The following is a 72,089-nucleotide window of genomic DNA, read 5'->3' as shown; positions in this document are numbered from 1 at the left end:
TGCTTTGGGGGGGGGGGGGGGGAGGGTAGCCCAGCTGCATGGCAACATGGCTGCTTTGGGGAGAGGGGGGGGGGGTAGCCCAGCTGCATGGCAACATGGCTGCTTTGGGGAGGGGGGGGGAAGGGTAGCCCAGCTGCATGGCAACATGGCTGCTTCGGAGGGGGGAAGGGTAGCCCAGCTGCATGGCAACATGGCTGCTTTGGGGGGGGAGGGTAGCCCAGCTGCATGGCAACATGGCTGCTTTGGGGGGGGGGGGGGGGAGGGTAGCCCAGCTGCATGGCAACATGGCTGCTTTGGGGAGGGGGGGGGAGAGCCCAGCTGCATGGCAACATGGCTGCTTTGGAGAGGGAGAAGGGTCTCCCAGCTGCACGGCAACATGGCTGCTTTGGGGAGGGGGGGGGGGGAGGGTAGCCCAGCTACATGGCAACATGGCTGCTTGGGGAGGGGGGGGGGAGGGTAGCCCAGCTGCATGGCAACATGGCTGCTTTGGGGAGGGGGGGGGTAGCCCAGCTGCATGGCAACATGGCTGCTTTTGGGGAGGGGGGGGGGTAGCCCAGCTGCATGGCAACATGGCTGCTTTGGAGGGGGAGGGTAGCCCAGCTACATGGCAACATGGCTGCTTTGGGGAGGGGGGGGTAGCCCAGCTGCATGGCAACATGGCTGCTTCGGAGGGGGAAGGGTAGCCCAGCTGCATGGCAACATGGCTGCTTTGGAGGGGGAAGGGTAGCCCAGCTACATGGCAACATGGCTGCTTTGTTGGGGGAGGGGGGGGGGGTATCCCAGCTGCATGGCAACATGGCTGTTTCGGAGGGTGAAGGGTAGCCCAGCTGCATGGCAACATGGCTGCTTTGGAGGGGGAAGGGTAGCCCAGCTGCATGGCAACATGGCTGCTTCGGAGGGGGAAGGGTAGCCCAGCTGCATGGCAACATGGCTGCTTTGGAGGGGGAAGGGTAGCCCAGCTACATGGCAACATGGCTGCTTTGTTGGGGGGGGGGAGCCCAGCTATTTGGGGAGGGGGACGGGTAGCCCAGCTGCATGGCAACATGGCTGCTTCGGAGGGGGGAGGGTGGCCCAGCTACATGGCAACATGGCTGCTTTGGAGGGGGAAGGTTCCAAACAGAAATGCAAACTAAATATTTTCTTACTTTCAAATGTCCATTCACTCTGTGATCCTTGTGAAATTTGAAACCAGGTATTTGGAACAAGGCTCAAAGAGCATCAGCCCACTGGAAGCAAAGTCATCAGAATCCAACCCCTCTGATCAATTGTGAACTTGTTGGTGTCTCAGCAGATACAATGAATTACAAAATACCTTTTGACTGAATGAGGGAAGGATAGAAGGGTTCTACAATTCATGGGCATTACACATTATGCATTTTCAAGAACTGGATAACATTGAATATTAGTTGGGGGGGGGGGGCGTGAGTGGCAGGGTTGGGGGGAGGGTAGCGATGGGTGTTAATGGTGGCTATGGGTGATCCCTAATTCCTTTTTGTCGTTTGTTTATGTGAACATGCAAGCTAATGTTTGGTGTTGGTGGGAGGATGGGATCGTTGTTATTGATATGGGGATTGACATATTTGTTACTGATTATTGTTTGCTGTTCATGGGTGTAAATTTGGGAGAAAATGTGAAAAAGGAGAATAAAGAAAAAAAATTTTTTTAAATACCTTTCGACTTTGAGCTCATGTGAATGGCCTCTCCCCAGTATGAACCCGCTGGTGTCCCTGCAGCTGGGATGGATCACTGAACACCTTCCCCGATTCAGAGCAAGAGAATGGCTTCTTCCCGGTGCGGGTTCGCTGGTGCACCTGTAGGATGGACAAGCGAGTGAATCCCTTCCCACACTGAGAGCAAATGAATGGCCTCTCCCCAGTGTGAACTCGCCGGTGTGTCTGCAGGTGGGATAACTGAGTGAATCCCTTCCCACACAGAGAGCAGGTGAATGGCCTCTCCCCAGTGTGAACTCGCTGGTGTGTCTGCAGGTTGGATAAGTTAATGAATCTTTTCCCACACTGAGAGCAGTTGAATGGTCTCTCCCCAGTGTGAACTCTCTGATGTGTCTGCAGACTTGATAACTGAGTGAATCCCTTCCCACACTGAGAGCAGGTGAATGGCCTCTCCCCAGTGTGAACTCTCTGATGTACTTGCAGGCTTGATAATTGAGTGAATCCCTTCCCACACTGAGAGCAGGTGAATGGTCTATCCCCACTGTGAATGCGTCGATGAGCTTCCAGCACAGATGGGGCTCTGTATCCTTTTCCACAGTCCACACATTTCCACGGTTTCTTCATGTGACAACGTCCTTGTGTCTCTCCAGGTTGGACAATCAGTTGAAGCCTTGACCAAACACAGAATAGGTGTACGGTCTCTCCCCGCTGTGAATGGTGTGATAATTTTCAGGCTGTGTAACTGGTTCAAGCTCTTTTCACAGACAGTACTTAGGAATACTCACTCAGGAGCGGGTCTCGGTACTTTTCCAGTCGCATTGATGTTTACAATTTTTCGAAGGTGACAGATTAGGCAAAAATTTCTCCTCCTTGATTCAAAGGCCGCTAATTTTCAGGTTCTCATGAATCGATTGACTCCATCAGATCTAGATATGAGTAAGATTTCTGGCTATCAATCTCCTCTTCTAATATCCTGGAAATACAATTCACAAAGTCATCACTGTCAATACAGGATAGAAATTCAGAACAGACAATTCTAATTTCTATGGGATCATTGCTCGGCACAACATCGAGGGCTGAAGGGCCTGTTCTGTGCTGTTCTATATTCTATATGGAACATTCTTTCCTCTGTCATATAATTTATAGTGCAGAAGGAGGCCATTCAGCTCATCGAGACTGCACTGGCCCTTGGAAAGAGCACCCTACTTATACCCACATCTCCACCCTGTCCCCGTAACCCAGTAACCCCACCTAACCTTTTTGGACATTAAGGGCAATTGAGCATTGCCAATCAACCTAATCTGCAAATCTTTGAACGGTGGGAGGAAACCGGAGAACCCGGAGGAAACCCACTAAGACATGGGAAGAATGTGCAGACTTGCACAATCAGTGACCCAAGCCGGGAATCGAACCTGACCCTGGAGCTGTGAAGCAACAGTGCTAACCACTGTGCTGTGTCGCCCATTCCCCAAGAGATGTAAATCTCTGTCTCACATACTCTCTCAACAGATCCTTGCTCACCGTCTCGTCCAGGACACAGATTATAACAAATAGGAACTGCTGTTGTTCATTTGGCCGATCAAGCCTGCTCAACTATTCAATGAACTAATTTACCGATCTACCTCAGCACCATTTTACCACACTATCCCCCATATCCCTCGATATCTTCGATATCTAAAAACAGATCAATCTTGATCTTGAAAATACTTTATAACTGAGGCTCCACAGTCTGAGGTAGAGAATTCAATCCTCAAGTGAAGAAATCCCTCATCTCAGCTTTCTCTCCAATTTCCCACCGGTTCCCCATAACCCTCGACTCCCTCATCAATCAGAAATCTGTCCAACTCAGCGGTGAATATATTCAGTGACCCCCAGACTCCACAGGTCCCTGTGGAAGAGAAATCCAGAGACTAACAACCTTCTGAGGGAAGAGATGATTGGAAATATATAACATGGCGACAGCAGAATATTGCACAACTAGAAATAATAATAAATTTACTTTGTTACAGAACCATCAATAATATATCTAATCTGCACCATATAACACTGGACATATCTCTGTCTGATATTAATTTTCTGTACCCTTAAATATGAGCCACCTCCTGGAGAAACCAGCCCTTTAATTGTGAACATTAGGAAAGAGACCATAATTATAGCCAGACAAATAAACGTGTCAAGCTGAGGGAGCAAAGGATGTCAATGTCTTGAAGAGAGAGAGAGAGACCTGGGCCAAACTTTCCAAAGTCTGCACCCTCCCTGGATTCACTTCCTTTCCCTTCAGTTGCTGCGCATGTCAGCCCGAAGAGGCGTAGTACGCATGTGTCGTATGAGGAGTGCGCATGTGCAGGGGTGAGGCGGGGCCCGGAACAAGGCGGCGCACTGACCATCCGGGTCTTCCAGCCTTTCCCATTGGACACCAGCTCAGCGCGGCTGGAGGGAAAAGTCTCTCCCACCCCCACATGGGGTTCCGCCCCTCATTGTCTGTCAGCGGGAGGATTGGCCAATGAGAACCCGGGGCAACCGGAAGGACTCAGCTCGAGCCAATGTGTGAGTGAAGATTGAGCTTCACAAAGACTGAAACTTTCCCGTCTCCAACATCTGTGAGTAAAACACTTTCTTTTCTCCCCCTTTCCATTTCTTTTCTCATTCTCACCTTCAATTGGTCACTTGCAGCAACTGAAGGGAAAGGAAGTGAATCCAGGGAGGGTGCAGACTCTGGAAAGCTTGGCCCAGGATTTTTCTCCTGAATTTCTATCCTGTACTGACAGTGATGAATTTAGCAAATTCCTTTCACGGGATATCAGGTGAGGAGGATTCAGAGTCAGAAATCTGAAACTTGGTGTCACGAGAAGATCTGACAGATGACTGCCTGAAAATCATTGAATAGCGGGACTGTGCCTATGCCCTGTATATGGAGGAGGCTTCAATAGATTATCCAACCTGGAGAAACATTAGGATATCCGCACCATAGAAAATATGTGGAAATGTGGGGACTGTGGGAAGGGATTCAAAGGTTCATCTCAGCTGGAAATTCATCAATGTAGTCACACTGGGGAGAGACCATTCACCTGCTCCGTGTGCGGAAGGGATTCACTGAGTCAGTGTTTTTCAAACTTTTTTTGCCCGTTACCCATTTTTACCAACCGGCCATCCTTCGCAAAACCAGCTTTTTGCTTTCCTCTAATGCGACAGGTGTGCCTGCTTAGTCGTCTGCTTTTCACACGCATTCTTTCCCATACATGTGTTGGACACCTTTTACCTATGTGGGGCGACTGCTCGGGGGGTGAACTGGCTTGAATGCTCCTGGTTTTGTTTTTTTATTGATTATTCATTAGTTTCTGCTTTGGATTGATTATTCATTTGTTGGTTTCTGTTTTGGATTGATTATTCATTGGTTTCTGTTTTGGATTGATTATTCATTGGTTTCTGTTTTGGATTGATTATTCATTGGTTTCTGTTTTGGATTGATTATTCATTGGTTTCTGTTTTGGATTGATTGTGGGTGTATTTTTAGTGTATTGCTGATTATTCTGTATTCAGCTTTCTCCTTTTGCATTGTGGAATTATTCATAAAAAAAGATGTAAAACTTTCTCCTCTGTGCAATATCTGGGAGGAAATCAATGATTCCCCCTTTCCATTTATTTTCTCATTTTGGATTTCAGTTGGTCACTTGCAGCAACTGAAGAGAAAGGAAGTGAATCCAGGGAGGGTGCAGACTTTGGAAAGGTTGGCCCAGGTCTCTCTCTCTCTCTTAGGGGCAGCACGGTAGCACAGTTGCTTCACAGCTCCAGGGTTCAAGGTTCCATTCCAGCTTGGGTCACTGTCTGTGCGGAGTTTGCACGTTCTCCCCGTGTGTGCGTGGGTTTCCTCCGGGTGCTCCGGTTTCCTCCCACAGTTCAAAGATGTGCAGGTTAGTTGGATTGCCCATGCTAAATTACCCTTAGTGTCCAAAAAAAAGGTGAGGTGGGGTTACTGAGATAGGGTGGAGGTGTGGGCTTAGATATTGTTCTCTTTCCAAGGGCCGGTGCAGACTTGATGGTCCGAATGGCCTCCTTCTGTACTGTAAATTCTATGATTCTTAAAGAAATTGACATCCTTTGCTCCCTCAGCTTGACACATTTATTTGTCTGGCTAAAAGGATGGTCTCTTTCCTGATGTTCACAATTAAGGGGCTGGTTTTCCCAGGAGATGGCTGACATTTAAGGGGACAGTCAATTAATATCAGACAGAGAAATGTCCAGTGTTGTTATATGGTACAGATTAGATATTATTTATGGTTCTGTAATAAAGTATATTTGTTATTATTTCTAGTTGTGTAATATTGCACTGTGGCTATGTTATATATTTCCAGTCATCTCTTCCCTCAGAGGGTTGTTAGTCTCTGGATTTCTCTTCCACAGGTACCAGAGAAGTCTGGGGGTAACTGAATATATTCACCGCTGAGTTGGACAGATTTCTGATTGACGAGGGAATCAAGGGTTATGGGAATAGATCATAAAATTAGTGAAAGGCAAGATGAAGAGGGATTTCTTCACTCGAGGATCTGGTGAAGCTTTGGAATTCTCTACCCCAGAGACCGTGGAGCCTCAGTCATCAAGTATTTTCAAGACAGAGATTGATACACCTCCACCTATCTCAGTAACCCTACCTAACCTTTTGTTTTGGACACTAAGGGTAATTTAGCATGGTAATTTAGGATTCTCGATATTAAAGATATTGAAGGATATGGGGACTAGTGTGAACATAGAACATAGAACAGTACAGCACAGAACAGGCCCTTCGGCCCTCGATGTTGTGCCGAGCAATGATCACCCCACTTAAACCCATGTAACCCGTATACCCGTAACCCAACAATCCCCCCATTAACCTTACACTACGGGCAATTTAGCATGGCCAATCCACCTAACCCGCACATCTTTGGACTGTGGGAGGAAACCGGAGCACCCGGAGGAAACCCACGCACACACTGGGAGGACGTGCAGACTCCACACAGACAGTGACCCAGCCGGGAATCGAACCTGGGACCCTGGAGCTGTGAAGCATTGATGCTAACCATCATGCTACCGTGAGGCCCCAAATGGTGAGAAAATGGTGAAGAGGTAGATCGGCCAAAGATCTCAATGAATAGTTGAGCAGGCTCGATGGGACGAATGGCCAACTGCAGGTCTGATTTGTTATGATCTCTGAGTCCAGGACAGGAAGCAGTGAGCAGGGATCTGTCAATCAGCCTGAATCAGCACCTTCAGGAGAATTGGGAGGGTGAATATTAGATACAGCAGAGTGAGAATGGAGGGAGAGTGTGTGGGATGGAGATTTACAGATTTTGAGGAATGCAAGAGGAAAGAATGTTCCTGAGAAACTAGAATTGCCTGTTCTGAATTCCTATCCCGTACTGACAGTGATGTTGTTTCTAAATTGTTTTTACAGGGTATTAGAAGAGGAGGACTGACAGACAGCAATCTCAAACTTCACATCTCGATCAGACTGAGCAAATAGGTTCATCAGGCCCTGACTATCATCAGCTTTTAAATGTAAGGGGCAAAATGCTTGCCACTCTGTCTATTTAAGAAGATTTGAAACATCAGTGTGACTGGAAAAGCACTGAGACACACACCCGAGTGAGAGTGTTCCAGAGCACTGACTGTGGAAAGAGCTTTAACCAGTTACACAGCCTGAAAAAAACATCACACCATTCACAGTGGGGAGAGACCGTACACGTGTTCTGTGTTTGGACGAGTCTTCAACTGATTATCCAACCTGGAAACACATGAGGAGACCCAGAACATGGAAAAACCGTGGAAATGTAGTGACTGTGGGAAGGGATTCAGAGCCCCATCTACGCTGGAAGCTCATCGACGAATTCACACTGGAGAGAGGCCGTTCACCTGCTCTGTGTGTAAGAATGGATTCACTTGTCTGTCCAACCTGCAAACACACCAGCGAGTTCATACAGGGGAGAGGCCATTCACCTGCTTTCAGTATGAGAAGGGATTCAGTCGTTCAACCACCCTGCAGCAACATCAGCGACTTCACACTGGGAAAAGGCCGTTCACCTGCTCTCAGTGTGAGAAGCGATTTACTGAGTTATCCAGCCTGAAGTCACACCAACGAGATCACTCTCGGGAGAAGCCATTCATCTGCTCTCAGTGTGGGAAGGGATTCAGACATACATCCACGCTACAGAGACACCAGCGGGTTCACACTGGGGAGAAACCATTCATCTGCTCTCAGTGTGAGAAGCGATTTACTGAGTTATCCAGCCTGAAGTCACACCAGCGAGTCCACTCTCGGGAGAAGCCATTCACCTGCTCTCAGTGTGGGAAAGGATTCACTTGGCTGTCCGACTTGCAGAGACACCAGCGAGTTCACACTGGGGAGAGGCCATTCACCTGCTCTCAGTGTGGAAAGGGATTCACTCGCTTATCCAACCTGCAGAGTCACCAGCGAGTTCACACTGGGGAGAGGCCGTTCACCTGCTCTCAGTGTGGGAAGGAATTCACTGACCTATCCAGTCTGCGCAGACATCAGCGAGTTCACACTGGGGAGAAGCCGTTCACCTGCTCTCAGTGTGGGAAGGGACTCAGTCGGTTATCCAGCCTGAAGTCACACCAGCGAGTTCACACTGCGGAGAAGCCGTTCATCTGCTCTCGGTGTGGGAAGGGATTCAGACATTCATCCAGCCTGCGGAAACATCAACAAGTTCACACTGGGGAGAGGCCGTTCACCTGCTCTCAGTGTGGGAAGGGATTTTGTAATTCATCGCACCTGCTGAGACACCAACAAGTTCACAATTGATCACAGGGGTTGTATTCTGTTATTGGTTCTGTTCTCAATTTCATTCAAGACTGCATTTCATTCATTCTGACACTTGCTGAAGTGGGAGGGTGGGAGGGTTTCTTTCTACTGGAGTGGCTGGTCTCATAACTTTGCCTCCCGTGGGCTGATAATCTTTGAGCTTCCTTGTGAATACCTGCTTTCAAATTTCACAAGGATCAGAGTGAAAGGGTGTTTTGAAGATGGATGATATTTTGTTCCTATTTCTGTTTAGAACCCCTCAAAGCTTGCCATGTTGTCATGGAGATGGGCTATGGTGGTTACCTGGTACTTCTGTTTAATTTATCTGGGTGTTTTTCGCAGAAGGAAGCTGTCACGGTGTGAGGGGCAAGATGTCTGGTAGATTGGGAAATTACAATAAAAAGTATGAAAATAGACAGGCAATCGCTAGCAGTTCAGGAATTATTACCTGTTACAACAAATATAGATTCCTTTGAGAAACAAAAATCCAACAGGAAAAGTAATGTCACCTTGGCCAACAAGATTTAGCTCAGTGGCTCACTGGGCTAAATCACTGGCTTTTAAAGCAGACCAAGCAGGCCAGCAGCACGGTTCAATTCTTGTATCAGCCTCCCCGGACAGGCGCCGGAATGTGGCGACTAGGGGCTTTTCACAGTAACTTAATTGAAGCCTACTCGTGACAATAAGCGATTTTCATTTTTTTTCAAGATTCCATTCGGCTGATAATGTGCCCGAAATAGTAGTAACGCTGAGGATTGGGAACTTGTTTTCGAATTCAGCAAAGGAGGACCAAGAAACTGATCAAGAGAAAATAGAATGAGAACAAACTGGCGAGAAATATAAAAACTGACTGGAAAAGGAATGTGAAAAGGAAAAGATTAGCAAAGACCAATGTGGGTCCATTCCAGGCAGAGACAGGAGAATTTATAATGGGGAATAAGGAAATGGAAGAGAAACTAAACAATGTGTGTTTGTCTTCATGGAGGAAGATACAGAAATTGTCCCAAAAACACTAGCGAACCAAGAGACCAGTGAGCACGTGGAACTGAGATTAGTATTAGTGAAAAAGTAGCACTGGAGAAAATAACGTGATTGAAAGTTAATAAATCCCCAAAAGCTGATGCTCTGCATCCCAGAGTGTTGAAAGAGGCGGCTGTAGAGATAGTGGATACATTGGCGATCATCTTTCAAAATTCTATAGATTCTGGAATGGTTCCTGCAGATTGGAAGGTGGTAAATGTAACCCCACTATTTAAGGATGGAGAGAGAAAACAGGGAACCACAGACCCATTAGCCTGACATCAATAGGAGGGAAAATGCTGCAATGGAGTTCAGAAGGATGAGGGGGGATCTTATTGAAACTCACAGGATACACTAAGGCCTGGATAGAGTGGACGTGGAGAGGACGTTTCCACTTGTAGGAAAAACTAGAACCAGAGGACACAATCTCAGACTAAAGGAACAATCCTTTAAAACAGAGATGAGGAGGAATTTCTTCAGCCAGAGGGTGGTGAATCTGTGGAACTCTTTGCCGCAGAAGGCTGTGGTGGCCAAATCATTGAGTGGCTTTAATACAGAGACAGATAGGTTCTTGATTAATAAGATGATCAGGGTTTATGGGAAGAAGGCAGAAGAATGGGGATGAGAAAAATATCAGCCATGATTGAATGGCGGAGCAGACTCGATGGGCTGAGTGGCCTAATTCTGCTCCTATGCCTTATGGCCATATGGTCTTAAGGCTGGAATTGAACCCACGTTCCTGGCACTGTGAGGCAGCTGTACTAACTACCATGTCGCCCCTTATAAGTCCAGCCTCCAGTTCCACGTATGAGTACAGTGAACCTTCTCTGAACTGCTTCCAACACATTGACATCATTCCTTAAATGAGAGCAATACTGTACACAGTGCTCCAGATGTGGTCTCACCAATGTCCTGTATAACTGAAGCATAATCTCCCTACTTTTGTATTCAATTCCCCTCACAATAAACAATAACATTCTGTTAGCTTTCCTAATTACTTGCTGTATCTGTATATTCGCCTTTTGTGATTCAGGCTCTTAGACACCCAGATCCCTCTGAGTCTCAGAGCTCTGCAATCTCTCACCATTTAGATAATAATCTTTTTATTCTTCCAGCCACAATGGATAATGTCACATTTTCCCACACTATTCTCCTTTTGACAGATATTTTCCCACTCACTTCACCTATCGATATCCCTTTGTTGCCTCTTTATGCCCTCTTCGCAATTTACTTTCCTACATGGAACATAAGACCAGGAGTTGCCCATTTAGCCCATCGAGCCTGCTCTGCCATTGTCATAGACCTGCCTGGAGACAGCAGTGGACAATATTCAAAGTCCTCAATTGATATGCGTCTCTCCCCGGTAACGTGTTCAGAGCAGCTGTTTAAATAAGAATCAAATGTGAACGGCTTATGGAAGACAAACAGATTGCAGATGATTGGGTCCATGAGATATAGATGTGTGTGTATAGACAAGGACGCTGATGGGGGCAGACAGCCGAATACACAGAAAGCATAATCAAAGAACACGAATGGAACAATTGACCAGACCCTGAGGGGCAAAGAAAGGCAGTTAACATCTAGGAGTATCAGAAAGAAAGACAGGCAGGTTCCAACCACCCAGCCTGAAAACCACATTTACAGCAAAACAGGTTTCTGAGTCTTAGAGCCAAGGCAGTGCAGAAAACCTTTGTAACGGCATATTGTAATATCTTCCCTCAACCAGAGAAAGACATTTTCCCAGACTTGAGCATCATCCCAGTATTGTGTGGTAACTATAGCTCGTTATTTAATTTGGGAACAGGGGAAGTCTTATACAGTTCAGGTATTGTAGATATATTTTTTAACCAGGAGTACATTCCAAATAAAATGGAGAATTAGTAATTCATACACCTGAATTGCGTGAGAGTAAAGTTGTCCCATTAGTGGGTATTTGTCTTTTGTTACTTTAATAAATAGTCTTTAATAATTGTTATGATGACTGGGCTATTTATTCTCTCTGGGGTTTCACATCTCTCCTCACACCAGAATAAAATTATACATCTCCACAATCCGGTGTTCCAAGTTGGGACAACCTCACAGATAACATCAACGTGCTTCATGACACTATTCAGTAAGATCATGGCTGATCATCCACTTCAATGCCTTTTCCCCCACACTATCCCCATATTCCTTTGTGTCATTGGTATTTAGAAATCTGTCAGTCTTTGCTTTAAACACACTCAGTGACTGAGCTTCCACAGCCCTCTGAGATAGAGAATTCCAAAGATTCACAACCCTCTGAGTAAAGAAATGTCTCGTCCAAGACCGGCCCTAAGTGGCTTCTCCCTTATTTTGAAATTGTGTCCCCTGTTTCCAGACTCCCCAACCCGGGGCAACATCTCACCTGCACCAACCCTGTCTATTATTTTAGGATTTTGTAAGTTTCATGAGATTACCTCCCCATCATTGAAAGCTAGAGAATACAGGCTCAATTTCCCCAACCTCTCTTCATAGGACAGTCCTGACAAGTCTGGTGAATCTTCATACACTCCCTCTCTGGAAATAATATCTTTCCTAAGGTAAGGGCAGTAAAACTGCACCCAGTCCTCCAGCTGTGGTCTAACCAAGGTTCTATACAATGGGTATATTCTGGCCAGTCTCACGCCTTTGCTTCCAGTGGGCTGATGCTCTTTGAGCCTGGGACAGCACATTTCCACGGAAATGATCCACAAAAGCTGATGAACGACATTTATTTTATTCTGGATAGTAAATAAGTGTTTTACCCCACGACAGGTAGATCTAAAATAAATACATTTGTCTCTGTTCCATTGAGTCTACAGCACAGGGACAGGCCAGTCGGCTCAATTGGTCTCTGTTAGTATTTATGCTCCACATGAGCCAAAACCCAGGTGGCCTTACTAATCCCACCTTCCTGCACCCGCTCCACATCTTTGGACCTAAAGCACAAGTTTTTATCATGACCAATCCACCTAACCTCCACATCTTTGAACTATGGGAGGAAGCCGGAACACCCGGAGGAAACACACGCAGGCAAGGGGATAAAGTGCAATTCCACACAGTCAACCAAGACTGGAATTGAACCCCGGTGCTGTGACGCAGCAGTGCTAACTATCTAAGTATCTACAATTCTATCCCGCTAGAATGCAACCCTATCTATGGGCCCCACACTTTAGGAAAGGTGTGAATTTCTCAGAGATGGCGCGGAGGAGATTTACGAGAATGGCACCAGGGGTAAGGGACGTCAGTGAGTTGTAGAGATTGAGCAGCTAAAATTGTTCTTTTTCAATCATAGAGTCATTAGCGCTGAGATGGAGGCCGTTCAGCCCATCAAGTGTGATGTAGGAAATAAAGTGTTAATATGATTGAGATGAGTTATAAAGTGGGTTATATTTCTGAAAGCTGTGTGTCTCGCCCTGTGTTTTCCACCAAAACCATTGACCTGCACGTCTGCTATTTGTTTTTTCATTCATGGGATGTGGGCATTGCTGGCTGGGCCGCATTTGTTGCCCGTCCCTAATTGCCCTTGAACTGAGTGGCTGCAGTTAAGAGTCAACCACATTGCTGTGGGTCTGAAGTCCCAAGTAGGCCAGACCAGGTCAGCATGGCAGATTTCCTTCTCTAAAGGACATCAGTGAACCAGATTGGTTTTTACAACAATCGACAATGCTTTCATGGTCATCGATGACTTTTAATTCCAGATTTTTAATAAATTCAAATTTCACCAGCTGTCAAACCTGGATCCCCATTGCATTATCCTGGGTCTCCAGACAAAGGTAAAGTGGCCATAGTCCCTGATGATCATAAGCTGCTTTCCCCCTTTGATGGGTAGAGCTGACTGGTGGTGGTTTAACCTGAGGATCACCACACCTCAGGCGAGGGGCAAGGGTGAGAAGACGGACCTTCAGGAATAACCTCAGCTGGGGGAAAATTGAACCCGCACTACTGGCCTTGTTCTGCATCACAAACCAGGTGTCTGGCCCACAGAGTCTCTGAATTACTAGTCTAACTGTTGGTTTCCTCGATGTGTTTTGTGAGAGATGACGTCACTACAGCCGATAATTCTGAGCTGTTCTTGAGTTGTTTCCTTTACGTCCTGTACTTTCCCACTAACTTGTAGACAAAACAGCCTGGCTATCTGCAACTGTACTGTGTATAAATGTGTGTTATTGTAACTACTCCTTGAGATGCTTCGGTTCGCTGAAGCATTCCCTGCATGTTTGTAATAAAGATTCCCAAACTTTAACCAACTCTGGACACCGAGTGGCATTTGTCCCACAACAACCTGGTGTCAGGAACAGGATCCACTGACGGCTCTGATTAAAGGAAAGTCCCCGTGGACAGCAGACACCGGGGTGAGTATTGTTTGTTTTATACCACCCGTGTTTAGTTCAGTCTGACTGACCACTGGGGCCTCCTCAGGGATCTGTTTCTTTGACGTCATTCAATGTAATTTCAGTAACTGGAACATTTCAGACAGGGAATTGTCGGTTTTACACCAAGGATATGTTAGGGGGCGATGCTGAAGTCCCCGTGACCGAGAGGGTTTTATAGCTGTCGACAAATGAGGGATAAAGCCGTACGGGAGGCTAAACAGAAAGCGTTAGGCTGTTGGAGAGAGTTTGGCGTGTCTTCAGAGGTCAAAGATAGGGGTCAGCCAGCATCATCACATCAATGGATCTGCACAGAAAACGTCCAACCGGATGCAATTTATAAGGCCAACATGAGGTTAGTGTCTCGGGGATTTGAAGAAGTCTTTGGAGATAAAGAGGTCAGAGTGGACTCACCCACAGCGGGAAAGGTAATTTTGAAATTTCTTTGTCCCTTTTTCGTTACATTTTCTCAGAACGTTCACTCAAGAAACATAAAAGCTGCATTTGCGCTGGGGGATCACCTCCACAGGGCAGTGTTTCTGCAACATCCAAAGGTGCCAGATGTAGATGGAAGACTTTGGAAGTTCAATAAGTTTGTCGATGTTTTGAACAATGTTTCAGAGCGTATGGTACTTCTCAGATCAGTTTTGTTCAAGTCAGGTTGTCTCCACCTGAAGGCAGAAGCTGCCGTGCTTTATTGGTACCATGGCAGGAAACTCTCGGACATCTTTATGATGCATGTTGATGACTGCCTATGTGGTGGTACGATTGAGTTCCAACACAATGTTACTGACAGGATCAGAACAACATTTAAGGTTGAAGTCAGGCTTCTGGGACCTTTAAATCAATTGGATTGGAAATCGGGCAGTGTGGGTCTGACGTGACTTTACATCAACAATCTCACGGAGACAGTATGAACCTTGTCACAGTTAATGGGGCCGGGGTCTCACAGAAAAATGAAGATGTTTCCAAAGCTGGGACTGAGCTGCTGCAAAGTCAAATTGGCCAATTGGATTGGCTGGGCACAGAGACAAGGCCGGATACAAGTTTTGATGTCTTTGAGCTGAGTTCTGTAATGAAACGTCCAAAGGTCGAGGACATTTAATGAGCAAACAAAATATTTTAAAAATACAAGGTGGAGAAATGTGTGCTGAAATTTCCATCTTCGGGTGAGCTGAAGAATATAAAATGGATTGTTTGCAGTGATGCCTCTCACTGGCAGGAGCCTGTCTCAGTGTATGTACACTGAGTGATGTTTAAACATCTCTCAGCAGAAGAACAGACAAACATTTCTCCTTCTAGATTCAAAGGTTGATGATATACAGCTCCCATGAATCGGGTGACTATCAGATCTTGACGTGATGTTTGGTGTAAAATTTCTGTCTGTCAATTCTCCCCTTCTAATATCCTGTAAAATGAGTTTACAAACTTCATCAGTCAGTACTGGATAGAAATTCAGAAAGAAGAATTCTAGTTTATTTGGAACATTCTTTCCTCGTTACTTCTGAAAAGTAAACTCCCCCTCCATTCTCACTCTCTTGTACCTGATATTCACCCTCCCAATTCTCCTGAAGGTGTGATTCATGCTGATCCACAGATGCAGGGTCACTGCCTCATGTCCCAAAGACAAACACCCAAAAATCTTAATGCAGGCGGCGAGTACATGTGCATGTATCCATCTATATGCACCATTCACTGTACAACAAAACAATTGATATATAGTTCTGTATATCACAGTGAGGATCTGTGAGGAAGAATTTAATTTAGATAATGAGTGGACATCATCTGAAGATCACGTCGGTGGTGGAATTGGAGAATAATAATAACTCCCTCCCTAACAGCAGTGGGCATACCTACACCTCCGGGACTGCAGCAGTTCAAGAAGGCAACTCGCAACCACCTTCTGAAGGGCAACTGGGGATGGGCAATAAATGCTGGGGGAACCAGCAATGTCCACATCCCGTAAAATGAATAAAAAATAATATTTGAAAAACCAATTAAATTTAGAGTATCCAATTATTTTTTTTCCAATTAAGAGGCAATTTCGCACGGCCAGTCCACTTAACCTGCACATCTCTGGGTTATGGGGGTGAAACCCACGCAGACACGGGGGAGAATGGGCAAACTCCACACGGACAGTGACCCAGGGCCGGAATTCGAATCCGAATAAAAATTAATAATTTAAAAATGAAATTTGGTGCAGACATGAAGGAAACCACTTTGCAGCGAATCAGGGATATAGAGGGAAAATGGGACTGACTGGATTGCTCTTTCCTGAATCAGCATGGACTCGGGTAACTGAATGGACTCCTTCTGTGTCGCAATGATATATGGCTGGAAATATATAATGTAGCTACAATACTTTATTACATAACTAAAAAATAATAGTGCACTTAATTACAGAACCACAAATATCTAATCTGTACCATAGAGCAACACAAGATATATTTCTGTCCGATATTAATTAAGGTCCCTTTAAATGTCGGCTATCTTCTGGGGAAAGCAGCCCTTTAATTGTGAACATTGGGTAAGAGACCATCCTTTCAGCCAGACAAATAAATGTGTCAAGCTGAGGGAGCAAAGGATGGCAATGTCTTTAAGAGAGAGAGAGAGACCTGGGCCAACCTTTGCAGAGTCTGCACCTTCCCTGGATTCACTTCCTTTCCCTTCAGTTGCTGCAAGTCACTAATTGAAGGTGAGAATGAGAAAAGAAATGGAAAGGAGGAGAAAAGAAAGTGTTTTACTCTCATATCTTGGAGACAGGAGCACGTTTCAGTCTGTGTGAAGCTCAATCTACATTCGCACAAAACCTGCGCGCTGATTGGCTGGAGAAGCAGAGCGCTCCCACCTTCCCATTGGTCAACACCTCAGCAGGATGGTCACGGGGTGGACACTCCCCCGCACATGCGCAACGTCCCCTCTCCATCGAACATGTGCATTCCCGGGCCGGTGGGAGATCACCGAGCGGCTTCTCGACCTGTCTCCAACATCTGTGAGTAAAACACTTTCTTTTCTCTCCCTTTCCATTTCTTTTCTCATTCTCACCTTCAATTGGTCACTTGCAGCAACTGAAGGGAAAGGAAGTGAATCCAGGGAAGGTGCAGACTCTGGCAAGCTTGGCCCAGGTCTCTCTCTTAAAGACATTGACATCCTTTGCTCCCTCAGCTTGACACATTTATTTGTTTGGCTAAAAGGATGGTCTCTTTCCTAATGTTCACAATTAAAGGGCTGCTTTCCCCAGTAGATGGCTGACATATGAAGGGACAGCATATTAATATCAGAGACAAGCCCAGTGTTGTTATATGGTAGGTATTAGATATATTATTGATGGTTCAGTAAAAAAGTACATTTATTATTATTTCCAGTTGTGTAATATTGTACTGTGGCTACGTTATATATTTTCAGTCATCTCTTTGTTCTTTAGAAAATAGGCAACAGTTTTAGATAGAAGATCTGGATTGGCGCAGGCTTGGAGTGCCGAGAGGCCTGTTCCTGTGCTGTAATTTTTCTTTGTTCTTGCCTCAGAGGCTTGTTAGTCTCTGGGTTTCTCTTCCACAGGGACCAGTGGAGTCTGGGAGTCACTGAATATATTCACGGATGAGTTGGACAGATTTCTGATTGAGAGGGAGTCAAGGGTTATGCGGAATCAACAGGAAAATGGAGAGAAAGCTGAGAGGAGGAGGGATTTCTTCACTCGAGGATGTGGGAATCTCTACTCCAGAGAACTGAGAAACCTCAGTGATCAAGTATTTTGGAGACAGAGGTTTCTGGATATTGATAATGTCAAGGAATATGGGGTAAATTGTGGGAAAATGGTACTGAGGTAGATTGATCAATGATCTTATTGAATGGATAAGCATGCTCGATGGGCTGAATGGCTGACTCCAGCATCTATTTGTTATGATCTCCGAGTCCGGGACAGGAAGCAGTGAGCACGGTAGCACAGTGGTTAGCACTGTTGTTTCACAGCTCCAGGGTCACTTAAGGTTCGTTTATCGGCTTGTGTCACTGTGTGGAGTCTGCACATTCTCCCTGAGTCTACGTGGGTTTCATCTGAGCGCTCCGGTTTCCTCCCACCGTCCAAATATGTGCAGGTTAGCTGGATTGGCCATGCTAAATTGTTCTTAGTGTTCAAAAACATTAGGTGGGGTTATGGGGATCGGGTGGTGAGGGCTTCAGCAGGGTGCTCTTTCCAAGGACCGGTGCAGACTCGATGGGCCAAATGGCCTCCTGCGCTGTAATTTCAATGATTCTATGATCTGTCAATCAGCCTGAATCAGCACCTTCAGCAGAATTGGGAGGGTAAATATTAGATACAGCAGAGTGAGAATAGAGGGAGAGTGTGTGTGGGATGGAGATTTCCTGCTTTTCACAAATGAGAGAGAAAAGAATGTTCCAGAGAAACTAGAATTATCTGAATTTCTACCCTGTACTGACAGTGATGTATTTTGTAAATTATTTTTTCAGGATATTAGATGATGACGAAGTAGAGACAGAAATCTCAAATGTCACGTCTCAATCCGATAGTCACTGAAATATTTGGCAACTGAATATGGTCAGACTTTGAATTAAGAAAGAGCAATGTTTGCCCGATCTGTCAGCTTCAAAAGATTTTAAACATCAGTGTGACTGGAAAAGCACAAAGACATATGGACATCCGAGTGAGAGTGTTCCAGTGCACTGACTGTGGAAAGAGCTTTAACCAGTTGCACAGCTTGAAAAAACATCGGATTATTCACAGCCGGGAGAGACTGTACATGTGTCCTGTGTGTGGACGAGGCTTTAACTGATCGTAAAGACACAAGGACACTGGCACCATGGAGAAACCCTGGAAATGTGGAGACTGTGGAAAGGGATTCAGATGCCCATCTGTGCTGGAGATTCATCGGCGCAGTCACACTGGGGAGAGGCCTTTCAGCTGCTCGCAGTGTGAGACGACATTCACTCAATTATCCCACCTGCAGAGACACCAGCGAGTTCACACTGGGCAGACGCCATTCACCTGCTCTCAGTGTGGGAAGGGATTCATTCAGTTATCCCACCTACTGACACACCAGCGAGTTCACACTGGAGAGAGGCCGTTCATCTGTTCTCAGTGTGGGAAGGGATTCAGTCATTCGGCCACCCTGCAGACACATCGGCGAGTTCACACTGGGGAGAAGCCATTTACCTGCTCTCAGTGTGGGAAGGGATTTTGTGATTCATCACACCTGCTGAGACACCAACAAGTTCACAAGTGATTACAGGGGTTGGATTCTGCTGTTATTGTTTCTGCTTTCAATTCAATGCAGCATTGCATTTCATTCATTTTGTCAGTTGGTCGATAGAGTGGGTCGGAGGGTTTTTTCCTGCTGGACTGACCGTTCCCACGACTTTGCCTTCAGTGGGCTGATGCTCTTTGAGCCTTGTTAAAAATACTTGGTTTCAAATTTCACGAGGTTCACAGAGTGAGTGTTTGGAAGTGAAAAGATATTTAGTTTGCATTTCTGTTTGGAAGTACCCCGATCCATGCCACGTTGCCATGAAGATGGGCTACGGTGGTGATATGGTTTCTTTCTTTAATTGATATGGATGTTTCTCACAGAATGAAACTATAGGGGCTGGTTTAGTTCAATAGGGGCTGGTTTAGCTCACTCGGCTAAATCGCTGGTTTTTCAAGCAGGCCAGCAACACGGTTCGATTCCCGTACCAGCCTCCCCGGACAGGCGCCAGAATGTGGCGACTAGGGACTTTTCACAGTAACTTCATTGAAGCCTACTCGTGACAATAAGCAATTTCCATTTTCATTTTGAGGTATGAGGGGCAAGTTGTATGTGGCAGATTTGTTACTGCCAATAAAAGTTATGATGTTAGACAGGCAAACACTAGCATTTAATTTTTGTCACATATTTACATAAAATCTATAATTTATTAAGAAACAAAAATCCAGTGGGAAAAGTGATGAAATGGTAGCTTCCAAGAAAAGTTAAAGATTCCATTAGATCAAAGAAAGAGGCTCATCAGGTGGCCAAAATAGTAGTAATCTTTTTTTTATTATAAATTTAGAGTGCCCAATTCATCTTTTTCCAATTGAGGGGCAATTTAGCGTGGTCAATCCACTTACCCTGCACATCTTTGGATTGTGGGGGTGAAACCCACGCAGACACGGGGAGAATGTGCAAACTCCACTCAGACAGTCACCCAGAGCCGGGATGGAACCTGGGACCTTGGCGCCGCGAGGCAGCAGTGCTTAATACTGCGCCACCGTGCTGCCCTGCTGAAATAGTAGTGAGCCTGAGGATTGGAAACCTGTTTTCAAATTCAGCAAAGAAGGAGCAAGAAACTGATAAAGAGAAAGGAAAAGAATAGCAAAGCCCAATGTGGGTCCATTCCAGACAGAGACAGGAGAGTTTATAATGGGGAATGAGGAACTGGCAGAGAAACTAAACAATATGTGTCTGTCTTCACAGAGGAAGAGACAGAAATTGTCCAAAAAACACAAGAGTACCAAGGGACTAGTGAGCACGAGGAACTGAAAGGAATTAGTCTGAGTGAAAAAGCAGTGCTGGAGAAATTAACAGGACTGGAAGTCAATAAATCCCCAAAAGGCTGATGCTATACATCCCAGAGTGTTGAAAGAGGCGGCTGCAGAGATAGTGGACACATTGGTGATCACCTTTCAATATTCTGGACTTCCAGTAATGGTAATGTGCTGAGCGGAGGCACATCAGGTGGCTCTCCCCCAAACCAGAACTAAATAGGCACTTTTAGGCATATTTTGCCCAGAAATCTGAAGGCAAATTAACAACAACGGAGAAAAGAAAATCTGTCCAAATTCTCTAGATTCTGGAATGGAGTAGGCCACTCGGCCCCTCCAGCCTGCTCCACCATTCAATAAGTTCCCGGCTGATCTAATTGTAACCTCAACTTCACACAGGCCCCTTAGAAAATACATTTGGGAGATAGTTATGGGGAATAAGAAAATGGCAAAGGAGTTAAATAGATATTTTACATCAGTGTTGATCATTCAATTAATGCTAAAAAATATGGGGGAGGATTAAATATCACTACCAGAGATGTAGTAAGAACAAAGAACACAAAAAAGTACAGCACAAGAACAGGCCCTTCGGCCCTCCAGCCCTCAGCACAGATCATGATGCCCTAACTTTAAAACAAATCTTCTGCCCTTACTCGGTCCGTATCCCTCTACTTCCTCCCTATCCAGGGACCCATCCAGATGCCTCTTAAATGTTGCTAATGTGCTGCTTCCACCACATCCTCTGGCAGCGTGTTCCAGGCACCCACCAGTCTCTGTGTGAGAAACTTACTGCTCACATCTCCCTTAAACGTTCCCCCTCTTACCTTAAACCTCAGCCCCCTTGGAATTGACACTTCACCATTGGAAAAAGCCTCTGACTATCCAACCTGTCTATGCCTCTCATAATTTTGTCGACTGATGAAGGCAAGCATGCCATATGCCTTCTGAATCACCTTGGCCACCTGTGTTGCCACATTTAGGGAACTGTGGACCTGCACGCCCAGATCCCTCTGTATGTTAATGTTCTATGGGTTCTGCCATTTACAGTATAATTCATACCTAGATTTGAACCTCCAAAATGCATCACCTTGCATTATCCGGATTAAACTCCATCTGCCAATTCTGTGCCCAAGTCTCCAATCTATCTACATCCTGTTGTATCCCTCGGCAATCCTCAGCACTATCAGCAACTCTGCCAATCTTCAATTCCTCAAACTTACTGATCAGACTACCCACATTTTCTCCAAACCATTTATATATGCTACAAACAACAGAGATCCCAGCACTGACCCATGCGGAACACCACTAGCTACAGATCTCCATTCTGAAAAACACCCTTCCATAGCTACTCTCTGTTTCTATAACCAAGCCAGTCCTGTATCCATCTAGCCAGCCCACCCCGAATCCCATGTGATTTTAGTTTTGTACCAGTCTGCCATGTGGGACCTTGTCAAATGCCTACTCAAGTCCATATAAACTGGATTCACAACCATCCCCGCATCAAATTACTTTGTCACCTCTTCAAAAAACTCAATTAAGTTTGATTTTTAAGACATGACCTTCCCCCGTACAAAACATGCTGCCTGTCACTAACTAGTCCATTTTCTTCCAAATGTGCATATGTCCTGTCCCTCAGTATCTTTTCCAAAAGCTTCCTCACCACGGATGTCAGGCTCACCGGTCTATAATTTTCTTAAAGAAGGGAACAGCATTGGCTATTCTCCAGTCATCTGGAACCTCCCCTGCGGTCCAAAGAGGATGTGAAGATATCTGTTAAGGCCCCAAGCATTTCTCCCCATGCCTCCCGCAGTAACCTGGGATAGATCCCATCCGGCTCTGGGGACTTGTCTACCTTAATGCAATTTAGGATACTCAAGAATTTCTCCTTTGATATATTGACATTCTCTAGAGCTGTCACACACCGATCCCTGACCTCAACATCCACCATGTCCTTCTCCCTGGTGAATACCAATAGAAAATACTCCTTAAGGATTTCATCCACTTCCTGCGGGTCCACGCATAACTTTCCTCCATTGTCCTTGAGTGGGCCTACTCTTTCTCTTGCTAACATCTTGCTCCTAATATATGCATAAAAAGTAATGGGATTCTCCTTAACTAGGTTTGCTAAAGACATTCCATGGCCCCTTTCAGCTCTCCTAATTCCACCTTTAAGTTCCTTCCTACTTTCACTGTATTCCTCAAGCGCTTCGTCAGTTTTTAGATGACTAGACCTATCATATGTTTCTTTTTCCCTTTTGACTAAGTCACAATTTCCCTTGCCATCCATGGTTCCCAAATCCTGCCATTTCTATCCTTTATTTTTGTGGTGACATGCCTGTCCTGCACTTCAATCAACTAGCCTGACAAAGGTGCAGGAAGGATGGCCGATGTCAGATGTGGATTACCCTCAAATAGCTGCTCCCAATCCACATTCCCCAGTTCCTGTCTAATTTGGATGTAACTGGTCCTTGCTCAATGAAGCACCACTCGCTCCTTCGTAAAGTTGTTCTTTGCATCACCCCAACCATCTCTAATCAAGCAATACAATTCTGTACCATACACACATTTGTAGTCCAGTAATATCGACAAATACATGGCTCGCAGCTGCATTACGATTTTCAGGTCCCTGTTCTCAGGACGGGATGCAGCGAACATGAATTTGTTGACCCGGATGAATTAGGAAAATTAGGGGGTGTACATTAGGTAGAGCAGAGTGAGAATGGAGGGAGAGTGAGTGGGATGGAGATTTACAGCTTTTGGGGAATGAGAGAGGAAGGAATGTTCAATACAAACAAGAATTGTCTGTTGTGAATTTCTATTCTGTGCTGACAGTGCCTTCAAAATATTCAAAGACTCTGCTTCCACTGTCCTTTGAGGAAGAGAGTTCCAAAGACTCCCAACCCTCTGAGAGAAAAAAGTTCTCCTCTGCCTTAAATGGGCAAGTTATTACGATTGAAGCAACTCCAATTTCTAGATTCCCCCACAAGCGGAAACATCCTTTCCACATCCACCCTGTCGAGGCCCCTCAGGATCTTTTATGATTCAATCAAGTCACCTAAACTCCATCGGACACAAGCCCAGCCTGTCCAATTATTCTTCATAAGACCAGCCTCCAATTCCAGGTATGAGTCCAGTAAACCTTCTCTGAACTGCTTCCAACACATTGACATCATTCCTTAAATGAGAGCAATACTGTACACAGTGCTCCAGATGTGGTCTCACCAATGTCCTGTATAACTGAAGCATAACCTCCCTACTTTTTTATTCAATCCCCCCACAATAAACAATAACATTCTATTAGCTTTCCGAATTACTTGCTGTACCTGTAAACTCGCCTTTTGTGATTCAAGCTCTTGGACACCCAGATCCCTCTGAGTCTCAGAGCTCTGCAATCTCTCACCATTTAGATAATAAGCTTTTTTATTTTTCTGGCCAACATGGACCCACGTTATTCTCCATTTGCCAGATGTTATCCCACTCATTTAACATATAACTTTTTAACCTCCTTATGTCCTGTTCACAATTTACTTTCCTACCTATCTTTGTACCATTGGCACATAGGAGCAGCAGTTGGCCATTCAGCCCGTCGAGCCTGCTCCACCATTCAATACGATCATGGCTGATGATTCACTTTAATGCTTTTTCCCCCACACTATCCCCATATCTCTTTGTGTTATTGGGATTTAGAAATCTGTCAGTCTCTGCTTTAAACAGACTCGATGACTGAGCTCCCACAGCTCTCTGGGGTAGAGAATTCCAAAGATTCTCTGTAGATCAAACCATTGCCCTGTTCTATCCCCGTATCCCTGTCAGTTTATTTCCCTCAAAAGCCCATCTAATTTCCTTTGGGAAACATTCCATCATCTCCGCTTCTACCCCCTCGTAGGAAGTGGGTTCCAGGTATTTCCCACTTTCTCCAAATGCAAATGAGTCTCCGAGAGCACAGAAAGAGGCCATCCCGCCCATCATTCCCATGCTAGCTCTTTGGATGAACTGTCTAATTAGTCCCATCGCCCGGTGAGTTTCTTTTCCTACAGAATCTGTCCAGTTCCCTTGTGAAAGTTAGTTGAATTTCCTTCCTGCACCTTTGTCAGGCAGTGAATCCCAACAACTTGTTCTGTTTTAAATCTAATAATTTCACAATATACTGTGTTTGGATTTTCACAGGGGGTTTGAAATGGAGAGAAAGACATGATTGTTGCACAAAATCAACACTCAGTCTTTATGAGTGATCTTCATGAATGGGCAGAGTGTGAAATACCCAGGTTTGCGGTGCCAAGGTGCCAGTCTGGCAGTGCTAAGGTGCACACATTCCAGGGGCTGTGCCAGGGAGGCCACCCTGCCCAATCCCTGACCACTCAGGGGCCTCCAATGGCGCGGCAACCCCTCGGGTACCGTGACGCCTGGCCCATGTCTGTGTGGGCCAATACTAATCGGCATCCATGTGACCGACTGGGGAAATCACTGAAATCAAGGGAGGCCTTTAGATAGGGGGTCCTTCCCGTTAATGGGATGGAGATTGGCCTTAATTGTATTCAGATCTCACCAATGGGAAGAGGCCGGTTAGATTGGAAACCGATTGGCGTTTGGTGCAGTGCCCGATTTCGGACTTTCCTGCGATGTAACTGCCGCACTTGGATTCGCGCCTTGCGCATCGTGGCCATTAGATTGTGCCCTGATTTTCATTTGCTCTAAAAATGTAAAAGCTTAATTGCTGTGTCTGTAAAGAATGCAATGAGGATAAATGTACTGGCAAGAGAGACCTTCAAGCTCTGATTAGCCTCAACATTTGAAACTGTCTGAATAAGGGATTGTATAGAATCAGATAAAGGGATAGTATGAAACAGTTCTGTTGTATTCCTGTCTGAGATAATGCGAGAAGGTGGTGTCAGTAATTGGGGATCCAATTAATGAATCTAGAGACCAAATTGACCAATTGTCATGTTACAACAGGCCTAACTCTGATGCGAGGTAATGGTCACTTTGGGGATAAAAGGAGAGGTTCTGAAGGACTTCCTTGCTGGCCAAGTACTGAAGATTCCCGAGGCCGAGTTCCAAGCAAATTACTGCCAAAGAAGGAGCCAGACTCCCGAGGCTGAATTCCACAAGAATTACTGGCAAAGGAGCCAGAGAGGGTTACGCTGCTACAGACTGATCACCCACATGAAGTTGGAAAAGCCAATGTCTTAAAGATATTCAGTAAACCTTTTTCATTTAATAAACTTAATTTAAAATTTTCTATCCAGAAAATTCTGCCTTTGTCTTAATTGGTAAGTTGGGGGGGCTGAAAACAATTAAGTTCCAGATGACAAGATCAGATAACATAAATCTTCAGTTTAAAAACTTGCATTTGTATAGCGCTTTTCACAACCACAGGATGTTGCAAAGTGCTTTACAGCCAAAGAAATATTTCTGAAGTGTTGTCACTGTTGTCATGTATGAAATGCAGCAGCCAATTTACACACAGCAAGATCCCACACACAGCAATGTGTTAATGAGCAGATGATCTGTTTTTAGTGATGTTGACTGAGGGATAAATATTGACCAGGACACCGGGACTAACTCCCCTGCTTTTCTTCAAAATAGTGGTTGTGGGAACTTTTACACCCACCTGAGAGGGGCAGACAGGGCCTCAGTTGAACATTTTATTTGAAAGAAGGCTGTTCTGACAGTGCAGCACTCCCTCAGTGTTGGGACCAGGAATGTTTCGCAGTGATTAAAAAAAAAAATTACAGTACCCAATTCATTTTTTCCTATTAAGGGGAAATTTAGCGTGTCCAATCCACCTGGACCCTAACCTGCACATAGGGGCTGGTTTAGCTCACTGAGCTAAATCGCTGGCTTTTAAAAAAAAAGCAGGCCAGCAGCACAGTTCGATTCCCGTACCAGCCTCCCCAGGCAGGCACCGGAATTTGGCGACTAGGGGCTTTTCACAGTAACTTCATTGAAGCCTACTCGTGACAATAAGCGATTTTGATTTTTCATCTATTGCTCGTGTCAATGACAGCCAGGCACCGGAGCTGAGGCTGAATTTAGCTCAGAATAACGGGGCCTGTGCCCCAGTTGGGAAACTGCCATGGGCATCGCACTAATAGAGAGACAGGAAGGTGCTGGAGGACTAACTGGGAAATGGGCCTCCAACCAATTGTCATATCAGTCACTCAGAGGTAAAGAGAAACCCGTCTCTTTCAATACATATACAGGGAAGAGGCTGCAATGAAATCTGACCCTTTAACCTGCACAAAAGCAGGAGGCTCAGATTCACAGGCTGCAGGAGGAATCCATTCAGCCCATCATGCCCCTGCTATCTCTTTGAAAGGACTCACTGATTCATCCAACTGCTCTGCTCTTTCCCCACAGCCCTGCAAATTCTTCCCTTTCAAGTATTGACTCTTTGGAAAGATCCCATTGAATCTGTTTTCAGGCAGATCAGAACAACTCACTGTGTCAAAAAATATAATCTCATCTCCCCCTCTGGCTCCTTAGCCAATTACCTCAGAGGGACTCACTTTCTGTTAAAGAGCCTGTCAACCCCTCTCACCCACTTTCCCTAAAGTACATCAATCTAATCATGAAAAATTGAGAAAAATCTAATATTTTTACTGATAAAAGTTTATTAATGAAACAAAACATGGTTAAAAAAAACACAAAATGAATTCATGATCAAAGACAACCAGAGTAAATGGATGTTCACAATATTCTGGACCCAAATGGTTCCTCTTTAATTCATCTGTTGCCTGTTCCCTGCCCTTTTTGTGGAACACCTCCGTTCAGTCCACAAGCCTGACCCTGAACTTCCGCTTGCTGCCATTAGAATTCACCACCTTGCTCTCAGGCTCACATTTCTGTCCTTGGCCTGCTGCAATGTTCCGGAGAAGCCCAACACAAGCTGGACAAACAGCCCCTCATCTTCCCATGAGGCACTTTACAGCCTTCTGGGCTCAACATTGAGTCCAACAACTTCACACCCTGAACTCTCTCCTCCACTTTGATTTGTGTTTTCGCCGAGTGCCAGTCTGCATCCTATTTTCATGTCTTTTACTTCCTGAGCTGTCCTTTACTCAACCATGAACACTTACTCTGGACCAATGCTTTGATTCTTTACTGCAACCATTACCTCTCCCTTTGCCTTTTGTTCCAGGACATTTTTGTCATTTAATCTCACCCACCCTCTAACCAATCCCTGACTTTCCCTTTTGTTCTGTCTGACCCTCCCCCTTTCTCCCCAGCATCAAACCCATCACATTTCTCCCTCTCTTTAGCTCTGAAGTAGAGTTACATTGGACGTGAAATTTCAACTGTTTCTCTCTCCACAGATGCTGTCAGATCTGCTGCGTTTTTTCAGTTTTTTTCTTCATTTATTTTAGATCTATCTGAAGTGGGGGGAAAACACTATTTACTATCCAGGATAAAATAAGTGTCGTTCATCAGCTTTTGTGGATCATTTCAGTGGAAATGTGCTCTCCCAGGCTCAAAGAGCATCAGCCCACTGGAAGCAAAGACATGAGGCTGGCCAGTCCCACTTTACCAAGCGTCAGAATGAACACGGTTCAGTCCTGGATGTGATTAACAGCAGTAATAACAGCAGAATCCAAACGTAATCATGTGTGAACCCGCTGGTGTGTCAGCAGGTGGGATGACTGAGTGAATCCCTTCCCACACTGAGAGCAGGTGAACGGCTTCTCCCCAGTGTGAACTCGCTGGTGTTTCTGCAGATGCGTTAACTGAGTGAATCTCTTCCCACAAATAGTGCAGCTGAATGGCCTCTCCCCGGTGTGAACTTTCTGATGTCTCCACAGGCTGGATGACATTCAAACCTCTTTGTGCAGTGGGAGCAGCTGAATGGTCTGTCCTCGGTGTGAATGCGCTGGTGCTCCATCAGTACCTGAGAGCTTTTGAAAGCACTCTTACATTCAGAGCATTTAAAGGGTCTCTCATTACTGTGGGTGACATTGTGTTTCAGCAGGCCAGATAACTGGGTGAATTGTTTCCCACACACAGAGCAGGTGAACGGCCTCTCCCCGGTGTGAACGCGCTGGTGTGTCTGCAGGCTGGATGATTGGGTGAATCCCTTCCCACATTCAATGCAGGTGAAAGGTCTCTTCCCTGTGTGAACTCGCTGGTGCGTCCTCAGGTGGCTTGCAGAACTGAATCCCTTCCTACACTCAGGGCAGGTGTACGGTCTCTCCCCATTGTGACTGCGGCGATGAGTTTCCAGCTTTGATGGGGATCTGAAGCCCTTTCCACAGTCCCCACATTTCTCCATGGTGTGGGTGTCCTTATGTTTCTCAAGGTTCGAAGACCACATGAGATGTCCACACAGAACGAGAGTACGGTCTCTCCCCGCTGTGTATGGTGTGATGTTTTTCAGGTTATCTATGGCGCAGTGGTATTGTCACTGCCTTAGTAAACCAGAAACCCAGGGTAACGCTCAGGAGACCCCAGTTCGAATCCCACCACTGCAGATGGTGAAATTTGAATTACAAAGAAGTCTAAAGATGACCATGAAACCATTGTCGATTATCGTAAAAACCCATCTGGTTTACTAATGTCCTTTACAAATGAAATCTGCTGCCCTTACCTGGTCTGGCCTACATGTGACTCCAGACCCACAGCAATATGGTTGACTCTTAACTGTCTGCTCAAGGGTAATGAGGGATGGGCAATAAATGCTGGCCCAGCCAGCGAAGCCTATGAACAAATAAGGAAAAAAACAGTGAAAGCTTTTTCCGCAGTCAGCTCACTGGAACTCTCACTCAGGTGTGTGTTTGTGTGTCTCGTTGCTTTTCCAGTCATACTGATGTTTAAACCCTTCAGAAGCAGACGGAACAGACAAACATATCTCCTTCCAGATTCCAAGGTTGATGATATTCAGGACCTGATGAGTCGAGTGCCTCTGTCATATTTTGATGTGACGTTTGAATTGGGATTTCAGTCTGCAAATCCTCCCCTTCTAATATCCTTTAAAAGGAGTTTACAAAATTAATCAGTTATTACAGGATAGAGATTCAGACCAGACAATTCTAGTTTCTGTGGAACATTCTTTCCTCTCTCGTTCCCCAAAAGCTGTAAATCTCTATCCCTCCCCCCGCCACCATTCTCACTCTGCTGTGACTCACTTTCCATCACCCATCCTCCCAAATTTCCTGAAGGTGCTGATTCAGGCTGATTGACAGATCCCTGCTCACTGCTTCCCTGCAAGGCATGGAGACCTGGTAGTTACTTAAAGTACTGGATTTAAATTACCTGACTATTTAGCACCTTTTTTGAATACGCATAAGACAGGGACTTATCCAAGAATTATCCAATCAGTTATGACTTGCCAACCAATCAGATCCTGTTTTCTGAAGAAATACAAAGTGTTCCCTTCGAAATTCGGTATTCTTGCATCTGTCCTGACGATGAAACATTTTGACCGCATTTCCCTCTTTTCAGTAATACTCAAGTTATTTAATATTAAGTGATGATTAATATTACCTGACTGGAAGGAATCATTAATATACTTTATTACAGATCCATCAATAATGTAATTAATCTGTACCATATAACATTAGACATGACTATGCCTGATATTAATTTAATGACAGCCATCTCCTGGGGAAACCAGCCCTTTAATTGTGAACATTAGGAAAGAGACCGTCCTTTTAGCCAGACAAATAAATGTGTCAAGCTGAGGGAGCAAAGGATGTCAATGTCTTTAAGAGAGAGAGACCTGGGCCAAGCTTTCCAGAGTCTGCACCCTCCCTGGATTCACTTCCTTTCCCTTCAGTTGCTGCAAATGACCAATTGAAGGTGAGAATGAGAAAAGAAATGGAAAGGGGGAGAAAAGAAAGTCTTTTACTCACAGATGTTGTAGACAGGAAGAAGGTTCAGTTTGTGTAAAGCTCAATCTTCAGTTACACAATGGCAGGATTGGCTGGAGGACGAGAGTCCTTCCGGTCATCCCACTCTTCGCATTGGTGAACACCTCAAAAGGAAGGTCAGGAGGCGTGCTGTTCTTTGCACATGCGCAGCTTTCCCTCTCCCTCGCACATGCGCAATCCCGGGCCGGGGAGGTCACCGAATGGCTTCTCGCCCTGGCTGGAGCCGTCAGCCGGTTGTCCGGAAACTTTGTCTCGAGGACGTGAAGGGCCTGCGGACTTGAACCCAGAGACGTCACCGCGGAGAAGCTGATTTCTATTGGCTGATTCAGTCAGGGCTTCATCTGGACGTCACAAAGCGCAAGTTGGAGGTAAAACTTCCTCCTGTCTCCTATATCCGTGAGTAAAACACTTTCTTTTCTCCTCGTTTCCATTTCTTTTCTCATTCTCACCTTCAATTGGTCACTTGCAACAACTGAATAAAAGGAAATGAATCCAGGGAGGGTGCAGACTCTGGAAAGCTTGGCCCAGGTCTCTCTCTCTCTCTCTCTCTCTCTCTCTTAAAGACATTGACATCCTTTGCTCCCTCAGCTTGACACGTTTATTTGTCTGGCTAAAAGGATGGTCTCTTTCCTAATGTTCACAATTAAAGGGCTGCTTTCCCCAAGAGATGATGATATTTAAGGGGACTGTAAATTAATATTGGACAGAGAAATTTCCAGTGAAGTTATATGATACAGTTTAGATATATTGTTTATGGTTCTATAATTAAGTATATTTATTATTATTTCCAGTAGTGTAATATTGTGCTGTAGCTACATTATATATTTCCAGCCATCTCTTCCCTCAGAGATTTCTCTGATTTCTCTTCCACAGGGACCAATGGAGTCTGGGGGTCATTGAATATTTTCACAGCTGAGTTTGACAGATTTTTAAAAATGCATTTTTCACTTTTTTTTAACCATTGTATGACAATAAACACAACAGAGTAACAGAAAAATTGGTGGAAAATGGGCACAGAGCATAACAAGAGATATTGCCGCATAAATACAAGCAACGCATTGCAGAATTAATTTGGAACAGGACATTTGACGGACCAGGACCTCAAGATTAAATGCCGGATCAATTGAAGAACCAGTAATCGGGTTAACATGGTGAGAGGGGAAAGAGGGTTAGATTATATAAAAATAGGTGAATAACCATGCAGGTCGCACACCCCAAAATATTGTGAAACAGACTAACAACATAGTTAACTTAAATGAATAAGGTGAATTGAATGCAGTCATGGAAAACCCAGGAGGAGCATTCAGCCGAATTGGAGCCTATGTATTTGAGATATGGCTCCCATACTTTACTCCCAATATTTCAGACTTAGAGCAGAGTACAGATGTTAAAAATTCCATAGGGATGCATTCTGTAATCAGTCTATCTCGGTTTTGGATAGAGGGGAAATTGTTGCTAATCTAGGAGCAGAAGATATTTTTATGAGTGCCGACGGTCAGGATATTATGTAGCCTTTTTTCATTAGAATTGGTGATATGCCCACCTAGGAGACCCAGGATCAGCAATACAGGTTTAGATTTTAAGGCTCTCTGAAAACTCTGCTCCAGTTCCATGACTATATTTGACCAATAGGATTGAACCTTTGCACAGCTCCATAGGAACGTATATAGTCACTCTCAACCACCGGGCACATTGGAGTATACTAGGTTCAAACCCGTGTCTAAGACTAGATGTAATATGAAGACTGTGTAGTATCGTAAACTGGGTCTCCTTCATTGTATTGCTGTTCAAAATTTCACTGGCATAGTGCCATATGTTACCCCATGTCTCCTCATCAATATTGACTGCTAAGTCCTTGTCCTATGACTGCAAGGTTCTCAGCATTGAAATACAGGATCTGGAATTTAGAATATCATAGAATTGGCTAATCAATTGTTTAGGCTCCACAGAATTCAGGATTCTTTCCACTAGGGAAATTGAGGAATCAAGACATAAATATGTCTTGTTACGGATAACATCTCTGAGCTGTAAATACTTAAAGGATTGTCATGTGATGTCATAGCTGCTCAAAGTATGACAAGGAAGTGTCTCTGAACATGTCTCCCAGCCGACAAACGTCTCTATCTCTCCAGGTATTAAATCCACGGTCAATGAGACCGGGTGGGAAGTCTGGACTGTCCTGGACAGGAGAAAGAGTGGAAGGCAATTTATATTTCCCTTCTAATTGGCGGACCAACCTCCACGCTCTGAGATTATTAATAATAACAGGATTATCACACTTAGCAGAACTTGTCTTAATGTCACCATAAACAACAAGACCTGTAGAGGGAGAACTGACTGGCCTGGATCTACATCGAGTGAGACCGATGTTGGGTCTATCCTAACCCAATCCCTTCTGGATTCTAGACGAGAGGCCAATTGATAATAGCCTGATACTCGGGAGACCCAACCTTCCCTTAGCTCCAGCAATTGGAGCTGAACAAACTTGAAGTACAGGTCTCTTTTTGTTCCAGATAAATGCACAAATCATTCCATTAATTTCCCTAACAACTCTGGTCAACAGCAGTATAGGCAGCATCTGCAGAGGGTACAACAGTCTGGGCAACACATTCATTTTAATGAAGGCAATCCTCCCTCACCATGAAATCAGAAGAGCCGACCACCAGGCAAGGTCCCACCTAATAGTCACCATCAGCTGTGGAAAGTTGTCCCCATATAGGTGTCTGAAAGATTTTTAAAATACATTTTGAGCATCTAATTTTTTTTTTTCCAATAAAGGCCAATTTTGCATGGCCAATCCACCTACCCTGCACATCTTTGGGTTGTGGGGGTGAGTCCCACACAGAACGGGAGCATAAACTTTACACGACTCCCACAAGATGGAGCGGGAAATACCAGTGTTCGAGTGGACAGAAAGGAAGAGCTCAATCTCTTTCTTAAATAAAGTATCTCTTATCAGCGAGGCAACAAAACTCCACATTCTCGACCCAGGGGTGCACCCTCGAGCATACAATCCAGAAAAACGGGAATGGGGGTGGGGGTGGTCCACGATTAGGAAGCTCCCAATGGTGCAAGAGGACACCAGGGGGAGGATTGCCTTTGGCACAAACAAGTCGGCGATTCCAGTGTGACATTGATGTTGGGCTGGAAAAAGGGTAAAACTCACAATGATGTCTTTTATAAATTGTTTTTACAGGATATTAGGCGAGGAGGAATTACGGACACAAATCTCAAACGTCACGTTTCAATCTAACTGAGTCACTCGATTCCTTGGGACCTGAATGTCTTCGACCTATGAATGCAGAAGGAGAAACGTTTGCCCGATCTGCTGGCTTCAAAGATTTTAAACATCAGTGTGAAAAGCACCGAGACACACACACCCGAGTGAAAGTGTTCCAGAGCACTGACTGTGGAAAGAGCTTTAACAGAGTTACAAAGCCTGAAAAAACATTGCTCCATTCAGAGTGGGGAGAGACCCTATACGTGTTGAGTGTGTGCACGACACTTTAACTGATTGTCCGACCTAGAGAAACACGAGGAAACCCAAAACATGGAGAAACCGTGGAAATGTGGAGACTGTGGGAAGCGATTCAGAGTCCCATCTGCACTGGAAGCTCATCGGCGTATTCACACTGGGGCAAGGCCCTTCAGCTGCTCTCAGTGTGGGAAGGGATTCAGTGATCCATCCACCCTGCAGACACACCAGAGGGTTCACACTGGGGAGAGGCCGTTCATCTGCTCTCAGTGTGGGAAGGGATTTAGTCATTCATCCACCCTGCGGATACACCATCGATTTCACACTGGGGAGTGGCCGTTCACCTGCTCTCAGTGTGGTAAAGGATTCAGTGATCCATCCAGCCTGCGGTTACACCAGCGAATTCATACTGGGGAGAAACCATTCATCTGCTCTCAGTGTGCGAAGGGATTCACTCAGTTATACAACCTGAAGACACACCAGCGAGTTCACACTGGGGAGAAGCCATTCACCTGCTCTCAGTGTGTGACAGGATTCACTACTTTATCCAGCCTGAAGACACATCTGCGAGTTCACTCTGGGGAGAAGCTACTCAGCTGCCCAGAGTGTGGGAAGGAATTCACTACTTTATCAATCCTGCAGAGACACCAGCGAGTTCACACTGGGGAGAGGCCGTTCACCTGCTCTCAGTGTGGGAAGGGATTCATTCAGTTATCCCACCTCCAGAGACACCAGCGAATTCACACAGGGGAGAGGCCGTTCACCTGCACTCAGTGTGGGAAGGGATTCACTCTGTTATGCAGCCTGCAGAGACATCAGCAAGTTCACACTGGGGAGAAACCATTCACCTGCTCACAATGTCGGAAGGGATTTACTCGGTTATCCACCCTGAAGTCACATCAGCAAGTTCACACTGGGGAGAGGCCGTTCACCTGCTCTCAGTGTGAGAAGAGATTCACCAAGCTATCCAGTCTGAAGTCACACCAGCGAATTCACACTGGGGAGAGGCCATTCACCTGCTCTCAGTGTGCGAAGGGATTCAGATATTCATCCAACCTGCGGAAACATCAGCAAATTCACACTGGGGAGAGGCTGTTGTAGAAGTGGGCCCAGGGTGAAGTACCTGCAATATAAATCTATATGTCTATTAAACGTACAACATTTCAAATATGTATTATTTTGCAGATACACACTAACAATGTATCATCCTAGATTAAAATGTTGTGTAGCAGCCTCTGAGGCATCATGGGGTAGCCAGCTGACTTGGCCACATTCCCTGTGAAGGACATCACACAGAGAGCTGAACTGCCCTTGCCTGTAACTCCCAGACAGCTGCCTGTGAGGAAGGCTGCCTCTAGCACCAGTCTGTAATGTGGTTAAGATCAGAGAGTCTTATCAAGGCGACCCACCCAAGGACAGTTGTTAAGGGGTCTGGAATACACCACGAGGGGGGCTCTGCCTGTTTATGACCTCTGACCACACAGCCCCATGCTGATAGTGACCAATAATTATTACAATTGGATTGTGTCCAGCCGAGGTGGGCTGTGTAACTGTTCGAATTGTATAAATATTGATGATTTTCTTTGTGCATTCAGCGAAGTGCATGGTGAGACCAGCGACTCACTCCCCGCCGGTGTTAAATCAATAAAGTGTTTGATGTTTGGAGCAGTCGAGAGTGTTGAGTGATTCTTTTGGATTCATTCCCGCTAACACGGTTCATCTTCTCTCAATGCAGGAAGGGATTTTGTGATTCATGGCATCTGGTGCGACACCAACAAGTTCACAGTTGATCAGAGGGGTTGGATTCTGTTATTGTTTCGGCTCTCAATTACATCCAAGACTGCATTTCGTTCATTCTGTCAGCTGGTCGATGGGGATGGTGGGAGGTTTCTTTCTGCTGGACTGGCCGGTCTCACAACTTTGCCTCCAGTGGGCTGATGCTCTTTGAGCCTTGATGCGATTACCTGCCTTCAAATTTCATGAGGACAAAAGACTGAAAGGGTGTTGGAAGTTAAAGATATTTGGTTCCCATTTCTGTTTGGATCTCCCCAAAGTATGCCACGTTGCCATGAAGCTGGGCTATGATGGTTATATGGTTCCAAAAGAGAAAATGCTGGAAAATCTCAGCAGGTCTGGCAGCATCTGTCGGGAGAGAGAAGAGCGAATGTTTCGAGTTTAGAAGACCCCAAAGAGTCATCTGGACACAAAACATTTGCTCTTTTCTCTCCTTACAGATGCTGCCAGACCTGCTGAGATTTTCCAGCATTTTCTCTTTTGGTTTCAGATTCCAGCATCCGCAGTAACTTGCTTTTATCCAGTGGTTATATGGTTGTTTTGTTTAATTTATCTGGGTGTTTCTCATAGAAAGAAACTGTCAAGGTTTGAGGGACACGTTGTCTGTGTTAGATTGGGTCATTACAATTGAAAGTAAGACGACAGAGAGGCACTCGCTAGCAGTTCAGGAATTATTCCATATTTACATAATATCTCGATTCCTTTAAGAATCAAAAATCCACCAGGAAAAGTGATGCAATCGTGGCTAACAAGAAAAGTTAAAGATTCCATTAGATCAAAGGAAGAGGCTCATAAAGTGGCCAAAATAGTAGTAAACCTGAGGAGTGCAAACTAGTTTTAGAATTCAGCAAAGGAGGACGAAGAAACTGATAAAAGAAAATAGAATACGAGAGCAAACTGGGGAGAACTGGAAAAGCTCCTGTAGGAATGTGAAAAGCAAAAGATTAGCAAAGACCAATGTGGGTCCATTCCAGGCAGAGACAGGAGAGTTTATAATGGGGAATAAGGAAATGGCAGAGAAACTAAACAATGTGTGTCTGTCTTCATGGAGGAAGATACAGAAATTGTCCCAAAAACACGAGAGAACCAAGGAACTAGTGAGCACGAGGAACTGAAAGAGATTAGTATTGGTGAAAAAGTAGTACTGGAGAAATTAATGTGGTTGGGGCTAATGAATCCCCAAAAGCTGCTGCTCTACATCCCAGAGAGTTGAAAGAGGCGGCTGTAGAGATAGTGGATACATTGGTGATCATCTTTCACAATTCTATAGATTCTGGAATGTTTCCTGCAGATTGGAAGGTGGTAAATGTAACCCCACTATTTAAGGCGGGAGAGAGAAAACGGGGAACCACAGACCCATTAGCCTGACATTAGTAGGAGGGAAAATGCTATAATATTTTATAAAGGATGTGATAACATATGAACTAGGAGTAGGCCACTCGGCCCCTCGAACCTGCTTCACCATTCAATAAGTTCCCGGCTGATCTGATTGTAACCTCAACTTCACACAGGCCCCTTAGAAAATAAATCTGGGAGATAGTTATGGGGAACAAGGAAATGGCAGAGGAGTTAAACAGATATTTTGCATTAGTCTTTACGGTTGAAGAGACTTCAAATATTCCATTAATACTAAAGAATATAGAGGAGGAATTAAATACCATCACTAGAGATGCAGTATTCAACAAACTAATGGGGCTAAAGACAGATAAGTACCCTATCCCTGATCACTTACACCTTAGGATCCGAAAGAAATGCCTACAGAGATAGTGGATGTGGTGAGACCACATCTGGAGAACTGAGAGCAGTTTTGGTCCCCTTATTTAAGGAAATATTTTATTGGAGGAGAGTAGAGAAGGTTCACTGTGATGATCCCCATTATGGAGGGATTCTCTTCCGGGCAAAGGTTAAACAGGTTGGGTCTCTACTCATTGGAATTTAGAACAATGAGAGGTGATCTCATTGAAACAGACAGGATTCTTCAGGAGCTTCACAGGGTAAATGCTGAGAGGATGTTTCCTCTCATGGGAGAGTCTAGAACCAGAGGGCATCGTCTCAGAGATGTCAATTTAACACTGAGATGAGGAGGAATTTCTTCTCTGAGGGTTGTGAGTCTTTGGAACAGTGAGAGTTGTGGGGACAATTCAGCACCGAGGCTTCGCTCACCACAAACTGCAGCCAGAGCCCCGGCCCGCTCCCCAGGCAGTTTCCCCGCTCCAAACCCCGTCACCGCTTCAAACAAACCCCGGAAAAAGCGCACTTCCACCGGGGAGGGAGAGAGAGACCCTCACCCCGAGACACCCCTACCTTCACACTGAGAGCCCCACCAAAACAAATAGCGGCCACATTGCTCATGCGCACCAATGATCACGGCCATTTTAAAGGCCGCTTGCAGCCGGCGTTATGAAAGACCAGCTGCTGCGTGGGGATTAGCGCGATCTGGGGAGCGCCACGGACAACGGCTCCGCGACCCTCTCTACACCCGCCCGTGACCCACCTGCGGGCCACGTCCCTGAGTTTGAAGAACACTGTCTTAAAGTAACAACTTTTCTTACATTATACTCCATTTGGGAAATTTTATCCCACTTATTTATCATATATTTTTGTAGCCTTCATGGGTCCTCTTCAAAATTTAATTTCCTACCTCTCTTTGTAACATTGGAACATAGGAGCAGGAGTTGGCCATTCAGCCCGTCGAGCCTGCTCCACCATTCAATATGATTATGACTGATCATCCACTTCAATGCCTTTTCCCCCACACTGCCCCCATATCCCTTTGTGTTATTGATATTCAGAAATCTGTCAGTTGGGCGGCATGGTGGCGCAGTGGTTAGCACTGCTGCCTCACGGTGCCAAGGACCCGGGTTTGATTTTGACCCTGGGTCACTGTCTGTGCGGAGTTTGCACATTCTCCCCATGTCTGTGTGGGTCTCACCCCCAGAATCCAAAGATGTGCAGGGTAGGTGGATTGATACTGGTTCTTGCAAATCAGTCCATAATTTTCCATGTTTTTTAATTCTATCTGGAATAATTGATTCTATCAGCTTGCCCACCAATGATGTTAAACTAACTGATCTGTAATTGCTGGGGCTATCCTTACTGAACAAATGCATAAGATTTGTAATTCTCCAGTCCTCTGGCACCTCCAGCAAAGACTGGGGAATTATTGTCAGCTCCACTGTAATTTACATTCTCACTTTAACAGTTCCTCCCTATCAATTAAAAATAATATTTTTTTTTATTGTCACAAGCAGGCTTATATTAACATTGCAATGAAGTTACTGTGAAAATCCCCTCGTCGCCGCACTTTGGCCCCTGTTCGGGTACATGGAGGGAGAATTCAGAATGTCCAATTAACCTAGCAAGCATATCTTTCGGGACTTGTGGAAGGAAACTGGAGTACCTGGAGGAAACCCACAGAGACGCAGGGAGAACATGCAGACTCTGCACAGGCAGTGACCCAAGCCGGGAATCGAACCCCGGACCCTGGCGCTATGGAGTAACAGTGCTAATCACTGTGCTACCGTGCCGCTCCGGCGACAAAGTTTCCTAGTCTATCTCCATAGCCTGGGTAGCATCTATATCCTTGGTAAAGACAGACAGTGACTTTAGTTTCATTTTGAACAGAGTGACAGTTACTGTGTCTCATTCTTTAAAAGCTTCTTCTTCACATTTCAACAGGTAATGGTAAGTGGGGGAAAAATGATGCACATTGACACAAAAACAAGATACTGTAGTCATTCAGATAAAAGCAAATTACTGCACATGCTGGAATCTGAAACAAAAGCAGTAAAAACTCAACAATTTCAGCAGGTCTGACAGCATCTGGGGAGAGAAAGGGAGCTAATATTTTGAGTATGGATGGCTTTGACAAAGAGTCATCCAGACACAAAACATTTGCTCCCTTTTCTCTCCACAGATGCTGCTGGACCTGCTGAGATTGTGCAGCATATTCTGTTACTGTAGACATTCCCTGTCTGCCCAGTTCTATTTTGAAGTCCGCCCCTGAATTGTGTTGACATAGTTACAGATTTCCACATTTGAGGAACAAACGTTGACATATTTGCTCCACACCCACAGGGTTTCATCTGTTTAAAGCCAAAAACAGAAAGGTGCAGTTTTCTCCTGGAGTTTGCAACAAATTAGCTTTCAAAATGATGCAGAGTTTCAACCAATGAGGAAGCTCCGGGCTCAGGCCCGCCCCTCATTCACTCTAATTGGTTAGAGGACCAGCCACTCCCGTTCAGTCATCCAGGTCGCCCCCTCTTCCTATTGGTCTAGACCTGCTGTCAATCAACCTGGCATTGTGATGCAGAGCATGCGCAATGATGCTGCTATAGTTGGACACCAGTGCGGAGACGCGGGAACGGAGTTTGGAGCATGCGCAGTTCCAGTGTTGGCCTCGGCAAGGGACTGCTTTGTCCCGGAGAAGCGGAGTCAGCGGCAGGCGGTGGGTGGGAGGATCTGCAAACCCTTCAGAATCATTGTCAGCTCCCTGGTTTGCAGCTGCCGGGAACAGGCCCAGGTTAGAGGGCCTCACGGTAGCATGGCGGTTTGCATCAATGCTTCACAGCTCCAGGGTCCCAGGTTCGATTCCCGCATGGGTCACTGTCTGTGTGGAGTCTGCACGTCCTCCCCGTGTGTGCGTGGGTTTCCTCCGGGTGCTCCGGTTTCCTCCCACAGTCCAAAGATGTGCGGGTTAGGTGGATTGGCCATACTAAATTGCCCGTAGTGTAAGGTTAATGGGGGGATTGTTGGGTTACGGGTAAACGGGTTACGTGGGTTTAAGTAGGGTGATCATTGCTCGGCACAACATCGAGGACTGAAGGGCCTGTTCTGTACTGTTCTATGTTCTATGTTAACCATCCTGCTTCAGAGACTGTAGGATGGTTCACACCACAGGAGGGAGGGGACAGTAAATAAGAGCTGACACTTTGCACTCAAATCAATGAGGATTCTGATCTCTGGGAAGGAAGGAAACCCTGGGAGGTGGGCGGGGAGGATTCACAAACACCCGCTGGAGGCCCCAAACCCCCAACAGGAACCTGCAGGTCCCGAGTTTGCAGCTCCCGGGGGCTTGTTTACTTCTTGTGTGGCCAAGTGGGTTGGGGGGCATCAGGGTCCCAGTGACCAGGAGGCAAAATGAGTGATTAATTGATTTTATTCTCACTTTGCAGAGAGGCTTGAGAACTGAACCCAGCCAGAGTGGAGGCAGGAGGTAAACTGGAAGGAAAATAATTGTGAAGCTGCTGGGTTTGGCGGGTTGACCAACTCTCATGGTGAAAATTAAGGTTGCTGTTTGCCAGAGCTGTTAGATCATAGAAGCAGAACATGGTTCTGTGCAGTGACAAAGATCCAATTTATAGGACAGACAGTATCCAGGCAGCATGCAGACTGGGACAGTGAACTCAAATATATTTCTGTAAAATATGGGACTGTTAGTCACCCTGGGATTTGCATTCAGCACAGGGAGGAAGAGAGTATATGGGAGTAGGATTTACTGTTTTGCAACTACAAATGAGGAAAATATGTTGTATAGAAAATAGAATTGTATGTTCAGGATTTTTCTCAATATAACGTTTTGTAAACTTCTTTTCCAGGGCACTAGAATGGGTGGATTTACAGACAGGAAGCTCAAACTGAGCATCACAGCATGATCTGACAGAATCACTGAGTCGCCACGGCCAAAATATCATTAGTCATTGAGTTTGGAAGGAGAAATGTTTGCGTGTTCTGCCTGTGTGACACCATTTCAAACATCATTGTGACTGGAAAAGCATCAGGACACACACTGTAGTGAAAGTGTTCCAGTACATTGACTATACAAAGAGCTTTAACCAGTGAAACAGCCTGTAAAATAATCACACGATTGGCAGCAGGGAGAAACCATACAGGTGTTCTGTGTGTGTGGACAAAGCTTCAACGGACTGTCCCAACTGGAGAAATATGAGGAAACTGGCACCATGGAGAAACCGTGGAAATGTGAGGACTGTGGTAAAGGATTCAATTCTTCACCCCGGTTGGAAATCCATCGACTCGTTCACACTGGGGAAAGGCCGTTCAACTGTTCTGTGTGTGAGAGGAGATTCACTCAGTCATCTGCCCTTCGCTTACACCAGCGAGTTCACGCTGAGAAGAAACCATTGAGCTGTCCAACCTGTGAAGAGAAATTCAAGTCTTTATCCATCCTCACTGAACACCAGCGAATTCACACGAGTCAGAAACCATTCATTTGCTTTGTGTGTGGGAAGGGATTCACTCAGGTATCCACCCTCCAGACACACCACCAAATGCACACAAACGAGGAACCATTCAGGTGCATCACCTGTGGAGAGAGTTTGAGTCAATCAACTGACCTCAGTGAGCACCAACGCACTCACACTGGGGAGAAGCCTTTCACCTGCTCCGTGTGTGGGATGGGATTTCCTTGGGCATCCCAATTGCTGACACATCAGTGGGATCACACCAGGGGGAGACGATTCACCTGCTCCTTGTGTGGAGATGGATTCACTCAGTCACAACACCTGCTGAGACACCAGCGAGTTCACAAATGACTGCAGGGATTGGAATCTGCTGTTTTGCTGCTGCTAATCACATCCAGGATTGATAGTCTGACAATATCTGGTTTGATTCTGCTGATGTTAACAATCCCTATAACTGGCTGCAGTTTAATATTCTGAAAATGTCACTGATTTTTGGGGCTGCAATGCCCCTTTTTAAATGCCCCTTTTTAAATGCCCCATCTGTGATATTTCTCCTTAATTCAAGAACTCTCAACAGGAACACATTTACAGTGAAATTATGAACTTGTACTTCAATCCTAACTTGATTTTTGATGCAAATCAGTGTCTAAAAGGTTCCACTGATTAACATCTCCAATTAGAAAGTGCTGATTAATCCTTGCTGACAATTCTTACTGACTTCTTCAGTGTTATGTCCGTTATGATATTAAATTGTGAAGAAAGTGAAACCAAGTGAAATATATACAGGTACTGTAAAAACGCACATAAATACCTTAACATCAACATTGATACTGATGAAGTTTGGAAGTCGCTGAGTTGAATCATTTCTGACACAGCAGCAGCAACATTTGGTAAAGGTGGAACCCACAACAAAGACTGGTTCAGATTCACTCAGCCAAGATGACGTCTGTCATTGAAGCAAAAAGCAAAGTCGACCTGATGTGCAACATAAACACAACAGCTGGAACACTGCATCACATGAAAGTAGCCAAGACAGTTGTGTAAATATCACGGAGATCCTGCGCAAATAAACATTGGACCAGTCTCTGTCAATAATTCCAAGCTGCCTGTGACAATGGAAATCTCTGACTGATGGGGTCAAGAGGGCGCTTTGTCCGACCATCACCAAAGTTGTGCGGCTGAACTTGGCAGCTGGTGAAGTTCTTACCAACAGAAGTAAACAGATGTCCTGCTGGGTTGGTCACGACTGTGAGCTGGACATCTCCCAGACTCTGATTGTCTCTCTTGCAGCTTCCATGGTTGAGTTGGACAAGGAACCCTCACCAGTTGAGCTGGAAAAGGCCATTGATTGCTGAGCAAGCAGAAAGGTACCCAGCAAGGATGGAATTCCAGCTGATCTGCTTACACACGGAAAGTCCCATCGGCTGTCACACCTTCATGACCTCCTACGTCTCTGATGGGTGACAGGAACCATTCCACACGTGTGATGCAAAATCATCACAATATATAAAATCAGCAGTGACAGAGGAGATTCCAACAACTACAGGGACATCTCACTCCTTAGCATCACTGGGAGGACCTTCACTAGGGTCATGTCTAAAAGATCCATCTATTTGCAGATTGAATGTATCCAGAAGTACAGTGCGGTTTCTCTGCTGACAGGTCTGCAGTGAACATAATCTTCTCCACACATCAGCTACAAGAGAAGTGAACAATTGGTATTTAATCTAAAACGTCTATGCTGAGAAAAGTGAAATGTTATCATTACTGAGTGAAAGTGAACCTTTCAGTGTGAATCACAATTTAATTGTACAATTGGAAAAGGCACCAAAATGTTTGATTCCCTCAAGACAAACTTCAGCCGTACATAGAAACATAGAAAATAGATGCAGGAGGAGGCCATTCGGCCCTTCGAGCTTGCTCCATCATTCATAATGATCATGGCTGATCATCCAACTCAGTAACCTGTTCCCCCCTTTCCCTCCACATCCTTTGATCCCTTTTGCCTGAAGAGCTGTATCTAACTGCTTCTTGAAAGCACACAATGTTTTGTCCTCAACTCTTTCTGTGGTAGCGAATTCCCCAGGCTGACCACTCTCTGGGTGAAGAGATTTCTCCTCATCTCTGTCCTAAATGGTCTAACTGTATCCTTAAACTATGATGTACGGTGCTGGACTCCCCCACCATCGGGAACATCCTTCCCGCATTTACCCAGTCTAATCCTGTTAGAATCTTATAGGTTTCCATAAGATCCCTCTCATTCTTCTGAACTCCAGCGAACATAATCCTAACTGGCTGAATCTCTCCTCATACGTCAGTCCCGCCATCCCAGGAATTAGTCTGGTAAACCTTCACTGCATTCCCTCTATAGAAAGAACATCCTTCCTCGGATAAGGAGACCAAAACTGCACACAATATCCCAGGTGTGGCCTCACCAAGACCCTGTAAAATTGCAACAAGACATCCCTGCTCCTGTACTCAAATCCTCCTGCTAATAAGGCCAGCATGCCATTTTCCTTCTTCACCACCTGCTGTACCTGCATGCTTCCCTTCAGTGACTGGTGTGTGAAGACACCCAGGTCTCATTGCATATTCCCCTCTCTTAATTTATAGTTATTCAGATAATAATCTGCCGTCCTGTTTTTGCTACCAAACTGGATAACCTCACATTTATCCACATTATACTGCATCTGCCATGCATTTTTCCACTCAGCTTGTCCAAATAACACTGAAACATAAGAACTAGGAGCAGGAGTAGGCCATCTGGCCCCTCGAGCCTGCTCCGCCATTCAATTAGATCATGGCTGATCTTTTGTGGACTCAGCTCCACTTTCCGGCCCGAACACCATAACCCTTAATCCCTTTATTCTTCAAAAAACTATCTTTACCTTAAAAACATGTAATGAAGGAGCCTCAACTGCTTCACTGGGCAAGGAATTCCATAGATTCACAACCCTTTGGGTGAAGAAGTTCCTCCTAAACTCAGTCCTAAATCTACTTCCCCTTATTTTGAGGCTATGCCCCCTAGTTCTGCTGTCACCCGCCAGTGGAAACAACCTGCCCGCATCTATCCTATCTATTCCCTTCATAATTTTAAATGTTTCTATAAGATCCCCCCTCATCCTTCTAAATTCCAACAAGTACAGTCCCAGTCTACTCAACCTCTCCTCATAATCCAACCCCTTCAGCTCTGGGATTAACCTAGTGAATCTCCTCTGCACACCCTCCAGCGCCAGTACGTCCTTTCTCAAGTAAGGAGACCAAAACTGAACACAATACTCCAGGTGTGGCCGCACTAACACCTTATACAATTGCAACATAACCTCCCTAGTCTTAAACTCCATCCCTCTAGCAATGAAGGACAAAATTCCATTTGCCTTCTTAATCACCTGTTGCACTTGTAAACCAACCTTCTGTGACTCATGCACTAGCACACCCAAGTCTCTCTGAACAGCGGCATGCTTTAATATTTTATCGTTTAAATAATAATCCCGTTTGCTGTTATTCCTACCAAAATGGATAACCTCACATTTGTCAACATTGTATTCCATCTGCCAGACCCGAGCCCATTCACTTAACCTATCCAAATCCCTCTGCATACTTCCAGTATCCTCTGCACTTTTCGCTTTACCACTCATCTTAGTGTCATCTGCAAACTTGGACACATTGCCCTTGGTCCCCAACTCCAAATCATCAATGTAAATTGTGAACAATTGTGGGCCCAACACGGATCCCTGAGGGACACCACTAGCTACTGATTGCCAACCAGAGAAACACCCATTTATCCCAACTCTTTGCTTTCTATTAATTAACCAATCCTCTATCCATGCTACTACTTTACCCTTAATGCCATGCATCTTTATCTTATACAGCAACCTTTTGTGTGGCACCTTGTCAAAGGCTTTCTGGAAATCCAGATATACCACATCCATCGGCTCCCCATTATCTTTTTTTTTAAATTTAGAGTACCCAATTATTTTTATTTTTATTTTTTATTTTCCAATTAAGGGGCAATTTAGCGTGGCCAATCCACCTAACCTGCACATCTTTGGGTTGTGGGGGCGAAACCCACGCAGACACGGGGAGGACGTGCAAACTCCACACAGACAGTGACCCAGAGCCGGGATTCGAACCCGGGTCCTCAGCGCTGTAGGCAGCAATGCTAACCACTGTGCCACCGTGCTGCCCTGGCTCCCCATTATCTACTGCACTGGTAATGTCCTCAAAAAAGTCCACTAAATTAGTTAGGCATGACCTGCCTTTAACGAACCCATGCTGCGTCTGCCCAATGGGACAATTTCTATCCAGATGCCTCGCAATTTCTTCCTTGATGATAGATTCCAGCATCTTCCCTATTACCGAAGTTAAACTCACTGGCCTATAATTTCCTGCTTTCTGCCTACCTCCTTTTTTTATACAGTGGCGTCACGTTTGCTAATTTCCAATCCACTGGGACCACCCCAGAGTCTAGTGAATTTCGGTAAATTATCACTAGTGCATCTGCAATTTCCCTAGCCATCTCTTTTAGCACTCTGGGATGCATTCCATCAGGGCCAGGAGACTTGTCTACCTTTAGCCCCATTAGCTTGCCCATCACTCCCTCCTTAGTGATAACAATCCTCTCAAGGTCCTCACCTGTCATAGCCTCATTTCTATCAGTCGCTGGCATGTTATTTGTGTCTTCCACTGTGAAGACCGACCCAAAAAACCTGTTCAGTTCCTCAGCCATTTCCTCATTTCCCATTATTAAAACTCCCTTCTCATCCTCTAAAGGACCAATATTTACCTTAGCTACTCTTTTTTGTCTTATATATTTGTAAAAACTTTTACTGTCTGTTTTTATATTCTGAGCAAGTTTACTCTCATACTCTATCTTACTCTTCTTTATAGCTTTTTTAGTAGCTTTCTGTTGCCCCCTAAAGATTTCCCAGTCCTCTAATCTCCCAGCAATCTTTGCCACTTTATATGCTTTTTCCTTCAATTTGATACTCTCCCTTATTTCCTTAGATATCCACGGTCGATTTTCCCTCTTTCTTCCGTCCTTCCTTTTTGTTGGTATAAACCTTTGCTGAGCACTGTGAAAAATCGCTTGGAAGGTTCTCCACTGTTCCTCAACTGTTCCACCATAAAGTCTTAGCTCCCAGTCTACCTTAGCTAGTTCTTCTCTCATCCCCTTGTAATCTCCTTTGTTTAAACACAAAACACTAGTATTTGATTTTACTTTCTCACCCTCCATCTGTATTTTAAATTCCACCATATTGTGATCGCTCCTTCCGAGAGGATCCCTAACTATGAGATCATGAATCAATCCTGTCTCATTACACAGGACAAGATCTAGGACCGCTTGTTCCCTCGTAGGTTCCATTACATACTGTTCTAGGAAACTATCGCGGATACATTCTATAAACTCCTCCTCACGGTTGTCTTGACCGACCTGGTTAAACCAATCGACATGTAGATTAAAATCCCCCATGATAACTGCTGTACCATTTCTACATGCATCAGTTATTTCTTTGTTTATTGCCTGCCCCACCATCTCGTTACTATTTGGTGGCCGATAGACTACTCCTTTGTTTGCACTGAGTGCTGAGCTTGTGGCATTTGAGTGCTACAGTGAGAGTTTGGTGACTGAGGGAGTATAAGGGTTCTTTTTTATTTAAAGTCTAGTATTTCTTTTATTTAGTTAATTAACTTAAAAGTTGCTGTTTGGTCTATAAGAAGGTGAATTTTGAATCAGCTTTAAACAAGGTTCTACTTGGACTTACTTGCAGCTGGAGCTTGTTAATTAGTTAATTGCATTAGGCCAGTTTTTAGAAGCTAGAGTCACAGTATAAATAGGGGCTAGATACAGTGCAGACTTTGTTTGCACTGAGTGCTGAGCTTGTGGCATTTGAGTGCTACAGTGAGAGTTTGGTGAGTTAGGTGAGGAGGGAGTAAGGTACTCCTTTCATTTAATTTCCTATATTTATCAAAGAGCGTGAAGGGAACCAGGAGTTTAGAGTACAGCTGACTGGGAGCAGAGCCGGAGGGCGGAGGTCCAGTTGGTCCACAGGGCAGCTAATTCTGTAAAGTAAGAGGGGATGGAGGCTAGGGCAGTTGCATGCTCCTCCTGTAGGATGTGGGTGGTGAGGGATACCACTGGTGTCCCCGCTGACTATACCTGCGGGAAGTGCACCCAACTCCAGCTCCTCAGAGACCGTGTTAAGGTACTGGAGCTGGAGCTGGATGAACTTCGGATCATCCGGGAGGCAGAGGGGGTCATAGAGAAGAGTTACAGGGAGGTAGCCACACCAAAGGTACTGGACAAGAGTAGCTGGGTTACAGTCAGGGGAAAGAAAACTAACAGGCAGACAGTGCAGGGATCCCTCGTGGCCATTCCCCTTCAAAACAAGTATACCGTTTTGGATACTGTTGGGGGGGATGACCTACCGGGGGAAGGCCCCAGCGGCCAGGTCTCTGGCACTGAGTCTGGCTCTGGGGCTCAGAAGGGAAGGGGGGAGCATAGAAAAGCAATAGTAATAGGAGATTCAATGGTTAGGGGAATAGATAGGAGATTCTGTGGTCGCGAGCGAGACTCCCGAAAGGTATGTTGCCTCCCGGGTGCCAGGGCCAGGGATGTCTCTGATCGTATCTTCAGGATCCTGAAGGGGGAGGGGGAGAAGCCAGAAGTCGTGGTGCACATTGGTACCAACGATGTAGGTAGGAAAAAGGGTGTGGAGGTAATAAACAAGTTTAGGGAGTTAGGCTGGAAGTTAAAGGCCAGGACAGACAGAGTTGTCATCTCTGGTTTGTTGCCGGTGCCACGTGATAGCGAGGCTAGGAATAGGGAGAGAGTGCAGTTGAACACGCGGCTGCAGGAATGGTGTAGGAGGGAGGGCTTCGGTATTTGGATAATTGGAGCGCATTCTGGGGAAGGTGGGACCTGTACAAGCAGGACGGGTTGCATCTGAACCAGAGGGGCACCAATATCCTGGGGGGGAGGTTTTCTAGTACTCTTCGGGAGGGTTTAAACTAATTTGGCAGGGGAATGGGAACCGGATCTGTAGTCCAGCAACTAAGGTAGACGATAGTCAGGATGCCAAAGCACATAGTGATGCGGTGGGGAAGGTAACAATGACAAAGGAGAGTACTTGCAGGCAAGGAGATGGGTTGAAGTGTGTATACTTTAATGCAAGAAGCATCAGGAATAAGGTGGGTGAACTTAAGGCATGGATCTGTACTTGGGACTACGATGTGGTGGCCATCACAGAAACTTGGATAGAAGAGGGGCAGAAATGGTTGTTGGAGGTCCCTGGTTATAGATGTTTCAACAAGATTAGGGAGGATGGTAAAAGAGGTGGGGGGGGTGGCATTGTTAATTAGAGATAGTATAACAGCTGCAGAAAGGCAGTTCGAGGGGGATCTGCCTACTGAGGTAATATGGGTTGAAGTTAGAAATAGGAAAGGAGCAGTCACCTTGTTGGGAGTTTTCTATAGGCCCCCCAATAGCAGCAGAGATGTGGAGGAACAGATTGGGAAACAGATTTTGGAAAGGTGCAGAAGTCACAGGGTAGTAGTCATGGGCGACTTCAACTTCCCAAACATTGAGTGGAAACTCTTTAGATCAAATAGTTTGGATGGGGTAGTGTTTGTGCAGTGTGTCCAGGAAGCTTTTCTAACACAGTATGTAGATTGTCCGACCAGAGGGGAGGCCATATTGGATTTAGTACTTGGTAATGAACCAGGGCAGGTGATAGATTTGTTAGTGGGGGAGCATTTTGGAGGTAGTGACCACAATTCTGTGACTTTCACTTTAGTAATGGAGAGGGATAGGTGCGAGCAACAGGGCAAGGTTTATAATTGGGGGAAGGGTAAATACAATGCTGTCAGACAAGAATTGAAGTGCAGAAGTTGGGAACATAGGCTGTCAGGGAAGGACACAAGTGAAATGTGGAACTTGTTCAAGGAACAGGTACTGCGTGTCTTTGATATGTATGTCCCTGTCAGGTAGGGAAGAGATGGTTGAGTGAGGGAACCATGATTGACAAGAGAGGTTGAATGTCTTGTTAAGAGGAAGAAGGAGACTTATATAAGGCTGAAGAAACAAGGTTCAGACAGGGCGCTGGAGGGATACAAGATAGCCAGGAGGGAACTGAAGAAAGGGATTAGGAGAGCTAAGAGAGGGCATGAAAAATCTTTGGCGGGTAGGATCAAGGAAAACCCCAAGGCCTTTTACACATATGTGAGAAATATGAGAATGACTAGAGCGAGGGTAGGTCCGATTAAGGACAGTAGCGGGAGATTGTGTATTGAGTCTGAAGAGATAGGAGAGGTCTTGAACAAGTATTTTTCTTCAGTATTTACAAACGAGAGGGGCCATATTGTTGGAGAGGACAGCGTGAAGCAGACCGATAAGCTTGAGGAGATACTTGTCAGGAAGGAAGATGTGTTGCGCGTTTTGAAAAACTTGAGGATAGACAAGTCCCCCGGGCCTGACGGGATATATCCAAGGATTCTATGGGAAGCAAGAAATGAAATTGCAGAGCCGTTGGCAATGATCTTTTCGTCCTCGCTGTCAACAGGGGTGGTACCAGAGGATTGGAGAGTGGCGAATGTCGTGCCCCTGTTCAAAAAAGGGAATAGGGATAACCCTGGGAATTACAGGCCAGTTAGTCTTACTTCGGTGGTAGGCAAAGTAATGGAAAGGGTACTGAGGGATAGGATTTCTGAGCATCTGGAAAGGCATTGCTTGATTAGGGATAGTCAGCACGGATTTGTGAGGGGTAGGTCTTGCCTTACAAGTCTTATTGAATTCTTTGAGGAGGTGACCAAGCATGTGGATGAAGGTAAAGCAGTGGATGTAGTGTACATGGATTTTAGTAAGGCATTTGATAAGGTTCCCCATGGTAGGCTTATGCAGAAAGTAAGGAGGCATGGGATAGTGGGAAATTTGGCCAGTTGGATAACAAACTGGCTAACCGATAGAAGACAGAGAGTTGTAGTGGATGGCAAATATTCAGCCTGGAGCCCAGTTATCAGTGGCATACCGCAGGGATCAGTTCTGGGTCCTCTGCTGTTTGTGATTTTCATTAACGACTTGGATGAGGGAGTTGAAGGGTGGGTCAGTAAATTTGCAGATGATACGAAGATTGGTGGAGTTGTGGATAGTGAGGAGGGCTGTTGTCGGCTTCAAAGAGACATAGATAGAATGCAGAGCTGGGCTGAGAAGTGGCAGATGGAGTTTAACCCTGACAAGTGTGAGGTTGTCCATTTTGGAAGGACAAATCTGAATGCGGAATACAGGGTTAACGGTAGGGTTCTTGGCAATGTGGAGGAGCAGAGAGATCTTGGGGTCTATGTTCATAGTTCTTTGAAAGTTGCCACTCAAGTGGATAGAGCTGTGAAGAAGGCCTATGGTGTGCTAGCGTTCATTAGCAGAGGGATTGAATTTAAGAGCCGTGAGGTGATGATGCAGCTGTACAAAACCTTGATCAGGCCACATTTGGAGTACTGTGTGCAGTTCTGGTCACCTCATTTTAGGAAGGATGTGGAAGCTTTGGAAAAGGTGCAAAGGAGATTTACCAGGATGTTGCCTGGAATGGAGAGTAGGTCATACGAGGAAAGGTTGAGGGTGCTAGGCCTTTTCTCATTAGAACGGAGAAGGATGAGGGGCGACTTGATAGAGGTTTATAAGATGATCAGGGGAATAGATAGAGTAGACAGTCAGAAACTTTTTCCCCGGGGGGAACACACCATTACAAGGGGACATAAATGTAAGATAAATGGTGGAAGATATAGAGGGGATGTCAGAGGTAGGTTCTTTACCCAGAGAGTAGTGGGGGCATGGAATGCACTGCCTGTGGTAGTAGTTGAGTCGGAAAATTTATGGACCTTCAAGCGGCTATTGGATAGGTACTTGGATTAGGGTAGAATAAGGGAGTGTAGGTTAACTTCTTAAGGGCAGCACGGTAGCATTGTGGATAGCACAATTGCTTCACAGCTCCAGGGTCCCAAGTTCGATTTCGACTTGGGTCACTGTCTGTGTGGAGTCTGCACATCCTCCCCGTGACTGCGTGGGTTTCCTCCGGGTACTCCGGTTTCCTCCCACAGTCCAAAGATGTGCAGGTTGGGTGGATTGGCCATAAAAAATTGTCCAAGATTCTATGATTAACCTAGGACAAAAGTTCGGCGCAACATCGTGGGCCGAAGGGCCTGTTCTGTGCTGTATTTCTCTATCTATCTATCCTATCAGTGACTTTTTCGCCTTACTATTCCTGATTTCCACCCAAATGGATTCAACCTTATCCTCCATAGCACCGATGTCATCCCTTACTATTGCCCGGATGTCATCCTTAAATAACAGAGCAACACCACCTCCCTTACCATCCACTCTGTCCTTCCGAATAGTTTGATACCCTCGGATATTTAACTCCCAGTCGTGACCATCCTTTAACCATGTTTCAGTAATGGCCACTAAATCATGGTCATTTACGATGATTTGTGCCACCAACTCATTTACTTTATTCCGAATACTACGAGCATTCAGGTAAAGTACACTTATGTTGGTTTTTTTACCTCTGTTTTGAATCTTAACATCTCCAGTTTTATTCCTTTTGTTATGACTGGGCCTATTCACTGTGCTCCCCTCAGTCACTGTACCTTGTACTGTCGCCCTTATGGATTTCTGACTATGTCTTCTCTGCCTTGCACTTTTCCCCTTACTTCCTTTTGTTTCTGTCCCTGTTTTACTACCTTCCAACTTCCAGCATTGGTTCCCATCCCCCTGCCACATTAGTTTAAACCCTCCCCAAAAGCTCTAGAAAACACCCCCCCCAGGACATCGGTTCCAGTCCTGCCCAAGTGCAGACCGTCCGGTTTGTACTGGTCCCACCTCCCCCAGAACCGGTCCCAATGCCCCAGGAATTTGAATCCCTCCCTCTTGCACCATCTCTCGAGCCACGCATTCATCCTATCTATCCTGACATTCCTACTCTGACTAGCTCGTGGCACTGGTAGCAATCCTGAGATTACTACCTTTGAGGTCCTACTGTTTAGTTTAACTCCTAACTCCCTGAATTCCGCTTGTAGGACCTCATCCCGTTTTTTACCTATATCGTTGGTGCCTATGTGCACCACGACAGCTGGCTGTTCACCCTCCCCCCCCCCAGAATGTCCTGCAGCCGCTCCGAGACATCCTTGACCCTTGCACCAGGGAGGCAACATACCATCCTGGAGTCTCGATTGCGTCCACAGAACCGCCTATCTATTCCCCTTACGATCGAGTCCCCTATCACTATAGCCCTGCCATTTTTCTTCCTGCCCTGCTGTGCAGCAGAGCCAGCCACGGTGCCATGAACCTGGCTGCTGCTGCCTTCCCCTGGTGAGCCATCTCCCTCAACAGTATCCAAAGCGGTATATCTGTTTTGCAGGGAGATGACCGCAGGGGACACCTGCACTGCCTTCCTACTCTTGCTCTTTCTTTTGGTCACCCATTTTCTATCTCCCTCAGTAACCTTCACCTGCGGTGTGACCAACTCGCTAAACATGCTATCCACGACCTCCTCAGCATCGCGGATGCTCCAAAGTGAGTCCATCCGCAGCTCCAGAGCCGTCAAGCGGTCTAACAAGAGCTGCAACTGAACACACTTCTTGCACGTGAAGGAGCCAGGGACAGTAGATGTGTCCCTGAGCTCCCACATCGCACACGAGGAGCATGACACGGGTCTGGGATCTCCTGCCATGTCTTAAACCCTTGGTAAACTTAAACAACTAGAATTTCAAAATAAAAATAAATAAATTAGACAATGAAAAGAAAAAGAGAGACTACTTACCAGTCACTTACCAGGGTAAAAAAGCACCTCCTTACACTCTGCACCGAATTACCTCACTGCACCAGATTACCAAGTTTAAATCTCCCACTCTGTATGAGTCTCACTCCGGATGTCTCCTGGAAAAGTGCTCGCATCTCTGCATCCTCCTCACAGCTCACCCTACCACATAGTTTTGTGCCATCTGCAAATTTTGAGATTTTACATTTAGTCCCTCATCTAAATCATGCATATATATTGTGAATAGCTGAAGTCCTAGTACCGATCCTCACGGTACCCCACTGATCACTGCCATTCAGAAAAATACTAGTTTATTCCTACTCTTTATTTCCTGCCTGCCAGCCAGTTTTCTATCCATTTCAATACACTATCCCCAAACCCATGTGGTTTAACTTTACACACTAATCTCTGATGTGGAACTTTGTTGAAAGCCCAAATAAACCGCATCTACTGGCTTCCCCTCATCAACTATTCATCAGTTACATCCGTGAAGAATTCCAATAGAGTTGTCAAGCATGATTTTCCTTTCATAAATCCATGTTGATTCTGTCCAATTCTGCCACTGTTTTAGCTTTAAAACCTTTGATCATGGACTTTAGAATTTTCCCCCCTGCCATCACGTTGATTGGTCTATAATTCCGTTTACTTTCTACCTCCCTTTTTAAAGAGTGGGATTACATTAGCCACCCTCTGATCTGTAGGAACTGTTCCAGACTCTATACAATCTTGGAAGATGACCACCAATGCATCCACTATTTCTTGAGGCACTTCCTTAAGTAGTCTGGTATGTAGATTATCAGGCCCCGGAGATTTATCGACCTTCAATCTCATCAATTTCCCCAACACCATTTCTCTACTCTGATTTCCTTCAGTTCCTCCCCTCACTAAACCCTGCATTCCCCAACATTTCTGCTATGTTATTTATGTCATCCTTTGAGAAGACAGAACCAAAGTATATAGTAAGTTGCTCAGCCACTTTGTTCCCCATTATAAATTCCCCTGTTTCTGACTGTAAGGGACCTACATTTGTCTTCACCAATCTCTTTCTCTTCACGTATCTATAGAAACTTTTACAGTCAGTTTTTATGTTCCACGCAAGCTTACTCTCTTACGCTATTTTCCCCTTCCTCATCAATCTCTTGGTCCTCCTTTGCTGAATTCTAACCTGCTCCCAATCCTCAGGTTTGTTGCTTCTCCTGGCCAATTTGTTTGCTTCTTTCTTGGATCTTGAAGTAATGTTTCAGACCTCCCAAACTGTGGGAAACACCACCCTCTTTAAGAAGGTTGAAGCTTACCTGTGAAAGCTAATGTTCTTGCTTTATTTTTCTTCAGGTTTATTTCAGTGATTTGGAAAGGTGCCTTAAGGAGAATGGGGGAAAATGTTACAATTGGGCAAAGCTGAAACCCCCTTCCCAAAAGAATTGGAAAACAAAGTTTAAAATGGTGTTTGGTTCATCTTTGATCTGAAAAGGAAAGTCACCTAAAGTCAGCACAATTGGGCAGAGTTGGGAATGTTTGCTCCAATCCCTTTCCAAACAAACAGAGAAGTTAACCCTTTCCACTGACAGCTCGGTGACTATTTGCCTTTTAAAGATTTGGCTTTAGCCCAGTTCTTATCTTTCAAAACAGGGTGTTTGAGAATGGGAGATATGGGAGTTATCTCCAAACTGATTTCAAATACTTGTGTCTCTGATATACAAAGACAATATTGTGTGAATGCAATTACTATTGGACAGTAAAGTTTCCCCAGGACTCCTGAATGAAACTGAATAATAATTAATAGGATGGTCCACTTAGAATAAGATATAGAGAAAATCACATGACCTAATGAGAAATTGAATAACTCACCCTGGGGAGAGTTCAATAGAATAGATCAATATTATATCGATGTACATTCCAGTGGAAATCAGATGAGTAAATTGATAACTTTCTCTTGGAGATAAATGTGTCCCTGCCTCTGAACTTTAAAGGATAAACTGAATTGATTGGCCATTGACTGAGGTATTGGAGCCAGGCGGGGAGAGAGAAGTACAGATCCTCCGACAGAGATCCCACCCCCCTGTCTGCCGCCAGATTTTTTGGTAAGATCAGCTGAAAGTCCAAGAGTGACTTGTGTGACACATGGAGCCTGATATTGGGATCCCAGTGTGGGTGTGCTGATGTGGGAATGCATGGTGAAGCTGCACTGAAGAACGGGTCCCAGACATACTCAGCTATTCAATAACAGAACAACATTGAGTGATTAATGTAGTCAGTAGAATGAGACAACATTTTAAACCATTATGATATTGACACATACTCCACTGAAAAACTGACTTTAAAACAATCAGAGTATAATTATACACACTTGTATCTGTCAGCGGGAGTGAAATTAAAGTGAAAAGGGATCTAGAATCTGGATTTAGAAAATATCCACAAGGTGGAGGTAGGTGAACAGAGAGCTGGAGAATCTTTAAAGTCCGTGCATGAACTTCTGTTTGAAGCAGATGGATTTTCAACATGCCAATAATTTGGAATAGTGTGAGATGCTCTGCAGCTGGGAAAGATGAATCTAAGTGAACAGTTATCACATTTTACTGGAAAGGTTTTTACTTTTATTCTTGGTGGCAGCTCAAGCATTTATGTTGCTGATTCTGATAACTTTAGCAGTTTTAGTATGTTATCTAAATGTGTTATCTATGTAATCAAAAAATTATGAAAACAAGCTTGTAGCGTAGAAATAGGTGGGTTGATCCGAAATCAATTGAGAGAAGTCAATAAGGATATTAACTTCTCAAGACGGGAAGATTTGTGAGAAATAAATGACAAAATATGAAGGCATTTATTGAATATTATAGGAATAGCTCACTTCCTTTCTCGCCTGTGAAGAAATCTTCCACAGCAGCTTGCTGGGTGACAAACACAGGACAGGCCTGTTCTTTCTGCCCAGGACTGGTCTCTAACACAGGCTCTTAAATTGACATTTCTAATCCTGATATGGTTGGATCTCGGGATCCATTCGCAAACCATTTGTCTGTGTAAAGGTTAAAACAGATTTCTAAAAAGATCCACACTGGCTTCAGCCAACACCCACACTGGCTCACAGCAGTGAATCATCCAGGGGAGATTGCAGCCACTAGTAATGGAGACCAGTACTCATTCTGCATCATCCGCCTGTCCTCTGGGACTGGGAAACCATTCTCAGGCTGTATGATTTTTTTGTGTCCATTATGCATCATTTTTAAACTGTTGTTTCTTAATAAACCAGCGTAAAATCGCATATTAGCTTGGTCCCATTTTCTGGGTTATCTGTGATTCTTGGATCAAGTATCTCACTGATCACTGCATGCTGTTCTGGTCACCATATTATAAAATGATACCGAGGCACTGAAGAGGGTGCAAAGAAGATTTATAATGATGAAACCAGAAATGTGAAGGTACATATCAAATATCAGGAAAGGATTGACAGGCTGGGTCTCCTCCTTAGAAATGAAGGCAGAGGGGATAATCTAATAGAAATCTTTAAAATAATGGAAGGTTTTGTGAGAGAGGATATGGAGAGAATGTGGGGAAGAGCATAACTAGAGAACATCAATACTTTATACACATGATATGGAGACACCAATCCATATCTACACGTGTTCCAGATTTTAATGTAATTGTCCAACACAGAAAACACAGTATTTTGTGTCTGCGTGGGTCTCACCCCCAAACCCAAGGAAGTAAGAAGGTATGAGAATTGAAATAATTTCGAGTTAGAAAGGAGAAAAGTCCCAAAAATGGAGCAGTCTGTGACAGGACACAAATTAGTTGCCTCTTATCCTGGAGAAATTAAGGACCCAACAAAGTGTGTGTCTGAAACATTAATTCATTTGACAAGAATCAAAATATTAAACTCCAACTGGTTACAGGGATTATTATCAGCAGCAACAAACTCCAGCTGTCAGAATGAACATGGTTCAGTCCTGGATGTGATTAACAGCAGCAATAACAGCAGAATCCAACCCCTGCAGTCACTTGTGAAGTCTCTGGTTTCTCAGTATGTGGGATGACCAAGTGAATCTCTTCCCACACAGAGCAGATGAACGGCCTCTTCCCAGTGTGAGTGCATTGGTGTTTCAGCAGATCAGATGTAGTTTTATAGCTCTTCTCACAGTCAGAACATTAAAAAAGGTTTGTGATCACTGTGAACAAGTTGATGTGTAGCAAGGTTCCATAAGTGAAGGAATCTCTTCCCACACTCGGAGCAGGTGAACAACCTCCCTCCAGTGTGAACTCTCTGGTGTCTCTGCAGGTTAGATAAATGATTTAATCTGTCCCCACACACAGAGCAAGGGAACAGCCTCTCCCCAGTGTGAACCTGCTGGTGTATGAGCAGGTTGGCTGACTGAGTGAATCCCTTCCCACACTCGGAGCACGTGAATGGCCTCTTTCCGGTGTGAACTTGCTGGTGTCTCAGCAGATCCATTTCACTTTAGAAGCTCTTCTCACAGTCAGAACATTTAAAAGATCTCTTATTACTGTGCACAAGTTGATGTTTCATAAGGTGTGCTGACTGAGTAAACCCTTTTCTACACAGGGAGCAGGTGAACTGTCTCTCCCCAGTGTTGGGGAGACTGTGTTGATGAGCTTCCAGCAGGGATCGCGATTTGAACCCCTTCTCACAGTCTCCACATTTCCACCGTTTCTCCATTGTGCCGATGACCTTGTGTCTCTCCAGATTGGAGCCTCATTCACACACAGAACATCGTGTGCAGTTTCTCTCTGCTGTGAATGACATGATGTTTTTTCAGGCTGTGTAACTGGTTAAGGCTCTTTTCACAGTCAGCTCACTGGAACACATTCACTTGCGTATGTGTGAGTCTCGGTGCTGTTTCCAGTCACACTGGCCTTCCCACAGATAGAAGACAAACATTTCTCCTTCCACATTCAGGGGCCGATGATATTCATATCCTGACAAATCAAAAGGCTCTCAAACCTTGAGTTTGCTGTCTGTAAGTCTTTCCATTTGAATACCCTGTAAAAAGAATCGAAGTAGAATGAAACTCAATAGACAGCACAAAAACAGGTCATTGTACCCAGTGTCAGTGTATATATTTCCCATCAGCCTATCGCTTCTCTCTGTCAGCAGGTCTTTCTATTCCTTTCTCTCTTGTGCCTGCAACTTGCTAAGTGCATTCATGCTGTTTTCCTCAACCAGTCCCTGTGGCAGCAAGTTCCACACCCTCTGGATAAAGACATTGAATCTAACCAGTACTATCCTGTGTGGCCGAAGAGCAATGCTGCCTCTTTTCTCAGTTTCCTGCAGAGGCTGAATCATTGTTGATGAAAAAGCATTGGGCCCAGCAGCATTACTCTTGTCTGATCATCTCTGGAAAGCAGGCGTACCAGCAAAGTCAGCTCAGCCTTCACAACACTCAGAATAAAGCCGATACCTTGTCAAGGAACTGCAATGAACCACAAACAACTATTTGTTGGAATCACTGTCTGCCTATCTTCCGATAAAACATCTTGAGATGTTAATGGCGACATGTGAATAAGATGAGGCGTTTCTTCATTCAAGTTTGTCAATTGGAATTCGACACCCTTGAAGGCTGTGGATGCTCAGTCGCTGAGTATATTCAAGACTGAATTCAACTGATTATTGGATACAGATGGAAAGAAGGAAAATGGCGACAAGGAGAAAAAGTGGAGCAGGCTCTATGTCCAACAACTGATCCTATTTATTCTGCTCTTAAGTGGCTCTTGATGGACAGTGTACTCTTTACATTTAGCAAAATGACCAATAACGATTTTGGATTTTATTTTGCTTCCATTCAGGTTCCGAGAATTGTAGAGGTGCTTTGCACAAGAGGGGGTGGTGGGGATTGTTCAGCCCATCTTTCCTGTGCTGACTTTTAGAAAGAACTGACTTGTTCAGTGCCTCATTCCCGTTTCATGTCCCTAGCCATGCACCTTCTCATCCTCAGGTAACTATCCAGCTCTCTTTTAAAATTAATTAGTATGTCATATCGCACTGCCTTTTCAGGCAGATCCTGGAACTCACTGAGTTTTTCTCAACTGCCATTGTGATACAGGTAGTTCAATGATGGCTTTGCAGTGGGCAGTACGAGAGTATTTCAAAAATATCAACAGAAAAATATGTTTGAATATTAAAATTATTGGATGGGAGGGTAGAGCTGGTCCAGGGTTCAAATGATTTTTCTCCTGGTCACTGGGATCCTGAAGCCTCCACTTCCTGTTCCCTCACCAAAATGGCCGCACATGCGCCGCTTCTACCAAGTTTCTACTTTGTTTCTACCAAGATGGCGGCCGGTCACCCTGGGTCAGTGGGCCTACACTAGACTCTGGACACTTTGGGAGCAGAAGGGGACAAATAGAAGTGGAGAGACAGGAGGTGAAGGAGACAGATTTTATACAACTACAACTTGAACAATAACTTTGACAGAATCTCAAACCCACAACTTCCCCAAAGTAAGAGGTGTATATGAAAACCACCACCTCCAATTCACACATCGTCCTGACTTGTCTGACATCCAGAATTGGGTGAACAGACATTTCCTCCAATTAAACATTGGAAATAGTGAAGTCACTGAGTTTGCACATTCTCCCAGTGTCTGCGTGGGTTTCAGCCCCACAACCCAAAGATGTGTAGCGTAGGTGGATTGGCCACGCTAAATTGGAAAATAATAATTGGGAACTCTAAATTTATTTTAAAAAAAGAGATATAAGCCATTGTCTTCTGGCCCTGCTACAAACTCCATTCTCTAGTCACCATCCACCTCCCTGGCAACTGTGTTTATTTTATCCTTTCACAGGGAATGGATGTTGCTGGGAGAAATCATTGCCCATTCCTAATTGCCCTCAAGAAGATGGTGGTGAGTTGTCTTCTCAAACCGCTGTAAGACATGATGTGTAGGTTGAGCCACAGCGTAGCCAGGGTGGGAGTTCCAGGATTTTCACCCAACAACAGTGAAGGAACAGTGACATAGTTCCAAGTCAGGATGTTGTGTGGCTTGGAAGGGAACCTGCAGGTGATGGTGTTCTCATCTGTCTGCTGTTCTTGTCGTATGAGGTGGTCACGGGTTGAAAAGTACTGTCTAAAGAGCCTTGATGAGTTGCTGCAGTGCATCTTGGAGGTGGTACACGCACTGTGTGCGACTAATGCAGATTTCAATGTCATATTTGACCAGAAGATGAGCTTTTGACTACATATTTGCACCATCACTAAGACTGTTTATATCAGCTCAATAATATTGCCCGACCTAGCCCTCAACTCATTGTGTCTGCTCTGAAACCAACATCTATGCAACTGTTATCTTTAAACTTGATGATTCCAACATACGCCTGACCAGCATCCCAACTTTTATCATCTGTAAACTTGAGATCATTTGCTGCCCATTTTCTCACTCTTACCAATTCCCTTTTCACTTGGAGCAGTCTTATCAACTGGTTGAACTGTTGATTACCAGAGGCAGTAGCAACACATCCAGCTTTACCTGGCCCTGCTCTCCGCTGCCTAAACTGAACACTATTTCTGGATTGTTCCTGGAAGTAAGGACAACCCAGATTCTGTTCTTCATGATCATCTTCTTAAATCTCTCTCCTGACTTCAAACAAGTGCAAGGGGCTCATTGATTTCTTTGTCATTGACACTGAGATCATCCGTTCAGCTGAATCTACTTCCAAAAGTTATTTGTGAACTCGCCTGTGTCTGATTAGGTTTTGTGACTGTGAATCTCTTCCCACACATGGAGCAGTTGAAAGGCCTCTCCCCGGTGTGAACTCGCTGGTGTGTTGGAAGGCCAGGTGAATTAGTAAATCTCTTCCCACACTTGAAGCAGATAGAACGATACAGCGCAGTACAGGCCCTTCGGCCCTCGATGTTGCACCGACATGGAAAAAAAACTAAAGGCCATCTAACCTACACTATGCCCTTATCATCCATATGCTTATCCAATAAATTTTTAAATGCCCTCAATGTTGGCGAGTTCACTACTGTTGCAGGTAGGGCATTCCACGGCCTCACCACTCTTTGCGTAAAAAACCCACCTCTGAACTCTGTCCTATATCTATTACCCCTCAATTTAAGGCTATGTCCCCTCGTGCTAGCCACCTCCATCCGCGGGAGAAGGCTCTCGCTGTCCACCCTATCTAACCCTCTGATCATTTTGTATGCCTCTATTAAGTCACCTCTTAACCTTCTTCTCTCTAACGAAAACAACCTCAAGTCCATCAGCCTTTCCTCATAAGATTTTCCCTCCATACCAGGCAACATCCTGGTAAATCTCCTCTGCACCCGTTCCAAAGCTTCCACGTCCTTCCTATAATGAGGCGACCAGAACTGCACGCAATACTCCAAATGCGGCCGTACTAGAGTTTTGTACAACTGCAACATGACCTCATGGCTCCGGAACTCAATCCCTCTACCAATAAAGGCCAACACACCATAGGCCTTCTTCACAACCCTATCAACCTGGGTGGCAACTTTCAGGGATCTATGTACATGGACACCGAGATCCCTCTGCTCATCCACACTACCAAGAATTTTACCATTAGCCAAATATTCCGCATTTCTGTTATTCTTTCCAAAGTGAATCACCTCACACTTCTCCACATTAAACTCCATTTGCCACCTCTCAGCCCAGGTCTGCAGCTTATCTATGTCCCTCTGTAACCTGCAACATCCTTCCGCACTGTCTACAACTCCACCGACTTTAGTGTCGTCTGCAAATTTACTCACCCATCCTTCTGCGCCCTCCTCTAGGTCATTTATAAAAATGACAAACAGCAACGGCCCCAGAACAGATCCTTGTGGTACGCCACTCGTAACTGAACTCCATTCTGAACATTTCCCATCAACTACCACTCTCTGTCTTCTTTCAACTAGCCAATTTCTGATCCACATCTCTAAATCACCCTCAATCCCCAGCCTCCGTATTTTCTGCAATAGCCGACCGTGGGGAACCTTATCAAACGCTTTACTGAAATCCATATACACCACATCAACTGCTCTACCCTCGTCTACCTGTTCAGTCACCTTCTCAAAGAACTCGATAAGGTTTGTGAGGCATGACCTACCCTTCACAAAACCATGCTGACTATCCCTAATCATATTATTCCTATCTAGATGATTATAAATCGTATCTTTTATAATCCTCTCCAAGACCTTACCCACCACAGACGTTAGGCTCACCGGCCTATAGTTACCGGGGTTATCTCTACTCCCCTTCTTGAACAAAGGGACCACATTTGCTATCCTCCAGTCCTCTGGCACTATTCCTGTAGCCAATGATGACCTAAAAATCAAAGCCAAAGGCTCAGCAATCTCTTCCCTGGCTTCCCAGAGAATCCTAGGATAAATCCCATCCGGCCCCGGGGACTTATCTATTTTCACCTTGTCCAGAATTGCCAACACTTCTTCCCTACGCACCTCAATGCCATCTATTCTAATAGCCTGGGTCTCAGCATTCTCCTCCACAATATTATCTTTTTCTTGAGTGAATACTGACGAAAAGTATTCATTTAGTATCTCGCTTATCTCCTCAGCCTCCACACACAACTTCCCACCACTGTCCTTGACTGGCCTTACTCTTACCCTAGTCATTCTTTTATTCCTGACATACCTATAGAAAGCTTTTGGGTTTTCCTTGATCCTACCTGCCAAAGACTTCTCATGTCCCCTCCTTGCTCGTCTCAGCTCTCTCTTTAGATCCTTCCTCGCTTCCTTGTAACTATCAAGCGCCCCAACTGAAACTTCATGCCTCATCTTCACATAGGCCTCCTTCTTCCTCTTAACAAGAGATTCCACTTCTTTGGTAAACCACGGTTCCCTCGCTCGACCCCTTCCTCCCTGCCTGACTGGTACGTACTTATCAAAAACATGCAATAGCTGTTCCTTGAACAAGCTCCACATATCCAGTGTGCCCAACCCTTGCAGCCTACTTCTCCAACCAACACATCCTAAGTCATGTCTAATGGCATCATAATTGCCCTTCTCCCAGCTATAACTCTTGTCCTGCGGGGTATACTTATCCCTTTCCATCACTAACGTACAGGTCACCGAATTGTGGTCACTGTTTCCAAAGTGCTCACCTACCTCCAGATCTAACACCTGGCCTGGTTCATTACCCAAAACCAAATCCAATGTGGCCTCGCCTCTTGTTGGCCTGTCCACATATTGTGTCAGAAAACCCTCCTGCACACTTTGTACAAAGAACGACCCATCTAATGTACTCGAACTATATCTTTTCCAGTCAATATTTGGAAAGTTAAAGTCTCCCATAACAACTACCCTGTTACTTTCGCTCTTTTCCAGAATCATCTTCGCCATCCTTTCCTCTACATCCCTAGAACTATTAGGTGGCCTAATAGAACATAGAACGGTCTTTCCCCAGTGTGACGGCGTTTGTGTTTCAGCAAGTGTGATGAACTGCTGAATCCCTTCATACACACAGAGCAGATGAATGGCCGCTCTCCAGTGTGAATTCGCTGGTGTGTGCGAAGGTTGAACAATAGATTAAATTATTTCCCACACATGGAGCACTGGGCAGGGAATTCCATCAATTCACATGGAAGGAAAAAACACTGTTCACAGTGGAGAGAAACCATACATGTGTTGTGTGTGTGGACGAGGTTTCAGCCAATCTTCTGGCCTGTCAAGACACAAGCACATTCACACTGGCGTGAAACCGTGGAAATGTGGGGATTGTGAGCGGCATTTGGTTTCCCATCTGAGCTGGAAACTCACCGAAGCACTCACACTGGGGAGAGACCATTCATCTGCTCCATGTGTGGGAAGGGATCTACTTGGTCATCAAACTTGCTGACACAACAGCAGGTTCACACTGGAGAGAAGCTGTTCACCTGCTGTGTGTGTGGAAAAGAATTTACTGATTCATCTAACCGACTGACACACCAGCGAGTTCACACCCGGGAGAGACCATTTGCCTGCACTGAGTGTGGGAAGGGACTCACTCATATATCCACTCTGCTGAGACACCAGCGAGTTCACACTGACAAAATACCTTTTAAATGTCTGGACTGTGGGAAGGGCTTTAAAAGCTCTGGAAAACGGACGTGCCATTAACATGTTCACACTGATGAGAGACCTTTTAAATGCACAGACTATGTAAAATGTTATGAAGGCTCCTGGGAGCTGAAGTCCCATCAACATATTCACACTGATGAGAGACCATTCAGGTGCTCTCACTGTGGGACTGGGTTCAGGCGATCATCTCAACTCACTGTACACCAGCAAATTCACACTGGGGAGAAGCCATTTATCTGATTGTGGGAAGGGATTCATGCAGCCATCCACCTTGCTGCAATACTAGTGGGATCATATTGGGGGTGATACAGTAGCACAGTGGTTAGCACTGTTGCTTCATAGCACCAGGGTCCCAGGTTTGATTACCGGCTTGGGTCACTGTCTGTGCGGAGTCTGCACGTTCTCCCCGTGTCTTCGTGGGTTCCCTCCGGGTGCTCCAGTTTCCTCCCACGAGTCCCGAAAGAGGTGAACATAGAACAATACAAGAGCACGGTGGTGCAGTGGCAGCACTGCAGTCTCACGGCACCGAGGTCCCAGGTTCAATCCCAGCTCTGGGTCAATGGCTGTGGGAGTTTGCACATTCTCCCCGTGTTTGCGTGGGTGTCACCCCCTCAACACAAAAGATGTGCAGGGTAGGTGGATTGAACATGCTAGATTGCCCCTTAATTGGAAAAGATGAATTGGGCACTCTAAATTTAAAAAACAATAAAAAACATAGAACAATACAGCACAGAAACAGGCCCTTCGGCCCTCCAAGCCTGCGCCGACCATGGTACCTGGGAGAAAGTGCAATTGCACACAGACGGTGACCCGGGGCACAGCAGTGCTAACCACTGGGCCACAGTGCTGCCCTATTCAAAACAAAGTTCAGGAGAAACTGCTTCTCCCAAGGGCTGTGAATAGAACATAGAACAGCACAGAACAGGCCCTTCGGCCCTCGATGTTGTGCCGAGCAATGATCACTCTACTCAAACCCACATATCCACCCTATACCCGTAACCCAACAACCGCCCCCTTAACCTTACTTTTTAGGACACTACGGGCAATTTAGCATGGCCAATCCACCTAACCGCACATCTTTGGACTGTGGGAGGAAACCGGAGCACCTGGAGGAAACCCACGCACATATGGGGAGGACGTGCAGACTCCGCACAGACAGTAACCCAGCCGGAAATCGAACCTGGGACCCTGGAGCTGTGAAGCATTTATGCTAACCACCAGGCTACCATGCTGCCCCTCATGAATCTGTGGAATTCACTACCCCAGAGTGCGATGGAGCTGGGACAGTGAGTAAATTTAGGGAAGAGTTAGACAGATTTTTAATCGGGTTGAAGGGTTATGGAGACCTCTCAGGACGGTGGAGAAAAGGCCAGGATGAAATCAGCCATCATCGAATGGCAGAGCAGACTCGATGGGCCAAATGGCCTAATTCTGCTCCGAAATCTTATGACCTTCTGAAAGGGGGAGACATTGATTTGCTCCTAGATGTTGCCCAGAGGAGAAAGTTTTAGACTGAAACACATTGTCCAACCACATTTTGACATCACAAACCTCATTCTCTAAATCAGCCAATAGGAATCCATCCGCTCCGCGGTGACGTGGCTGCATTAGGTCGCATACGCCGACACGCGAGCCCCGCCCCCACCCTATGATCTCCCTCCCCCAGCACATCTTCGAGACGGTTTCCAGGCAACCAGCTGATAGTTCCCCTGACCCGGGACTGCGCATGTCTAAGGAAAGGGGAGACGCTACGCATGCGCAGTGGAGCTCACGTCCGCTGACCACTCCTCTCAGATGTTGACCAATGGGAAGATTGGAGGTCCGGAAAGACTCTGCCCCTCCGCCAATCAGAGCTCCCCACATTGTCTCAATGCGGAAGCTGGACATGGAGATTTGTGCCGAGCAAAGCTGTTGTTCCCCCAACCCTGAATGAGCTTGAGCTGCACACAGACTCCTGTCTGCAACATCTGTGAGTAAAACACTTTATTTTCTCCCCCTTTCCATTTCTTTTCTCATTCTCACCTTCAATTGGTCACTTGCAGCAACTGAAGGGAAAGGAAGTGAATCCAGGGAGGGTGCAGACTCTGGAAAGCTTGGCCCAGGTCTCTCTGTCTCTCAAACACATTGGCATCCTTTGCTCCCTCAGCTTGACACATTTATTTGTCTGGCTAAAAGGATTAATAATTTTCGAATGTTCATAATTAAAGGGCTGGTTTCCCCAGGAGATGGCTGATATTTATTTAAGGGGTCCGTAAACAGGCCAAATCCAACTCAGCCAATTACTTCTCTGTAGGAATACTCTCCATCATCAGCAAAGTGATGGAAGGAGTCATCAAAGGTCCTATTAAGTGGCACTTATTCTGCGATAACCTGCTCCTGGATGCTCAGTTTGGGTTCCACCAGGGTCACTCAGCTCCTGACCTCATTACAGCCTTGGTTCAAACTTGGACGAAAGAGCAGACTGCCAGAAGTGAGGTGAGAGTGACTGCCCTTGGTATCAAGGCAACATTTGACTGAGTATGGCATCAAGGAGCCCCAGCTAAACTGGAGTCAATGGGAATCGGGGGATAATTCTCCACTGGTTGGAGTCATACCTGGCACAAAGGAAGATGGTTATGGTGATTGGAGGTCAATCATCTTAGCTCCAGGACATCACTGCAGGAGTTCCTCAGGGCAGTATCTTAGCACACTGGTCTAAATTGCTGGCTTTTAAAGAGACCACGGCAGGCCAGCAGCACGGTTCAATTCCCGTACCAGCTTCCCCGAACAGGCACCGGAATGTGGCGACTAGGGACTTTTCACAGTAACTTCATTTGAAGCATACTTGTGACAATAAGTAATTTTTCTGCCCATCATCTGCCCAAAACATATGAGCATGGTTCGCTGGGCTCCCCGAACACCTAATGCACCTGTCCTCACCCCCATAGAACCTGCTCATCCTCGTCCCGGACACATGAGCCCTGTGCAGTACCTTGAACTGGATGAGACTAAGCCTCGCACATGAAGAGGAGGAGTTCACCCTCTCCAGGGCATCCGCCCATGTCCCCTCCTCAATCTGCTCCCCCAGCTCCACTTCCCACTTAGCCTTCAGCTCCTCTACCGACGCTTCCTCCACCTCCTGCATCACCTGGTAGATGTCAGACACCTTCCCATCCCCGACCCACACCCCCGAGAGCACCCTATCCCTTACCCCCCGCAGGGGCAGCGAAGGGAACCCCTCCACCTGCCGCCTAGCAAACGCGTTTGTGGAAGTGGATTCCATGTATTGTCTTGTTATAACCTTGCTGCTATGTTTAATATTGAGGTTCTGAAATGTATCTGTGAAAAGAATGTTAAAGGGTTAAGGGAATGGAATGTGAAGAAGCGTGACCATTATTGCAGAGACAGCAGAACTGAGTTCGTGTTTGGCCAACTGAAACAATGGGCATTGGAATGTGAAAAAGGCTGACCCTGGAGCATGTGAGGGGAGAAGATAAGGAAGTTGGACCAGATGGCCGGATAGGATAAGAAAACGTTAGCCGCAGCATTATTAGTGAACTGTGTTAATAATTATGTCAACGCAACCACCTTACCTCGGAGAAAATAATTCCACATAAGTACATGCTCTGGATCCTTGCCAAATCATTGGTGTATCTAGGAATTTAAGGGGACCACCCCTAAACTGTGATTGTATAAAAAGACAGTCCGTACTCTGGGACTTTGGCTCTTCTCGAAGGTGGTTCCCCGACTACTTAGAGATTTGTCCCGGCCGTGAATAAACGAATATTCGTTACTGACGTGTTCGAGTGTTTTACTTCTGGACTGACGAACGGCTATGTGAAAGTGCAGTTCACACGTTGACCTGAAGGTACCTGAACATATTCCCCGGGCGGAGCTCAAACTTCTCCTCCAGCTCACCCAGACTCGCAAACCTCCCGTCAATGAACAGGTCTCCCAACTTTCTTATGCCCGCCCTGTGCCACCCCAGGAACCCGCCATCAATGTTCCCTGGGACAAACTGGAGGTTCCCCCGCAGCGCGGCCTCCACCGAGCCCCCCACTTCCCCCCTGTGTCGCCTCCACTGCCCCCAAATTTTGAGGGTAGCCACCACCACCGGGCTCGTAGTGTACCTCGTTGGAGGGAGCGACAACGGCGCCTTTACCAGTACCTTCAGGCTCGTGCCTCCACAGGACGCCATCTCCATCCGTTTCCGTGCTGCCCCCTCCCCATCCATCTCCCACTTGCGTACCATCGAGACATTAGCCGCCCAATAGTACCCAGAGAGGTTGGGCAGCGCCAGCCCCCCTCTATCCCTGCCCCGCTCCAAAAAGACCCTCCTCACCCTTGGAGTCCCGTGCGCCCAAACAAATCCCATGATGCTGCTGTTCACCCTCCTAGAAAAGGCCCTCGGAATGAAAATGGGGAGGCACTGAAACAAAAACAAAAACCTCGGGAGCACCGTCATTTTAACGGACTGTACTCTACCCGCCAACGACAGGGGCAGCATGTCCCACCTTTTAAACTCCTCCTCCATCTGCTCCACCAACCTAGTAAAATTGAGCTTATGCAGAGTCCCCCAACTCCTAGCCACCTGAACCCCCAGGTACCTAAAACTCCTCACTGCCCTTTTTAGCGGGAGCCTACCAATCCCCTCCTCCTGATCTCCCGGGTGTACAACAAACAGCTCACTCTTGCCCAGGTTCAACTTATAGCCCGAGAAACTCCCAAACTCAGCAAGAATCTCCATCACCTCCGGCATTCTCCCCACCGGGTCTGCTACATACAGCAGCAAGTCATCTGCATAAAGTGACACTCGGTGCTCCTCCCCATGTGAATTGCGCTTTCACATAGCCGTCCGTCAGTCCAGAAGTAAAACACTCGAACACATCAGTAACGAATATTCGTTTATTCACGGCCGGGACAAATCTCTAAGTAGTCGGGGAACCACCTTCGAGAAGTGCTAAAGTCCCAAAGTATGGACTGTCTCTTTATACAATTGTGGAAGTGGATTTCATTTTGTTATAACTTTGCTGCTATGTTTAATATCGAAGTTCCGAAAAGCTCTGTGAAAGAGATGTCAAAAGGTCAGGGGACTGGAATGAAAGGAAGCATGACTTTACTATAATCAAGGTTCTGAAAAGCATCTGTGAAAGCAGAGATGTCAAAAGGTCAAGGGAATGGAATGTAAGGAAGCGTGACTTTACTGCAGAGACAGCGAAACTAAGCTTGTTTGACCAACTGAAACAATAAGCATTGAAATGTAAAGGCAACTGGCTCTGGAGTAAGTGAAGGGAGAAGATGAGGAAGTTGGGCCAGATGGCCATGGGATAAGAGAAACCTTTGTAACAGCATTAATAGTGACCTGTGTTAATGATTATGTCAAAAATAACCTCCCGACCTCAAAGAAGAATAATTCCATATAAGTACATGTTCTGGATCCTTGCCAAATCATTGGTGTATCTAGGAATTTAAGGGGACCACCCCTAAGCTGTGAAATGTATAAAGATACAGTCCTTATTCTGGGACTTTGGCACTTCTCGAAGGTGGTTACCCGACTGCTTAGAGATTTGTCCCGGCCGTGAATAAACGAATATTCGTTACTGACGTGTTCGAGTGTTTTACTTCTGGACTGACGATCGGTTATGTGAAAGCGCAATTCACACAATCACAGCTTAGAGGTGGTCCCCTTAAATTCCTAGATACACCAATGATTTGGCAGGGATCCAGAACATGTACTTATATGGAATTATTATCCTGGAGGTAGGCTGGTGACTATGACATAACTTGCTGCTGTTAACGGTTTTTTTATCCTATCTGTCCATCAGGTCCAACTTCCTTATCTCCTTCCCTCTCATGCTCCTGAGTCAGCTCTTTCACATTCCAATGTCCCAACTTCCTTATCTCCTTCCCTCTCATGCTCCTGAGTCAGCTCTTTCACATTCCAATGTCCCTTGTCTCAGTCAACAAGGTTTTGCACTCATCTTTGCTGTCTCTGTATTAACAGATACAGAGTTCTGCTCTCATTTCATTCCCTCAACCCTTTAACATATTTTTACTTGAGGATCACAGATATATTTCAGACCCTTAATATTACATACAGACAGCAAGGTTAAAACAAATAAATGAAATCCACTTCCACATTCCCCCCTCTGATCATTCCATGATCATATAACACTCAAGATATGTTAGGTGGAAATGTGAGCGAGGCGGAGGAATTCCTTCTCTACTGGGTTCTGGCGGGACGCCATCTCCTCATGTAGGTCGGGGGCAGGTTGAACCAATTTTTCCTTTTCGTCTGGGGCGGATTTCTGAAGCATTTGTGGTAATGCAACAGCACCTAAGCGGTTGCACAGGCATTTCACACCGGTAGCTATGATACAGAGCAACAAACAGAGGGCAACGAAGATAATAAGCCCGTGGAACAGGTAAGTGGCCCAAGAACTGGACCACATCCAGTTCCACCTGTCATCATTACTGGTGGGTCGCAGGCGCTGCACTCCATCTCTGATATGGGTCACCAACTGCGTGATATTCTCTGAACTGTCAGGAATGTAAGTGCAGCATTCAGTCCCTATGACAGCACAGGTGCCCCCTTCCTTGGCCAGTAAGTAATCCAAGGCCATGCGATTCTGTAGGGTTACCGTTCGTATGGCTACTAACTCTGCACTGAGTTCACTAAGTCCCTCCGCGGTGTCGTTTGCAACCTGTTCCAATATGTCGCGGAAGAGCTCGTACTTCTTGAGGGACCAGATGGCGCCTATCTGGGGCCAGAAGAGGGAAGTCACCACCTCCCATGGTGGTATTGACCTCTGGGCCCGATGGAGGGGATGATGTCCGAGTTGTGGATAGTGCGTAATGCCCGGAACAACGAAACCCAGGTAGCAAGACCCTGCCCAATTAGTGGGGAGCCAGGGGTAGGCCTTACGGCCACAAATAAAGTAGGTGCCATTATAGGGTGTGAGGCTAGTTACCATCGAGGAGGTCCATATTTGAGTCCAGTCAGGACCCCCTGTATGGTTAGCAATGTTATTAATGAGGGCGAAGCCTTTCCAATTGGAAAAACCAAGAGTGTAGTTACATGAACTAGATCCTAACACGTGGGTTCCGGGGGTTTTTACTTCCCGGAGTAAGCAGACTGATCCGGTCTGGGGGTTCTGAATATGAAAGAACGGGGGTGTGTGATCTGATGAGTAGGGTGGCTGTCGCCAACCAGTAAAAGCACGTAACTGGTAACCGGCGCTTCGCCAGTCCTGGGCTGCTTTCCTGTGGTTAACAGAGGAGGACTGGGAGAACCTGGTTGGTAAGGCAAGGTGATTAGATACTGTCCTGTTCTGGAATATAACCCATTCAGCCGTCTGCTCTAATGAAAAAGGAACAGGCACCAAGGGAACGCCTCCATGGGCATGGGTGGGGACATGTGTACATACCCAACAAGAGGAGACATTCACTTTCTTAGCATAAACATAAGACATAAACAAAAATGAATTTGCAGTTACATGGTGCGTTGCCCGCTTCCTCCTGGAAGGCGGGTGGGTGAGAATAGTCCTTCGGTCAGGGCCTTGCAGC

The 72,089-nt window shown here is 45.6% G+C and overlaps 2 protein-coding genes across 7 annotated transcripts; both read left to right on the top strand.

The window, feature by feature from the left end:
• The first annotated feature begins 4,116 nt into the window (after window positions 1-4,116).
• On the top strand, window positions 4,117-8,547 carry LOC119951801 (gastrula zinc finger protein XlCGF7.1-like). 2 transcript variants are annotated; one of them, XM_038775162.1, is made up of 2 exons: window positions 4,117-4,270; window positions 7,099-8,547. In XM_038775162.1, the coding sequence occupies exon 2, from the start codon at window positions 7,456-7,458 to the stop codon at window positions 8,464-8,466; it is 1,011 nt and encodes a 336-aa protein (XP_038631090.1). In that variant the 5' UTR covers window positions 4,117-4,270; window positions 7,099-7,455; the 3' UTR covers window positions 8,467-8,547. The 2 variants fall into 2 exon arrangements, with proteins under 2 accessions (XP_038631090.1, XP_038631091.1); XM_038775163.1 differs by lacking the exon at window positions 4,117-4,270 and adding an exon at window positions 4,410-4,474.
• A 21,880-nt stretch (window positions 8,548-30,427) lies between these two features.
• On the top strand, window positions 30,428-60,723 carry LOC119951799 (zinc finger protein 229-like). 5 transcript variants are annotated; one of them, XM_038775159.1, is made up of 3 exons: window positions 30,428-30,635; window positions 31,224-31,390; window positions 33,436-35,384. In XM_038775159.1, exon 3 carries the CDS (start codon window positions 33,790-33,792, stop codon window positions 34,813-34,815), a length of 1,026 nt encoding a protein of 341 aa, XP_038631087.1. In that variant the 5' UTR covers window positions 30,428-30,635; window positions 31,224-31,390; window positions 33,436-33,789; the 3' UTR covers window positions 34,816-35,384. The 5 variants fall into 5 exon arrangements, 3 of the variants coding, with proteins under 3 accessions (XP_038631087.1, XP_038631088.1, XP_038631086.1); XR_005457678.1 differs by lacking the exon at window positions 33,436-35,384 and adding an exon at window positions 58,695-60,723 and having other exon boundaries at window positions 30,562-30,635; XM_038775160.1 differs by lacking the exon at window positions 31,224-31,390 and having other exon boundaries at window positions 30,428-30,607.
• The last annotated feature ends 11,366 nt before the right edge of the window (window positions 60,724-72,089 follow it).

This window comes from Scyliorhinus canicula, chromosome 17, assembly GCF_902713615.1.
Source record: "Scyliorhinus canicula chromosome 17, sScyCan1.1, whole genome shotgun sequence".
Lineage (NCBI taxonomy): Eukaryota > Metazoa > Chordata > Chondrichthyes > Carcharhiniformes > Scyliorhinidae > Scyliorhinus > Scyliorhinus canicula.
This window is presented reverse-complemented; position numbering and strand designations above follow the sequence as displayed.

Bases quoted from the DNA above. Each gene is read 5' to 3' on its own strand.
- LOC119951801 (XM_038775162.1), top strand. From the start codon at position 7,456: ATGGAAAAACCGTGGAAATGTAGTGACTGTGGGAAGGGATTCAGAGCC.
- LOC119951799 (XM_038775160.1), top strand. From the start codon at position 33,790: ATGGAGAAACCGTGGAAATGTGGAGACTGTGGGAAGCGATTCAGAGTC.